At 47.2% G+C, this 71,742-nt stretch overlaps 3 protein-coding genes across 3 annotated transcripts; 2 read left to right on the top strand and 1 right to left on the bottom strand.

The window, feature by feature from the left end:
- Window positions 1-17,780: 17,780 nt before the first annotated feature.
- LOC311183887 (cryptic protein-like) lies at window positions 17,781-29,385 on the top strand (the record flags this gene model as incomplete). Its single annotated transcript, XM_084253565.1, has 5 exons — window positions 17,781-17,952; window positions 23,088-23,249; window positions 23,969-24,083; window positions 24,497-24,606; window positions 29,258-29,385. The coding sequence occupies 5 exons, from the start codon at window positions 17,781-17,783 to the stop codon at window positions 29,383-29,385; spliced, it is 687 nt and encodes a 228-aa protein (XP_084109691.1).
- Window positions 29,386-37,667: 8,282 nt separating this feature from the next.
- LOC311183814 (serine protease 40-like) lies at window positions 37,668-46,376 on the bottom strand (the record flags this gene model as incomplete). The annotated part of the gene is made up of 5 exons (XM_084253440.1): window positions 37,668-37,985; window positions 41,566-41,726; window positions 43,340-43,614; window positions 45,374-45,536; window positions 46,175-46,376. 5 exons carry the CDS (start codon window positions 46,374-46,376, stop codon window positions 37,668-37,670), a joined length of 1,119 nt encoding a protein of 372 aa, XP_084109566.1.
- Window positions 46,377-64,540: 18,164 nt separating this feature from the next.
- Window positions 64,541-65,584, top strand: GPR148 (G protein-coupled receptor 148; the record flags this gene model as incomplete). The annotated part of the gene is made up of 1 exon (XM_084253321.1): window positions 64,541-65,584. One exon carries the CDS (start codon window positions 64,541-64,543, stop codon window positions 65,582-65,584), a length of 1,044 nt encoding a protein of 347 aa, XP_084109447.1.
- Window positions 65,585-71,742: the final 6,158 nt, after the last annotated feature.

Below are 71,742 nucleotides of genomic sequence, written 5' to 3'. Positions count from 1 at the left end.
GTCAATCTGCCTGTTCTGCTCCCCACTGTCTCTGGTGAATCCTCTCACCCCCCCACACCTCTGGCCTACACCCCAGCTCTTGTATGCATAAATAAATCTTTGGAAAAAAAAAGAAACTGAGGCATGGGTGGGAAACCCATGGGAAAGCTGACAATAGCAGCCTTTCTCTTGATGTGAGTTTTGATTTTGCTCCTTTCCTTGCTGACTTGCCAGGCTCCTTCTGCCCAACCAAGAGGTGCCTTAGACTTGTGGCAAGCCTTAGGGCATCAGAGTCCTGTTTTGGGCCAATCCTGTCTAGCTGGGCATTTACCCACTAGGGTAAGTGGGGATGGGTGACTTTGGGTGTGGAAACTACCTATTCTTTCCCTTCTCTTTTTATTTCACACTAATTGTATTAAAGTTATTTTCCATAGAAGGTCTTATGTACTGGAATATGTTTTATCTTGATGTGGCAGGTGGCAGAACCCATTTAAAGTGGGCACCAAGAATAATTAAATTTTTGACATCAATGACTTCAAACTTGTCATGGGTAGAACAATTATCTCTGTGAAACTGTTGAAGGCCCAGTTCCTAACCTTGATTATCCAGTAAAGCCTTTGTTTAACTATATTTGAAATTTTTATTTCAACCAACACTAGAAATGTGGTGCACGAATGTCTTTTGCTGGGGTACAGAGGGAATCATTCATTTACCCCTGGATTCTTCTAGGCTGGCAGATATGTCAACACGTATCAGGATGATAAGGATAAAAGTTCAAAAAGATGTTTAATAATAATAACATTACAGACCCCGAAAAACGGAGTAAGTCAATGCCTGGCTTCCGGCGCCATCTTAAATTGCTCAGCTAAGACAGGGAGGCTGAAGGGAAGAAAGAGAGCTGGGGGTTCTGCCAAGGAAAGCACCGCAGATAGAAGTGTGCACATCTAAGCTCTGCCTTCTTCGCTGGAAAGAGATAAGAGATTAGAGCTTCCCAGTAAGTGTGGGAGACACCCTTATAGAGAGAAATTTACATAAAATTTTTAAAAACAACCTCCACACAGTCCCTCCCAAGGGATCAACCTTTTGCCCAAAAGACATATTTTGGGGTGGAAGATTTTTACTGTCCTATGTTCAAGACCTTGTTTTCAATTCTTTGGAATATAAAGCCAGAAGTGAAATTGCTGGATCATATGCTAATTCTGTTTTCAAAGATTTGAGAAGCTGTCAGATTTTCCGCAATGTCTTCCTTAGTTTTAATTCCCACCAGGATGAAGAAGGTCCCCGTTCCTCCACAGCCTCAGCAATACTTGGTATTTTCTGTTTTTATTTTTTAAATAATAGCTCTCCCAATGTAACAGATACATCCCTGTGAAAGGGGGAGCACTTTCCCTGCCCCCACCTATATACAGCCTTGGATTACAAGTCCCAGCATACCATGAACCAGACGTCCTTAATGGGGGGCATCTGGGAAGGAGCAAGGAGGGGGAATGAAGAGGAGGGAGCCCTGTGGGGGAGAGATGTGTCAGGACACTGAGCAGAATGACTTGGGAGAGACACGTGGGTTAGAGAAACATGGAGAGGCTGCCCCTGGCCCTTTGCAGACAATGGCAGTCTTGATCTTGACTGTATATTGGATAATGTGGTTTATTTTGAATTTTGAGTCTTTCCTTTTGCTCCAGCTCTCTTTGTGCAAGCAGAGCCCTCCCTCCACACCCCACTCCATCCACCAGGGCATCCCCCACTCAAGAACCCTCTCTTTTGGGTGGTCCTGGCTCCATCCATGCAATGCCCAGAGGGCCTAGGTTACTAGAACACGAGATTCCCCCGGTGGCCTCTGAACTGTTTTTGGGCCCTGAAGATGCTTCTACCAGTCCCTCAGTCCTGCAGCCAACCCTCCTTCCCTCCAACCACAAGACACGGTTGGAGACAGAGGCCATGCCCCCCCAACACAGCCTAGGTCAGAGGCAGCCCAAGCCCCACACTGAGACCACAGGCACTCAAACTTGCCACTGATGCTGAGGGTCAAAGAGGTAAACTGACCGTGGCATTTACTTGGAGGGCCCCCTAAACTCCACTTCAGGCTCAGTCTGTTTGACTGGACAATTACCCAAGAGGGGATGGGTTTCATAAGGAATATCCTCTCTCGCTCCTAATTCTGTTAGGCAACTTTCACTCTAAAAGAATGCTGTCTTTTTCTTTGTGCATGTAGATGGCCATAGCCTCTTTTTGAGCATGCACTCCGTAACAGTGGGGAGTCCTGAGCACCCCTCAGTTGTGCACGAAGACTAAGAGATGTGAAGTGGTACCACATTTTGGTTTTGATTTGTGTTTGTCTGGTAATTAGTGATGTTGAGCATACTTCCACATGCTGCCTAGCTATTTGCATGTCTTCTTTGGAAAAATGTTGACTCAAGTCCTTTGCCCATTCGTGACTTGGGCTGGTTAGTTTTATATCAAATTTTAGTAACTACGCATTTGAATGTCTTCATAGTTTTAGTGATAATTCCCTCAGTCCTGAAGCCAACAGTTCCACATCGTTAATGTTGTAAAGAAACCAGTAGTCACTAGGGAACACTGGCTGGGGAACATTTGGGTAAAATACCGAACAGAAATCATTCTTTGTTCCTTGGTTTATTGACTTCTCTGAACTTCACCAGAAAATAAGGATAATAACTCTTGCAGTGTCCACATGAATTGGTCTTGGTCTTATTGGTTTCTCCTTCACCCAAATGTTCTTCTGTCACCTCCTGAGCTCAAACTGGAATCATCTCTCACCTGCAATCTTGTTGGGATGCTAACTGAGTCCTCTAGCCATGGCTGCTCCCATCTCCTGTGTGCCTTCTCACTGTGAGAGAGTGATCTGTAAAAACCACAGATCTCAGTAGGTCAGTTGTCTTTTTTTAAACATAAATGAGCATTCTTCTCCTTAAGAAGGAATTTGGCATCCTTGATGTAGCCCTAGCTCTTTTATTGTCTTCTCTGCTCCCCTGCCCCACCATCATCCTGCACATCCACAGCCAATGGTGACCCTGACATCTCCAGAAGTCTACGCTCACCGTATTTCACACATGCTGCTTTTGTAGGTTCTTTTCCCTGTAGCTGGGGTGTGCTTCATGCCTCTTTCCTGGCTCCAGTTTCTTGGTCTGCAGAACTTTGTCCTCCTCCAAGGCCTGACTTAAACTCCATCTCCTCTGAAAAGCCTTCCCCAGCACCCTCAGGCTCAGTTGCCTCTCTTCCTAGTCTTCCAGACTTGTGTCCTTTGCCTGGCCAGATCATAGGAGTGTCATCTCCCTTCTTGTCTGACACCTCTCCTGGTCCTGGAGCTTTCTGAGAGCAGCAATCAATTCTTCAAGTCCTACCTGAACACGGGGCCTGATACGGTAGGTATTTACTAGTTTTCTGCCAAATGACTGAGGGCCTCCTCCAGGGTTTGCTGAGTCTTCCATTCAGCAAACATCTATTTGTTGTGTGCTGCAGGTGAACAGTTTTTCACTTGTAAGAAAAAACTCTGCCTTGTTTCTTCACATTTCCTTTTGAGTCATCTGTTCTCCAGTTCACCTGGCTCTAAATTCTCCCATTCACTTCTCAGTGGTCTACTGAGCGCTGTTGTCTGCAAGGACTGTGTGGGGCCCAGGGACACAGACATATCCAGCTCACCAGCCCTGTCATGCAGGTTTAGACTTCTGTTGGCTGCAGAAAGAGGTTGCCAGTCTTTGCTAACTTGCCATCTGGGCTGCAGGTTGGAGATGGCTAGGATGAAGAGATATGTCCTTTCAGGAAGTTGCAAGAAGCTAGTTAACCTCCAGCTGCTACAACACATTTTTTTGCCCTCCATGTCTGCGTGTCTATCCCTTGGCCAGAGTCCCACCACTTGCTACCAAGGGCTTCCATACTGTGCAGGCTCCACACTGGCTCAGAGACCTCACAAAATATCTTTCTTTGACATTTGCCAAATTTATGGGGGATTTATGTCCACTGTTGGAATACCAGGGGACATAAAAATCACCCAAGAGTAGTCAGGTCTCTCGTTTTACAGACAAGGACACGAGACCTGACAGGGTGGTGAAGAATGTCGCGTGCTGGCTGGCAAGGCTTGGGCTGAGGTGTCCCATTCCCCATGCATGGAGTCATCCAGGTTGCCAGCTTTTCATCCAGTGTGTCTGAAGTGGACCCCATGAAGCCAACAATGGGCTGTTCACAGGCCATCTGGTAGTAGTGTTGACTGAGAAGGGTCACGGAGATGTAGACACTGTCTTTACCACAGGACTTGAGAGTTGAAAGGTTCTACTCCCGTCTGGCATCTAAACCTGTTCTTTGTCACTATCTACTCCTCACAGGAACAGACTATTTACCACTCAAGGCAGCCCATTCCATTTCTGCACAACTGCAAAGAAGCAATGAGTTCTCCTTTAAGGTGTGATGAGAGCAACATAGTGGTGTGAGAGGCTTTCCTCATGTCTCCCCATTAAAATTTAGGCAATTACTCAACTATAGGACAGCGGGGGTCCCCCTTATTACCATAACAGGACAATGGAGTGATCCACACATCAGTATGTCTGAAAGTGGAAAATTTGGGTAACGGAGACTGCTGAGTGGCCAGCTGGCATCAGGCTCTGGTGAAAGGAGGGCAGAGACAGCACAGAAACCAACCTGCAGCCCAAGGCATCCCAGAGCAGCAGGGCAGAGGAGCAACACCAGGGCCGGAGCTCAAAGAAGAGGGTGACGCGTAGAGTGTTGAACTGCCATAGCACCACCGCCTGGGGAAAAAGAGAAAGTCACATTATTGGAAAACTCAAAATTAGAATGAAGGCAGGTAATTTTACCTGTTTATTTTAAAGATTTATTCTATTTATGCATCCAAGAACTGGGGTGTGGGCCAGAGGGATGGGGGGTGAGATGATTCGTCAGAGACAGAGTGGGGAGTAGAACAGGCGGATTTTAACTTTAAAAGGTGGTAGGCACTCCCAATGTAAAGATAAAATTGCCAGCACAAAACTACAAGGCATGACATTAGAAAAATAGAATGATATTCTCCAGAAACAAGACTTAAAGATGTGAAGTAGAGGAATCTAACAGATAGGGTTCTGAAAATAGATATTATGAAGAAATGCGAAGAAAATTCAGATGGGGTGCAGCCAGAGTTCTGCACCCTGGAACTATACTAAAGATTGTGCCAGGCACCCACGCATGCTTGGCACCCTGCATGATTCAGGGGGAAGCCTGGCTCACCAGCAAGAGACCCCTGATCCCTGAGATCTTATTCTTCCTAATAAGTCATTCACAGGGACCATTGTCTTCCCACACCCAGCTGGAACAAGGACTAGTTCATGAAGAAATGTGAAGACAGTCCTGGGAAGGCTTGCCTACTTGTACATCTTTTCAGAGGACTTAAGACATCAATATCTTTTTCTTGATTCAAAGCTCATAAAAGAAGAACAAATATCAGAGGTCCAACTATTCCCCGGAAGCTGTGAGAATGGCCTGGGCTTTGAATACCTGATGCCATATAACCATCTTGAGAAAAGACCAGTTTGCTTGTTTCAAGGAGGTCCTTACCTGCAAGGAAAGCCCTGTCTCTCTCTTTCTGTCTCTGTGTTGTATTGTCTCTGTCTCTGTTGTTGTTTATTCCCCCTCACCCTATCCACAATCTCCTGGGACCTTTACTCACCACTTTGCACATTTCCTCCAGGGGTCTCAGACTAAGTTACTCTTGATCACGATGTAAGCAAGGGAGACAGTCAAGTAACACACATCTAAGGGGCAAGGTTGGAAGTGAGACCTTGAACGGGCAGCAGATGGCAGGATAATGCAGAAGAAGCTACAGCAGGATGGGGAAACTGAATAGCTTGGAAAGTATAAGACAGAGGGAGAATTTGGGAGGAGGTCTTTTAGCTTAAATAGACACAAAAAGACCTGACAAAAATATAAGTTCAAGGTAGAGTTGGAGCCTGAGGACATACAGGTTCTGTAGTCATTTACTCATTCATCTTTCCATGAACACTCACTGGGCATTTATTATCTGCCAGACTCTGATCTGGGTGCTGAGATAGGTTAGTGACCGGCCTTCTCCAGTCCTCCAAATCCCTGCCCATGTGGAGTTGACAGTTAAAGGAGGAGTTAAAACAGACAGTAAACATGACAAATAAATGAATTATCTGCTGTGTTAAGAGGTGACAAATATTAAAGGGACAGTTGACAATGTAAGGGAACTGGGAGTGGTAGGAAGTGGTCTGGGTGGCAATTTTAAATCGGGCAAAAAAGATGGGGTTCACTGAGGAAGAAATCTCTGAGCAAAAATATGGAGGGTTAGGAACATGATGCGTGAGAGGAGCATACCAGGGAGAATGTCAGGTAGAACATAGGACACCCAATCCAACAGGAAATTCCAGTGAACGTTGAGTAGTTTTCTTATGTAAGTATGTCCCAGGCAATATTTGGGGCATAGTTATATTAAAATCATTTGTTTAAGGCCTCCCTGGTGGCACAAAGGTTAAAGTCTCAGTGCTATCAAGCTATTGGCAGACACTGCAGCATGATTTCTGTTTGATCCCGGCCAGGTAGCTACCCACACGGAGCAGCAGACCCCCCCTGTCTCTCCCTCTGCTCCCCTCAGCAGTGTCTCTCAGTAGATCCACTTGTTCTGTTCCTCACTCTGCCTCTGGTGAATCCTGTCATCCCCTGCACCTCTGGCCCATACCCCAGTTCTTGTATGCATAAATAAGTAATCAATCTTTAAAATAAATAAATAATTTGTTTATATGAAATGCGAATTTAACTGGGCATTCTGTGTTTCTATTTGCTAAAGCATGCAATCCAATTCCAGGCAGAGAGAACTGTTCATGTAAGGCCCTTAAAAGGGAGTGTGCTGAGTAAAAGCAGAAGTCCAGGGCAGGTGGATCACCAGGGGGCACAAGAGCAGGTACAGGATCCCTGGTGGGCACTGGAGGCTGTGGCTTTCACCTGAGTAAGATGGGGAGGGGTGTGTGAGGATGGGGGAAGCTGCCCTCCCTATCAGCAGGGTCTTCTGGCTGCAGGATGATGACCTCTTGGCGACCTCTTGAAAAGAGACTATGTGCAGAAAGGTGGGTGGTCAAGGATTCCTTAGGCTCTCTGTACTTCTGAAGAATATTTTAAATTTAGGGATAAAGAGTGAAGAGAAACTTGTATTGTTTTCAGTTTTATGGGCGTTTGTCTTGTCTGCCTCCAATTGGTTGGTAAACACTTTGGGGCAGAAACCAAAATCTTCCCTCCAGGAGTCAACAAACTTTTTCTGTAGAAAACCAGATAGTAAATATTTTAGGTTTTATAGGCCTAGAGCCAAAATTGATGACATTAAGTGTATATTTACATAACAAAAGGGCAAAGACATTTCCACAACAGTTTACTGACATTTGAAAAATAATTGTAATGATTGCGGTGATGTTTTATGACTAGGGATACCAATGAAAAAAATGGAGTTACTTTGGGAATGAGATAACATTTTGCTTAACTGGGGTTCAAAGTTACTGTGTCATCAAAATTGATTTAAAATGTTCATCTAGGGTCTACCCGGTGGCGCAGCGATTGAGCGCTCAGTTGTGAAGCTGCCCGTGGCCTCTGCAGCGCGGGTTCCATCCCCGGCGGCCAGGTGAGGGTCCCACATGGTGCACAGATTTCCCCTGCCGCCCGCTGCTCCCCTCAGCAGTGTACTTCGTCAGTCTGCCTGTTCTGCTCCCCGCTCTGGCTCTAGTGAATTCTCTCACCCTCCCGCGCCTCTGACTGTACCCAGTGCTTGTATAAATAAATAAATAAATCTTTTTAAAAAATAATAATAAAAAAATAAAATGTTCATCTGTTGCTGCTGATCTATAATGAGATTTTACATATTTTGTCTTTGAAATCCTTTTTCATACAGCTAATTACTCCCAAATTTTGCTCCCCATTCATAGTTATTGTTTTAATTGAAAGTATTTGTGGATGTCATGTCATTTATTGAATTCTCTTCATATTTGCCTTCTAGCATGCCATATATTACCAACTAGCCCCTCCCCACAGAACTTTTTTTAAAAAGATTTATTTATTTATTTATACAAGAGCTGGGGTACAGGCCAGAGGCGCAGGAGGGTGAGAGGATTCACCAGAGCCAGAGCGGGGAACAGAACAGCAGACTGACGAAATACACTGCTGAGGGGAGCAGCGGGCGCGGCAGGAGAGGTCTGCGCGCCATGTGGGACCCTCGCCCAGAGGCCAGGGATCAAACCGGCACTGCAGAGGCTGTGGACAGCTTCGCAGCCCAGTGCTCAACCACCTGCACCACCAGGGGAGGCCCCCCACAGAACTTTTTATGGAAGTTCCTCAACTGAACAGGCAAGAGGATTTTGAAATAAGGAAATCTCCTTAGCATTTTCATTAAAGTCTAAAAGACACTACTAGAACTGTAATTTTAGCTCAGAAAATATATTTACAGTAAATTTGTATGGAAATGAAGATCATAATTCTTTTATATACTTACTTTTTTGATAGTACAGTAAATATATAAAGCAGCTTGACATTACTCATGATTTAAACATTAACCATCGTCTAATGTTGCTATACTATATAGTTTATACATAAGCTCTACTTTTGTCTTATTGGTTTAGGTTGAGCTCATTAAGAAGCATTCTTAAATCTTCAGTCAAAGCTAATTTCTAAATTTATCCAAAGTTTGACAATAATTATTGAGGGTGGTTCTTATCATTCAGAAAAAAAATGCTTTTCAGTCCTGAATTCCAAAAAATCACAGGGGAACTTGATCACTGCTAAACTATTGAACTGCTGTGTGGTTAGAACAATCAACTTTTATTTTACAAAGACTCAGGAAACTTATAATGGCCAAGCCTAAATAAAGTTCATCATTGACACAACTGGCCAGTTAAAATATTTTTTTAAGAGTATCTGCTACTGAATAATAAAAACCATTCACTTCAAAGACTTTACTTTTTCACAAGCTTTATAAATTTGTCCAACAAAACCATTTTCTGCTCCACAATTATTTTTACCTCATCTTAACAGCTTTCATTCTGGTTGTACTGAATTAGTGCTTTCTCATCCCTTTGAAAGGATTTTAATATAAAAATAAAGTTTATAATTAAAAATAAATACATACATACATACATACATAAATAAATAAGGATTTTTGCTCCACACACTCTAGTCACAACCTAATTTTTCAATAAACAACACCAACCAATATCAGCAAGACTGGTAGGCTTTTCAAAAACCTACCAGAACCACCTGAAATCATTTGCTGGGCTTTAAGTATTTAAAGTTGCCTCTAGTCCTCAAGTCTTCAAGGGACTATTATAAACAAAGAGCTAATCACCTCAAGTAAATTAATTTTCTCTGGACATGTGTCTTCAGCTGTGCAGACCAACACATTTAAACTCACCATCAGCAAGTGATTTTTCTTATTATCTAACATTAAGAAACTTAATTTGGCGACTATACTTTTTCAGTGAAGAAGTTCTGCTGTGATAGCTATTTTATTTTAAATTTTCTAATCTTTCTGTTACCTTCCTGTGAGTTGGCAATGTTGTGATGAATACTTAGTATGGTTTTGTTGACACCTTTCTTATCCTTTTTAGCACAGTTCTTGTATTATAAACATCTAAGAGTAATGCACATTTCAATGTGCCTTGAAAATGAAACATTATGAGTCTACTTTGCTTGCTTTCTTTGGAATGATGGGCATGTACCTGTCATAAAAAATAAATATAGTGTTGTAATAGCATGATATGCACAACAGTGGAAAAAGTGTCAAATTATAAATGAATCAGCACAATGTTGAGTGCACCAAACCCCTTTCAAAGTGAAAACTGCCACATCCAGTCTCCATCTCAACTACTCTGCCTTTGTTAACAACAGCAATCACCGGCATGTAGCCACAAAGAGTATGCTGAACTCCCAATTAAGCTTAATTTGTGGACACTGAGGTTTGAACTTCATTTAATATTCATGTCATGAAATAATTTTTTAAAAATATTCTTTTACTGTTTTAAAATGTAAGAACATTCTTGGCTTGTAGCTTTGGCTTATAGTCCATCGTTTGCTCTACACCCTTTTTCTCCGGGGCAAAGTAAACTCAGAAAGACACACCCAGAGCATTTCATCATCAGGCATGTTGCTTATTCAAGCTTTGCTGTGGGAATTACTCTGTGGAGAGAAGATAAAAATGTGTACTCTGTGCTGGCATTATGGGGCATGAGAACTGAGAAAATGTACCCTGGGCCCATGGCCTGTCTGTCTTAGGAGGGAAAGAGAACCACTTTATGCTCTTTTGTACCCTTAGGCATTTAAACTGTGTGCTTGAATTTCTTTGTCAATGTTAAAAAAGCAGTAGGAAAAACTAGTATCTACAGATCAAATAGTTATTCCTTGATATTCCTGAATCCTCCATAGTGGGACAATGAAAAATTCAAATACACACACGTACAGACAAATACACACACACAAAATGGATTACTACTCAGCTACAGAAAGAGATGAGAGCTTGTGATTTGCAGCAACATGGATGGGATTAAAAGGGATTCTGCTAAAGAAAATAAGCAAGAAAGAGAAAGACAAATACTGAATAATTTCACTTATATTTGGAGTGAAAAGAAACAAAGGATCAGACAAAACTAAGCCAAAACAAATCTGACTACGGAGGCTACCTGAAGAGGGGTATGGGGGGGGTGGGGAAGGAAGGACAGGATGGCCACCCACTGACTCAGAGGTTGCTCCTCATTGAACCGCTTACACCACCATCAGCTCTCCCTTAGTCCTTTATCCTCCGTCACTGGACGGTCTCACTTTTCCATTCCCTCTCCACCTCCCTTCTCTCGTAGCCTCAATTCTGCAGTCATATGAAATGTATTTCTTAAATAATAAGACCTGAATGTCAAAATTACTCTTTCATCTAGGGGCTGTGAGGTGGATGTTGTGTTTGAAGGCATGAAAACTATTTTAATATCCATCAGAGAGGGGTGGGGACCAAGTACATTGTCAATTAGAAGATATATTTTGAAAGGATTATTTTTTTAGCAGTAGGTCTTAACAGCGATTTCAAATATTCAATAAAACATGTTGCAAAACAAACTTCTGTCATCCAGACTTTATTGTGCCATCTGTAAAGCATAGGCAGGGCCTCCCTGGTGGAGCAAGGGGTTAACCACCACACTATGAAGCAATCTGCAGCCTCTGCAGCATGAGTTCAATCCCTGGCCTGCCAGGGCGATACCCACATGGCACAGCAGACCTCTCCTGACTCGCCCGCTGCTCCCCTCAGCAGTGTATTTCAGTCACTCTGCCTGTTCTGTTCCCCGCTCTGTCTCTGGTGAATCCTCTCACCCCCCAGCTCTCTGGCCTGTACCCCAGCTCTTGTATGCATAAATAAATAAATCTTAAAAAAAAAAGCATAAGCAGAGAAGATTTATTATCTTTCTTAAAGGACTCTAGGATTTTTTAAATGGTAAGTGAGCACATGCTTAAAGTCACCAGCCTGGAACTTTGGAAGCCATTGACTTCTTTCAAGTCATGTAAGTCCTAGATGGCATTTTATTCAAAATGAAGGTTTTTTCATCTACATTGAAAATTTTGCTTAGAGTAGCCACTTCCCTCAATTATCTTGGTTAGGTCTTCTGGTAACTTGTCACAGCTTCTACATCAGCCCTTGTGGCTTCACCTTGAACTTAAATGTTATGGAGTCTGCTTCTTTCCTTAGACTTCAAACTTTTCTTCTCCAGCTTTCTCACCAATCCAAGGCTCAGACAAAAACAGCCTTAAATATTAATCCTTGACAGCTGACTATAGAATTAAAGCTTCCAGAAGGGGGAGGGTAAGAACAAAGAGGGAAGGTAGCACAATGGATTTTGGGGTGGACTGTGGCTGACTAGGTGGTGGGTGCATTATGGTAGTGATACCTGATAGAGAGGGGGAAGTTACCTTAAGTTAACGTTACCTCAATTAAAAAAAATAATTAAAAAAAATTTGAGAGTACAGAAATAAACCCTCTCACCCCCTCCCCCGTCACCCCTGAAAAAAGAGCAAACTGACAATACCTAATAAATATAATTGGGTGAATGGTTAAAAAAAGGGGGGGGAATGAAGTTACACAGGCTTTGGGAACTGGAGTTGAGAACAAAAGAATTAAAATTTATTGGTGAGTTAAGGGTAAAGAAAATGGACTTGGCTAAAGTTTATTGGAACATTACAAAATTGGTCCAAATGTGGACAGGTTTCCCCAAATAACCAGGTCATCCATATTGATGGGCCCCCTCCCTTAAATGCAAGCTGGCCAGTCCCCTATTTGCCACCCCCAGCCTAGTTCTGTGTTTTCAGTCTCCTTGCTCCAAACAGCCTGGGACTCAGCTCAAGTCTAGTCACTTCTATACATACTCATGTATAATTTATAGATAATCAGTTAGCTTTTTGCTGCATCTGTAAGTGCAAACCTCAAAGAAAAAGTTAGATTAGTTCTTTCTCTTTTGTGTTCTGGAGTCTGAAAACAATTTAATCATTGAATCTTATTTTTTCATTTGTACCTGTTTCCCCACAACCTCACCAAAACAAGTGTACACACGCACCATGAGTTAAGTCATTGAACTTATTGTTATACTTCTTGCTGGTCTCTTTGTAATCAGATGAACCAGGAACATAAATGCTCCTAAACATCCTTCTTACCAAATGACAGATGGCCACATCTGCACCACAGTATTAATGTCAAGTGCATTCCACACCCTGAGCTTCTGTATCCTCACAGGTCTTTTGGCTTCATTTTTGGAGCTGCTGGTGTCTGGATTCAGTACCTGTGTCTTTGTCACCCTGTACATGTTTTATTCTCTATCTGTACCTTACAATATTATCTCATATGCCACATTTCCAGACATGCATTTCTTTAGGAAGGCCTTGATTTAGGTGAGGTGAATCATCTAAAACAACCACAGCAAATCTGGGACAACTTGAGAATTAAATAATAAACTTGAATACATAAATGAATATGAGAAATGGCATAGCTCTTCCTTACAGGAGAATTCCAACTGATGAATGTAGAAGAAATGATAGAATTAGAAAAATCACAATTTGGCAAACACCATGTTACATTGTTACAGGTGAGAATAACCAATGGATATTGAAATTAGTAGCCAAAATTATAATGAGAAATACAATATTTGCATGGTCTTAATGTATCCACCCACGAAATATTTTTTTAAACATTGGAGTAGACTCCAAGGACACATGGGAAAAAAATATAATGTGGGATCCTGGATAGAATCTAGGGCCAGAAAAAAGGCATTTGTGGAATAATGGGAATAATTTGAGAAAAATCTAAAGATCAGTTAAAAATATTGTATCAGTGTTAATGTCCTGGTTTTAATAATCATGCATCTGTTACATTAACATTTGGGAAAACTAGGTGAAGGTATACGGAAACCATACTTTTTCAACTTCTTTGCAAATCTAAAATTATTTCCAAACTAAAATTTAAAATTCAGTTAAAAATAACAAAGAGCTATAACGCTTTCCGATATCCAATTGGACCTTTATAGGAGACGCCTAAGAGGTAGAGAAGTTTTTTTTTTTTTTTTTTTTGAGGTAGAGAAGTTTTCTAGGACCCATGCTTGACACTGGAAATACATGATGCAGCCATCAGTGGTTTGTCCAAGGCTCCCCTTCATGGTGGTGTTAGATCCTGTCTTCCTCACCTCAGCACATTTATTCTCATACCATGCTACAAAGACAATGCAGAAAGCATGATTATTTTCATTTTATAGAACTGGATACCGAATTCCAGCAGGAATTAAAAACTTGCCACTAGTGAGTGTTGGAGTTAAAATTCAAGTTCAAGTCTCCTCACTCTTAATCCAGTTTTCTTTTCATCCATATCCCATCATGTAGCTATTTCTCTCTTTCATCCAGCAAACATTTGCTTACAATCAAGGCACTGCACTGACTGAGCACTATGCATGCAAAAAAATCAGAAATTTTGGGGGGCCATCTTCAATGAGAAGAATTTGAAAGAGAAATAGAATTTTGCCAGGTGAAAACATTTGCCGCTACGATGGCAGCAAATCTTCAAGGAATCTGGGCTTCCAGGGCAACCTGTGCTGCCATCTGTGGAGGCTCTGTCACCACTACCCCTGTTTAAAACGATACCCCTAGGCTTTTGCCTGGCTAACTTCTATTTGAGAGTGAGAAGACATTCTGAGAGCAGCACTGATTCAAAGTAGACAACAAGGGAAGCTTTGCTAGTAGGAAGACAAATGTCGGCTCTCTGTCAGTATTCTATTTTGGTACACTTGAAAATTGTAAATACATTTTAATCAAGGAACAAAGGCGTGCTTACTTTCCCGAACTATCCCAGTTATTAGCATTGCAGAGATAATCATTTAAAAAAATAGGAAAAGACTTAGATATTTCTCTAGAGAATATATTCAAATGCCAATCAGCACATGAAAAAAAATGCGCTCAAAATCAGTAACTATCAAGGAGATGCAAATAAAAAACATAATGAGTAATCACTTCACATATTATAGGGTGGTTGTTATTTTTAAAAATACAGAAAATAAGAAATGTTGGTGAAGATGTGGGGAAATTGGATCATTGCTGGTAAGAATATAAAATGAAGCAGCTGCTAATGAAAACAGTTTGGCAGTTCTTCAAAAAGTTAAACATAGAATTATCATATGAGGGCCTCCCTGGTGGCACAGGCAGTTGAGCGCTGCACTGTGGGGCTGTTCACAGCCGCTGCGGTGTGGGTTCCATCCCGGCCGGCTGGCAAGAATCTCACATGGTGCAGCAGACCTCTCCTGTCCCGCCCGCTGCTCCCCTCAGCAGTGTATTTCGTCAGTCTGCCTGTTCTGTTCCCTGCTCTGTCTCTGGTGAATCCTCTCACCCGCCCGCGCATCTGGCCTTTATCCTGGTTCTTGTATAAATAAATAAATCTTTAAAAAAAAAAAAAGAATTACCATATGACCCAACAATCACACCCCTAGGCATATGCCTAGGGGTGTGATATATATATATATATATGCCTAGGAGTGATATATATATATATATATATATATATATATATATACTCAAAAGAATTGAAAACAAGGACTCAAATAGGTATTTATATACCAATGTTCATTGCAGCGCTATTCACAGTAACCAAAAGGTAAACCAACCCAAGTGCCCAGCAACAAATGAATGGATAAATAGAATAAAGTATATTTAGATACAAGCAGATATTACTCTTCTATAAAGAGGAATGAAGTTCTGATATATGCTACAATATGGACCAACCTGAATACATTATACTAAGTGAAATGAATAGGAAGCAAAAGAAGAAACAGTGTATGATTCCAGTCACATGAAATATTTAGAATTGGCAAATTCAGAGACCCAGAAAATAAATTAGAGATTTCCTTGACCTGGGTAGGCAAGCAATGGGGACTTACTGCTTAATGGGTACAAAGCATCTTTTGGAGTAATATTTTGCAACAGTGGGCCTCCCCTGGTAGTGCAGCGGTTGAGTCCTGGGCTGCGAAGCTGCCCGCAGCCTCTGCAGTGCCGGTTCGATCCCTGGCCGCCGGCGAGGGTCCCACATGGCATGACAGACCTCTCTTGCCGCCCGCTGCTCCCCTCAGCAGTGTATTTCATCAGTCTGCCTGTTCTGCTCCTGGCTCTGGCTCTGGTGAATTCTCTCACCCTCCCGTTCTTCTGACTGTACCCAGTGCTTGTATAAATGAATAAATAAAATCTTTAAAAAAAAATTTTGGAATAGTGGTGATCTCTCCATTTTACAGAGAGCACTGTAGGTGACTTATGCTTCAAATACAAGATATCACCACTTATTGAACTGAGCTGAAACCTGTACAAATAGGGAGATTGGCAGGGAAGATAACTTTTTTTTTTAAATTCAGAATCCTATTTATATAACACAAAAATTTGAGGTACCATAGTCTTTCTAAAAATTGAATATTTAGATATTATATTGCAGCATAAGGAGTTTCTTTGTAGCCATTAACATAACTAAGCAGTAAATATGAAAATGATTGTCAGCTATTGTCATATTGATTTTCTTGTTTATCTTGCAGTTTTGTGCATTTATTTGCACTTGATATACATATGTATGTGTGTATACATACACATATATATACAAATGTACACATAAATGTAAATAACCTCATGTTAATTCTAAATTGCCACATCTTTAGTTTATGTTTCACTGTGTTTTAAATTAATTTTGTTTTATTTATTTTTAATTAATTAATTTCCTTACATTCTTGTTCATTGGTTACTCCCCTCAGGTAATTGGTTACTCTCCTCAGGTGTAGTCCCTGTAGTTTAAATTACTTTTAAAATAAACTATGTAAGCACAAAAACATTTTTTGAAAAGAATTAGTAGTACTGGACACACAACACTATAAATGTAATTAACACACCCATACAGTACATTTAAATATGGAAAAATAGCAAATTTTGCTGTGGACTGAATTGTATCCCCCCCAAATTCATATGTGATAGTATTTTTGGAGATGAGGTCTTTGGGGCATTTAGATGAGATAATGAGGCTGGGCCCTTTCAGGTGGAGTAGGGCATTTCTAAGAGGAGCCTGGAGAGCTCCCAGCCCACCGCAACCCCCTTCAGTGTGAGGACAATGTGAGAAGAAGGAAATTTGCAATCCAGGAAGAGAGACTGTTACAGGGCAATCCTGATATAAAACAGGTTGCCTGTCTGTGGGACCTCACCTGCACGCTTAAAGGGGACTTAAACTGCAGGCACACACAAAAGGTTAAGGAAATGTTTATTTACAAGGGAAGGGGAAATGAGGAAATGTAGAACTCAGGGAGAAAAGAGGGAGATAAATTCTTAAATGCGTCCTACCCACTCAGCTGACCTGGAATCCCAAATGACTGGCTGAGACCAAGCGCTACCTGGCCAGGAGCTGTGAAGCCAAGAGAGAGAAAGAAAGAGAGAGAGAATGCGAGCCCCACTCACATGGCCGGTTAAATACACAAACAGAGAAAATGGCTGTTTAACTCCACCCTCAAGTCCTCACAACTTTCCCTTTGGGGATCATGGGATTTGTAGTTCCCAGTGTCTTGGGTGGAGTCCACAAAGATGGAATGCAGTTTGCTCAGGACATCCTTTCCCCCTAACAAGACCACCAGTAAATGATTCTGCTGAGATTTGATCTTGGATTCCCAGCCTCCGGAGCTGAGAAATAATTGTGTTGTTAGCCCCCAGTCTGAGGTTTGGTATTGCTGACTGAGCTGACTTAAGGCATATTATGTTTTTTATGTATTTGCCACAATAAAAGAAATTCAGTTATACTCTTAAATGCAAGCAACAAAGGGAAACATTAAACAAAAAAATTACCATTTACAACAGAATGAAAATATATAAATCACCTAAGTTTAATCTAAAGGAGGTTATTGCAGGCGGCCGTTAGGCCTGTACCCAGTGGTCTACAGATACCACGCCACACCTGGAGGCTTCTCCTCCAACATCTGTGCCTTTCATGTCCTCAAAAGATCTAACCAGCACAAGGGACTTTAAGTAAGCCCCAGTTGCCTCACCTTTTCCATGGCGGATAATAATAGACTTGGGTGAAAACTTTAATAGTTGTTTCTGAGCAATGACAATGAGTGATTTATATCTTCTCTTGCATGCATTTCCATGCTCCCCAAATTGACTATTCAGAATGTATTATATTTTACATAATCAGAGAAAAACATTTAACAGTTTAACAGCTGTTAAATATACATTTAGAAGTTAATCTTTTTTCAAATTCCCACTTCATCCCTATTCAGATCTGCATGGTGGCCTGTGAGAGCATCCAGCAGGTTCCATGGTTGAGACTTTCTGTACTTGGGCTCCTGCTGCATCCTGACTCCATCTACACGGTCATCCGCAAGACTTCATACCCCCCTCCCCCACTGAGGACTTTTAGTGGTTCCTGCTGTCCTCCCCATGAGACCTCCCTCCTGGGTAAGGCTCTCAACACTGGCCCCCTGAACCCCCTCCTGGAATCATCCTGTCATTGTGCCACCTCTATGTTCCTCCTGCTCTTGAGATCCTTCCCTATTGCAGGTTGGGGCAGTACTCCTCCATTTACTTTTCTCCACTGTGCCCCAGGCTGTGACACACACAGCTATGACTGGGAGTGGAAGCTCAGCTAACAACCTCGGGGTCACTACTGTGAGGTGTTCTGCAACTCTTGAAGCCTCACTTTTTCACCAGGAAATGCAGAAATTACTGTCTATGTGATGAACCTGGGCTCAAGTCTCCACAGAGTTATTTGTTAGTCATATATTTTCAAGCCAGTATTTCCACTTAATAGATCTCAATTTCCTCATTAAAAATGGGTATAAGGGCCTCCCTTGTGGCGCAAGGAGTTAAGCACTGTACTAGTGTAACAGGGTGGTCCCCAGGAAAGGGGGAGGTTCCCTGCCCCACCCAAGGGAGGGTGGAGCTGAGCAGGAAGAGGAGAAGCTGCAGAAGAGACTGAGGAAGGAAGCAGGATGGAGCCAGGAGACCTGGAGGAGGTACATGGAGCCTAGAGACACGTGAAGAAGCTGCGCTTGTCTGATGAGACCAACTTTGTACCTGAAGCTTACATCGACCAGATGCCAATGGTTCACTCTGATCCTTTATGGAGTATTTCAACAAAGCCAGCTAAAAATTGCTGTTAGTTATTTCTGCCCTGTGATTTTATGCAAAAAAATAGGAAAAATGGTTTAAAAGTAGATTTAGTTTGCAAACTTTTGCTATGCTGTTAAAAGTTTGGGATCAAGGTTGAGAAAATTTGTGTTTTGCATAAGTTGAACCATTTTAACATTTTTTCCCTGTGATTTTGATATATTTGCTATCTTGTTTTAGCCAATGCTCCAAATTTTTTTCTTTTGGCTTGAATAATGGACTATTTTTAAGTAATGAAACTGTCATACTGGACATTCATGGACAATGCTGCTGACTAATTGTTGCTTCTCTTACACACATTGTAACCCTGAAAAAAAGACTGTCTCCAAATATTACACCATGAGATCTGTGCCACCATAGATATGGTGGAATAAAAATTAAAAGGGGGGATTGTAACAGGGTGGTCCCCAGGAAAGGGGGAGGTTCCCTGCCCCACCCAAGGGAGGATGGAGCTGAGCAGGAAGAGGAGAAGCTGCAGAAGAGACTGAGGAAGGAAGCAGGATGGAGCCAGGAGACCTGGAAGAGGCGCATGGAGCCTAGAGACACGTGAAGAAACTGCGCTTGTCTTTTGGTCGTGGACGGGGTGACACAGATGTGGGTGAGACCCATGGGGAGGTGACAATGGCAGCTTTTATCTTGATGTTGATTTTGCTCTTTTCCTTCCAGGCTTGTCTGGCTGTTTCTGACTCTTTTCTGTGGGTCCCCACTGGAAGGTGCTTTAGACTTGTGGCAGCTTTGGGGCCTTGCTCTGGGCCGATCCCATATGGATGGAGTTTTACCCACAAGGGGACGGGTAACTTTGGGTGCTTCATTTAGAAACTAGACTCTTTGCCTTACCTGTATTGTTTCCTAGTTTTTATTAAAGTTCCTTCCCATTAAAGTGTCATATGTTTTGTGTTGATGCGGCGGATGGCAGAACCCATTTAGAATAGGCAGGTTTGCGGGGCTTGGGCTGCCCCTCTCCCTGTCCTATAATACTAGGAAGCAATGTGCGGCCTCTGCAGCAGGAGTACGATCCCTCGCCGGCCAGGGAGCTACCCACATAGCGCAGCAGACCACTCCTGTCTCGCCCCCTGCTCCCCTCAGCAGTGTGTTTCGGCCAGTCTGACTGTTCTGCTCCCCACTCTGTCTCTGGTGAATCCTTTTCCCCTCCTGCATCTCTGGACTGTACCCCAGCTCTTATATGCATAAATAAATAAATCTTTTAAAAAATATAAATAAATTTAAAAAAATGGGTATAAGTATGGTAATCTGTTTATTCTTTTATTCATACACGTAACTCGTCATTGTGTACCTGCATCGGGCACTGTGCTAACAGACAGACATACTAAGACCTGATGGGCACACAGGCACACTTGGGGGCACCTGCCAGGCAGAGCAAAGACCCGAAGATCTGGAGGTGCTGCTGCTGCCTTAGCCCCCCGGGCAGGATTCACTGGCTCCGCCCAGCCCTGGGATTCTTCACCAAGTCCTGAAGGCCTGCGGGTCGCCTCAGCATTTCTTTTCCAGTTCTATTGAAAAATAGTTGTCATACAGCACTGCATGAGTTTAAGGCACACAGCATGATGAGTCGATGTACACATAGCACAGAACGATGACCACAAAAGGTTCAGTCAACATCTGTTCACACACTGCTTTGTGGTTGCGCTCAGAGCGTCCCTTCACACCTAAGCAGAGGCAAGACCTGTCCTCAGTGACTGATGTGCTGAGGACACAGAGGCGGGCTGGTCTCCTCTCCTGAGTGTCCCTATTCCCCCACACTTTGTGTCAGCTCAAATGAGTCACAAGTTCCGTTAGGGGTCTGATGAGTGGCTCCCCCCAGTCTGATCTGTTTACCATTGATAACAAGAAAGAGCCCCAGGCAAGCACTGGGGGTGGGCAGGCTGGGCCCTAATGGCAAACCTGAGTCCCTCTGCAGTTAAATGCAAAACTCTTTTTGTAAGACCTTTAAGTAAGAGAGCAAGTGACAGGAAGCTGAAAAAAGTAGATTAACAGCAGCTTTGTCACCCCTACGCCATCAGCCCTTTTCCTTCCTCTGCAGCCTTCAGATCTTAAGCAAACGACTAGAGAAATGACGACCCATTGATTGTCCTGTTTTGCTGGCAAGACAGTTTCCCTTTTTCTGCAGTTTCCAATTACAAAGTGAATATTTTTGAAAGCTTATTTGACATAAGAAATATCACAGTGTCTGGGATTTGTCTTTAAAAACTACAAGAAAAAAGTGGTGGGGAGATGAAGGACATACGATGGGCAAATTTAATCGTCAAACTGATTTTATCAGTTTATTTATTGGATCATTGTCCTAGCTTTTGTGTACGTTGGAAAGTGATCACATTACCAATTTTGATAAAAGAAACTGTGGGAGGGAGATTAGATTTTAGATACTACTTTTAAAACTTTAATATTATCAAAAAGGTTTACATTCAATATCATCTCTAAACTGTTTCAAAACTTCTTATTCAAAGACATATAATATTTTAGCTAATACATGGTTTTATTCCCATTCAGCTCATACAGAAGTTTCTATTGATTTGAAATCACAAAATGCACGTTTATATATAACTACATACTGCAATTAGCATTTAATAAACACTCAGTGTAAAAGTGTTTTTCTCATGACTGCAGTCAAAGATGTCCATCTCTGAACGGGTGAGAGACCATCCCCCAATGTTGTGCCCCCTCGGGCCCCCTATCTGCTCAGAACCCGCCCCAGTGAAGCCTCAGCTGACAGCCTCACCAATTCCCTGTTGGTTTATTTAACAGCTTATTTAATAAACGTCACATTTAGAGGTTTAAAAAATGAATCAGCGCTAAAGACCATTTCATCCTTGGAGGGACATGCTATTTTGAGAAAGCAGGTGTATATTAAAAAATCACAGAATACTTGGCAGCAGAGTTGTACATTGGCCTCTTTAGTATTGATAAAAGGCCCAGTCCTAATTTGGCAACTAGAAAAATGGAGACTGAGAAAGCTCCCCAAAGGCCCTGATTCTACCCCCTTCTCGGATCCCTCTTCAGACGGTGGCAGGTGCCACTGGTGCCCTCAGGGCACACCCACCCTGAGCTTCTTGTCATGCATCTGCCTTTCACGTTTTCCAAAGATCTAAGTGACTGAACTGCTAAGCCTCAGCTGCCTCCCATTTTCATGGCGATATAACAGAGCCTCTTCAGAGGGATGGTGAGTGAAATGGTACTATATGTGGCGCATTCACAGAGAGAAGGCTCTGTCTGCTGAAATGATGCATTGTCAGAAAGCAGGGATTGAAATGTCTCTCTTTATGTGCATGCAACTGGCTCTAAATATGTGGGACCTATGGGTGGATATGACATACGGCTGGATGTGACCCAGTGGGTCCCTCACAATCTCCCTGCACAAGAAGTATGTAATATAAAACTCGTGTTGTCCTGTGGAAAATTTTTGTTCATGTTGGGATTTTAATCTTTTGGGTTTTGTTGTTTGTTCTGTTTTCAGTGAGGGAAAGGCTTGTTGCCTTGGTCGCCAATGTTTGACATCAGGGCTGACCACTCCCGCTGCTATCAGCACAGTAAACACTGCTGGGGAGAGTCAGCGGTGTCTCTCTCCACCACAGAGCCAGCCTGGTGTCATTGAGGGGACAGTCCTTGAGGCTCCACACAGTCCCTGCCGGTCACAGCAGGCCCCTGCCTATCTGGCTTCCCAACAGAACTCAGAGGTCTGCTGTCTTACATGGCTGAGGTGGAGGGAAGGAAATCAGTGCATCTATTATACCGATCCACCTCGTGTATGGTGAAGTTCCTTCCAGTACTGGAGTAAAGATTCCTTCAAATACAAAAGCTATTCAGACTCAACTGCCTCGGAAATTGATCTTCAGTGTATCCATGAGAGGAGACTTGTACCAAACGGTCGGTGGGAAAATGATCCAGAGCTGCCCAGCTAGGTAAGGACAGAGATGATTCAGATCTTAGAGCCAGGAGGGGTATTTGAAAGCCAACAGAATAAAATGCAATAAATGAATGATTGTTACTTTTCATTTGGGGATATGTGGACTCTCTGGGTCTCAAATCCATTTAAAGGATGACAACATTAATCAAAATGTACAAGTTACAAATGACTGCATGATATCAAGTGTACTTTAAATATTCTATGTAGTTATGTGTTTATGTAGTTTTGTGTTTTATATAGTTATGTGTTTATATGTTTTTATATAGTTGTGTGTTCAGATGATCGCATTATGATTTATACTTTATGAATTTTTGCTTATTGCTTTTGAATTTTTTGAATGTAAATTTAAATTTTCTTTAAATATTCTAGACTTCTGGTTGTGATCAGCTTGACATTACAGATCATCCATTTGGGAAACAGTAAGAAACATTTTTAGTCTTTTAGTTTTTATTGCACATTTGTTTCTCAATCACCAGTTTCATATTTTCACTCTTTCTAAAAGGCTCTCAAAGAGAAAAACACAAAGGCAGCAGAGAAGAAATCCACAATGCTACAGATCAGAAGCTCCAGCAGACAGCTCTCACCTGGACGTCCGCTGTTCTGGGAACCCGCAGCCCAGGGGACAGATGGAAGAGGCCGAGTTCGCCTCCCGAGTTCCCGGAGCGTGAGTGCCCCAGGGTCACAGAGCCTTGAGGTGCTCTGCTCGGCCTGCTCTGAGTTTAGGATCTAAAAAAAAGAAACCTGGGCTAAATTAAGGATAAAACGGGAATCCCAGTAAAGAGCATATTTCATCTCCAACGAAGTTTTAAAAAACCCCAAAGTGTTCTTAACTCCGAACAAAAAATTACCATTTCATTGGTAAACGTTGCATTTACCTTAAAAGATGTTTTTACCGAAGATTAGTTTTATGCATTTTACTTTTAAATGGCCCAGAAAACTGTGATTTGAATGCATTTAAAACAAAGATCCCAGGCCAAGAGAGATCACTGTGGGCCCTTTTTCGGCTTTTTGCAGACTCTCAGGCGTCAGACCCCACGGCCCCAGGGCACCCTGTCGGGGGAGAGAGGTGGGGGAGGCTGAAGGGCTTTCTTTTTTTAGCGCCTTGGCACCCGTGGGTGGTCCCCGCCGCGGAGGCCTGTTTTTAATCACCGTCGCTGGAAGCCGCGGCTTTAGCATGTGAAAGAGGGGGGGGGGCGTGGGCCCTCCCCCAACCCGAGCTGCCGCAGCCCCGCGGTGACATCCACAGGCGGGTCTACCTGAGCAAACACACCTCGCAGGGACCTAATTTTATTGCTTCCCGGGGAGGTCTCGCCGGCCCTCCCAGGCAGGTGGAAATTGGGGGGCCCCGCGGGCACTGGGCCGGACTGATGTCTCCTCCCCCAGGTGCGCCCCCGGCGCGGCGCTGCTGCAGCAACGGCGGCACGTGCGTGCTGGGCAGCTTCTGCGTGTGCCCCGCGGCGTTCACCGGCCGCTACTGCGAGCACGACCAGAGGCGCAGGTGGGCGCGGCCCGGGGCTGCCGGGCGCGGGGGCGCAGGGGGCGCGCGGGGGGTGCGCGGGGCGAGGGTGCCGGCGGCGGGAGGAGGGTGCGAGGAGACCCCGGGGCGGGGTGCGGAGCTGTCAGGCGCGGGGGCGCAGGGGGCGCGCGGGGGGTGCTGGCGGCTGGAGGAGGGTGCGAGGAGAGCCGGGGTGGGGAGTGCGGGGCTGCCGGGCGCGGGGGGGGGGGCGCGAGGGGACGGGACGCGCCCTTTTGGCGCCGCGGGGCTCGCGGAGGGCGCGCGGGGGGGCGCGGGGGCGATCGCGGGGGTGCTGGCGGCGGGAGGAGGGTGCGAGGAGCGCCGGGGGGGCGCGGGGGGGGTGCGGGGGCGCGGGCGGGCCGCGCTGACGCCGGGTCCCGGTCCCTCCCACCCAGCCAGTGCGGGGCCCTGACGCACGGAGCCTGGACCTTCCGCGAGTGCCGCCTGTGCCGCTGCGTCTTCGCCGCGCTGCGCTGCCTGCCCCGCCAGCCGCCCGGCCGCTGTGGTAAGGGCGCCAGCCCGTGCCAGGGGCGCCGGCCCCCTCCGCTCTCCCCGAGCCGTGCAGACCCCCCGCGCAGCGCAGAACCGAGCGTAGGGTCGCTGTTAGATTAGCGTTTGAGCTTTCATGTTTCAGTTTCCCATTTCCGAAGTCTTGGGTGTGCGTGATTTCCAAATAAGTGACTTTTCTAGCCGGAGTTTTGGCGCAGGGCACGATTTAGGGAGCGGAGCTGAACCCGGCGGGGGTCAGCTAAATCCGGCGACGTCTGCAGAGATTCCCGGCACCGCCCACACGGCCTCTTCAGCTGTGCAGCTGGAGAGCTCTGGACAGCGAGAGAACAGGTCTCTGCAGAGTGGGCCGGCCAGGCACCTCCTCCAGGGCCAGCCCCCGCTGGACGCCCGGCCCGCCTGTCCGTGCGCGCAGGGAAAGAAGGTGCCTGGTGAGCGCAGCACAGGCCTGAGGCGTGTTCTAGGGGCGCAGGGTGTGGAAGCGCAGGGGTGGACACTCGCTTGGGAAGGTTCTAAGCCAGCACGGATTCAGCAGAAATGTTCCCCTCGTAATGCTCAGGAATATGAAGTCAGCAAAAGGGTGTTGCTCTGCTGCTGAATCATCTTGTGCATGGCCCATGGGCACGCGGAGAAGGCACATTTCAGTCCCACATCCTGTGCCCAGTCCCCTCTCCCATTGGCTCTGGCTGGGTCACTCTGTGAGGACCACGGTGAAAGAAGGTGCAGCCTTTCAGCGCTTGCTGGGTTCCGGGTGGGCATGGCTGTGCAGCGGCCAGCTCCGTGATGTCATAGCCCCTAAGCCTACTTCTGGCTCCTCTCTTCACCGCAGGCTGCCCTGGGCAAATCCAGACAAAATGCGCATATAATGGGGGCACAACGTTGCAGCTCCACTTTCCACCCCTTTGTCCGCTGCCAGGACTGCAGTGGTCTAGAGCGCTTCAAGCCAGCTTCCCACCCCTGCCCTCGGTGGGGCCAGTAGAGGAGGACACTAGATTGAAACTCACTCTCCTGCTCTTCCTCCCACCTCTTCACCCTCCCTAGGACCAGCAGTCAAGAGCCACTCTTAATGACTGTGAGTCCAACAGAACTTTCTGCCATCCTCAGCTCTGTCATGCTGCTGAGGACTCCCCGCTTTACCCACAGTCTTCCTTCTCCTACTTGGCTCTTGACTTACTGGACTGGTGTGTCCCATTCACTAGCTGCTCCTTCTCTGCCCCAGAGAACGGACACAAAATTCGGGAACAGACATAAGACGTGCTGGTGGGCCCTGGTGGACCTGCACGTGGTCATGTCTCACTTGCTGTGGTGCTCGCAGGGGGAGTGTGGAGACAGCTGTGGTCATCCCCGTTCTGTTAAGGCTGCCTGTGCAGAAGCAGCAGGACAGAGACTACCCAGGCTGTCACGATTTTACACACTCAGAGCCACCCAAGGATGGGACTGCTGGCCACTAACTACCATAACACAGTTACAGTGGGTCCAAAAGTTGCTTCTCAGCCACTTAGGAAAAATGGTGCAGAATTTCAGAGTAATTTGTCAGGTGCAGAAGGGCCCATCGTACCTTTGTGCAGTTTACCTGGTTCTGCTTCAGGGAGATGACAGTGGGGAGGTTGTGCTGCCAGTGACTGTGGTGACAGGAGGGGGATGGTGAGGAGGTAACTGCGGCCGTGGTTGTGAGGGGAATGCTGTGATGATAGTGGCTGTGCGGAGGAAAGTTTTGTGCACTCACGGATGAAAATAATCATGAGAGTACTATCCTTTTCAGCACTCAGTACGTTTTGGTCACTTTCTACAATTTTGACTCTGAAATAGTTATCCCGGGCTTTGTATTTGGGTAAATTGAGGTTTAGATTAGCTTTTTTTCTTGAGAGGTTGTAATTTGGAAACAATGTGATATTTTATAACATTTAAGTTATTTTAAAATATTGTAAATAATTCAGATCATGGGTTGCTACTATGAATATTGATATAATGATAGTTCATATAAATTAATATTAATCTGTAAGCAAAATAACTATCATTACCGAGTGCTAGATAAGCACATCCCTGCACTATGTCAAACACTTAAAAAAAAAAACACTTTTTATGTGCTATGTATACTTGGGACATATACTATCACCCCTTCAGGTATACAACATCGTGATTCAAGAAAGTGTATATTATGAAATGATCATCACAATAAATCTCATCATCAGCTATCACACACAGAGTTACAAATTATAATACAGGTACAAAGTGAACAGCAACTCAACAGCCTTCAGCGATAAGTAAAGGTCTCTGTAAAGGTCAGATTGGGGTCAGGTCAAGCCAACCTCACATTTCAAACTCAATTTTAAAAATTACATTTCTGGCACAAACCAGTCAACCTCCCAGCCAGCAACAGAGCTCTGCGGGCAGAGCTGTTCCCGGGAGCTGCGGGAAGGATGTCCTGGCCCACCGGCCGCTCCACTGTGGGCAGACTGCGCGGAGAGAGCAGAGCCCCTGCAAGCCCTCCTGGGCTGTTCTCTCATGACCGACACCCTTTGCCTGGTGAATTTCTCTGGGTATCATGCAGGAGAGGAACCCCAGGCTCACTGGGGCATCCCGGGGTATCTCAAGTTGGAGAGCTTTGGACCTCACATTGAAACATGATGTTATCTTCATTGGGGCAGGCTCCAAACTTTTTAGATCCCCCTATTCCATCAGTAAAAATATTTGAGCATTTTCTCTCCCGAGTAGTGGAGACACATGCCGTGCTGAGCAAATGCAAAGTTTATTTCACTTACTTTCTTTTCACATATGCACAAGATAAAAATCTCTGCTGTGTCTAAGTCTAAAAAATACCCTTTGAGGAGTATATAATAAAATCCCAGGTCATAGGAAGTCATCAATCAGTAGCAATTTCCTTTTAGGTATGACATAAAATAATGGTGAGCCCTCAACCCATTAATTTCACAGATTCTGATTAAAAAAACAGTAAATATTATTAAAATTTATGTAAACTTTTTCCTATAAATAGTAGATGTTCCAATATTTCTCAGTGGATGACCCTGGTCCCCCTGGGAGGGGTCCACATGGAGCTCATGGCATGTTTAGGCCACTCCTTGGGGGAGGACTGGCTCAGTCTAACCAAATTCACAAAGCTGACCAAACCACGGCCTTTGAGTTTCCAGACAAAAATTACTACCCATGGACTGAATCTTCTTCCTCACGGGCAGCTGGGTCCCTTTTACCAGCTGAAAATCAATTAGCAATGGCTTAGCAATGGCTGACACCAGTTCTCATCTGAATACCTGCTTCTCACACTGTTATCACCTGTCTCACCATCTGTCTAGATACTAGGGTTCCTGTTTTGTGGGACATTTTTTTCCCTCAAGATGAGGTGGTACAGGGAAGCTGTGTCCAGGTCTGGGTCAGTGCTCACCTCCATCCCTCCTGGTGGCACCCCTCCCCCTCCCCCGCCCATCTGTGAACAGGTGTACCGTGGGGCTCAGCTACAGCTGCTTTTCATCTTGTTAATTTCCACTGTTTCATGTACATTCTCCCCTTCAGAGGGCACCTGCAGGAGGTGCCAGCAGTGCAGGGCTAGGCAGCCCCAGGAAGAGGTTTCAGCAGTTGGACCCTTCCTTGTCTGCTTACTCTCTGGCCCAGCCGACTCTATATCCAGCCTGATTTGCCTGTAAAAGTACTTTCATGGAGTCAGCACCCCTGCAGTGGTCAGGCCTGTGGGGCGCGTCAGCTTCACATGGTAACCATACACAACCAAGGGTGTTAGCCAAGACCCCTGCCCACCTCCCTGGAGATTCCACTGAGCAACTCTGGGCTGGGTTCCCTTTGTTACAGAGAACCAGGTCATGGACCATTGGGGCACAGAGCAAGGCTGCTATGTTGGAGCCACATGGCACAGCAGGGGCCCTGTGGGGTGTGGTGCTCCAGCCCTGCAGGGCTGTGGTGGTGTTCACTATAGTGACTTCCTCTGTGGACATTACCGTCGCTGTAGGAGTGGGTGAGCTCCTGTTTAACATGCTATCCCTGCTCAAAGAGGTAGTATTCGGACTACTTTGGGAACAAGTCAGCCTTTCTGTGCAGCCGATAAATTTTATTTGCTTGTATTTCAAGTCAGGCCTCTGTGGTCCTGGTTGACATGGTGTGGAGGTCTCAGGAGCTCACTTCGGTCAGCTTGTGTTGAATGACAGGGGCTGGAGGCTCTTTCTTTGTTAGCGTTAAAATAATAAATCTCCCTTCAGTTTTCCAAGTTTCAGAAAAATGCAGTTATTTCTGGCCACAGAGAAAGGAATATAAAAACAGGAGGTGGGCACTTCTCAGTGCACTGCCCTTCACCCCCAGCCTGCCTCCCACCGCCTAAGATCCAAGGTCACGCTAGAGAAGGACCTTTGTCAGAACAGGTGCAGACACCTCTGTGTCACCGTATTGATAGACACCAGGACACAGTGGCCTTGAATAGAAAATAACCTTGGCTAGACACAGTGAACCTGGATCAGATCTGAAATACCAGGCGTGTGTTCCTCCCTGAGGGCAAACACGCCCACATCTTGCTGCAGCCTTCTTCGTCCTCCCGCCCTCCCATCACCTTGCTCCTCATCATCTCTTTCACTCTTAAAACAAGCCAAGGCTGTGTGTCTCATAACTGTCTCTTGGAATCTCTTTTTCAGACCTCAAAGACCTTCTTGCGTCATACTCTCCCGGGTGGAGTGCACAGCACCTGCTGCGCGGCCTCCTCCTTCCCTGCCTCCTGCTGCAGCGTGTCCTCGGGGACGCCGGGCTGCTCGCCATGCTCTGAGCTCCTGCTCAGCAGTGCTGACCCCAGAGGCCTGGCACCGCCAGCCGGGGTGTGCTCTGTAGGAAAACTGGGACTTTGCATCCTCTTCAATGCTCTGTGTTATAAGTGATAGGTTTGACTTGTTTCCTATAAACTGAAGCACTGGTTGAATGTTTTTATTGTTTAATAAACATTCTCATGAAAGAGATTTTTGTTTTCTTAAGCCTTATTCCCGGGCATATTATTGAGGCCCACATGAGTGAACACTAGAGGCTGAGGCCTATTCAACCCTAAATAGACCCCAATGATTTCTGAGTTTCCTGAGGATAGTGCCACCTAGATAACAGCTCCCCTTTGAGCACCCTTTGGACCCCACTTACACAGATGCACAGAAATGTGGCATTCCATTCCCCCCTCACTGATCTCTGAGGCTTTGGGATAAACAAAAATGCTTGGTAGAGAAAGAAAAGGGGCAGGAGGGGGAGGGAAGGCTGGAGGCAGACAGCCTGGCACCGGCCTCCTTTTCCTCTAGCTTCCTCTAACTGCCCCTGGTGACACCCTCTTCAGAGCAATTAGCACCTCATGGGATTGTCACCAATAAGTCTCCTGAGAAGGGGAGGATGCTACAAAGCAGAGCCCACTGCAAAGGCGAGGCAGGGGAGGATTGGACCCCACAAGAGGTTGCAGCAAGTCTAGCCCTCCTTGCCCGGATCCCAGTTATCTCCTGATAACCAGCCAGGCCAGCTGCTGAATCTGAACACAAATGTGTGTGAGGAAGTTGGGAAAAACAAAGGGGAGTAAAAGCCCCTTAGTCCTGCAACAGCATGGGCCTCATGCTCGTGAGTCGGGCATTTCCAGGCGGGTGTGTCAGGTGTGTCAGCCACATAGGCAGAGAAGTGAAAACGAGATAATTGCTCAAACAACCAAGTAAAATATGGGGGAGAGAAGGCGTGTGGAATCAGCAGTACTGCCTGAATCACCAAATTGTTGGATCGAAATACTAATATTTTATAACCCTTATAGGATTTCATTCAAAATATTCAAAGCTCAATTCAATGGCAAGACGCTCACAGGCTGAGGCTCACTTCCCATGTGACGTACAGCTGGTGCACCAGTGCTCTTGTGGGCACGCAAGCCCCTTTCGGTCAACACCGAAATCCTGCCCGGGACAGCTCTCCCGGAGCTTAGCTGTGGTCATGACCCTCCACCCAGAAAGGCGCCTGGGGCAGTGGCTCAGGGAAGTGGGAAGTCTGCTGAATTAAATGTTTTCTATACCCCTCTCTCTCTCTCTCTCTCTCTTACACACACACACACACACACACACACCACACACACACACACACACACACACACACACACACACGAGCCGAGCCAATTGTTAGCTGGTTCATTGACAAGCCCTATCAGTGGGGAGTGGGGAAGAAGTGAAATGGTGCAAATGTCCCCAGTGACCCAGAACGCACAAGGATAGGCAGGGTGTGCTCAAGACCCCAGGCGGGAGAGGAAGGTCAGCACGTGCTAACTTACACCATCCAGAAAGTTCACTGTGAGAGCACACAATTTAAATAGATGGCATTTTCCTGGAATTTTTCAGCTTTTTCAATCCTCTTGAGTTCATAAACCTTGTAAAACAATTGTTTAAAAAAATCTGTATTATAAATGTATCAACCTTTTCAACCATTGGCTATGAAAATATGAATTTCGATGTAATATTCTGATGAGTGTTAAAGAAAGAAAAAGTAGAATTCAGTAAAGGGTTGACTTGGACTTTTAGTCATGAAAAAAATAATTGGCTAGGTTTTGGAGCATAAATATTTTTGGGCAATGATGGCTTTTGGTAGCAAAGTTGCCTTTAGTGTCCCCGGTGCTCTATGCAGTGCCTGCTACAGCACTTTATTATTATGGAAACAAACCTGTGATAAACTTTGCAAATTTACCTTAGGACTTTGATGAATAATATATTCATACTATGTGTAGAATGTTCACAAAATACTTTCCTATATTTCTATGCCAGTATGAAGTGTGCTAAAAACCATAGCAAACGAAAAGATACATTGTCATTTTTGCAATTGCTACACTTAGAAAATTGAGCCTAGAGGAGCATTCCACATATGAGGAGATAATAATAACTTGCATTTTATTTTATTTTATTTTTTTAAAGATTTATTTATTTATACAAACACTGGGGTACAGGCCAGATGCGCGGGAGGGTGAGAGGATTCACAAGAGCCAGAGCGGGGAACAGAACAGGCAGACGGACTGAAGACACTGCTGAGCGGAGCAGCGGGCGAGGCAGGAGAGGTCTGCTTGCCATATGGGATTCTTGCTGGTGGCCGGGATCGAACCCGCATTGCAGAGGCTGCGGACAGCTTCACAGCACTGTACTCAACACGCTGCGCCACGGGGGAGGCCTAATGATTTACATTTTAAATAAAAATTTGGAACCAGGATTATGGGTCCTTTTAATAGAATATTTTTTGATTATAAGCAAGAAAACCAAAACAACCTCCCCTCTCTGTCTTTCTATCTGTCCCTCTGCCCATCCATCTATCTACTTAACAAACAAACTAATCGAGAAGCCATTAGCTACCTAACTCTGAAAAAGGCATAAAATCTTATCCAGTAATGATGAAAAGTATACACCACCAGGTTTTTCTATAGTGCTTGAAACATTTAGAAGTAAAAGGTGTTTTCCTTGTAAATGGCACCCAAGTAGCCAGAAAGATCATTAAAAAGAAATTTATCAAGAGGCAAAAGGATGCTGGGCTGGGGGTTGGAAAGTTGACATAAACATAGCCTATCTTATCTGTCTCCTGCTGTTGAGAGCAGATGGGGACAGCCTCCTAAGCCCTATCTCAGGCTGCCCCACTCTAGGGATGAGACTTCTCACACCCCTGCTTTTACTCACCCTGACAAAGAGTGAAGGCACCTCCCTTTGAAGAAAGCAATTACAAATTCTTCCATTTTGGATTGTTTATAGGAGCCACTCTTTCCTTGCCAGCACCCTGGTGTCTCCCGGGAAGTCTGAGCTGTTTCCACAAGACCATATGTGCTCTAAGGGACCCACCTCTTGGTCCCCATTGGGGGTTCAAGAACAGGGACACAGAGACATAATATACCAGTCATGTGGCTTCAGTTCCCTGGCTGCTCAGACCTGTCAGCCCATCCCTGCCTTTGAATTTCCTTCAGGGCAGAGCAATGCCTGCCGGGAGAGGTGTCCTCTTCCCCCTTTCAGACACACCACAACCTCCCCTCTTCCAGCCTGGAAGCCCTGACTTTACTGCAAAAGCCAGTAAGCATTTCCATTTTCTGCTGTCTGCAGAAGTCACTGGTACATGAAGCTTTATATCATGCAGACAATAGTCCTATGATTGAACTTTCTAATGAGTTCAGCTTTGAATATTTAAACTTAAGTTCCAGAAGCTTTTTATGTACTTTCTTTTCTCATTTCACCTGGACTGTGTGCTCTTGGGAAGGGAAAATGAGGGGCTGTGTCTCATGTGAGAACTGTCAGGCATCCCCTGATCTGGCCTATGGGACCCCATCTAGGTCCAAGGAAAGTTTGTAGCCAGACATGGCAGGCTCCCCAACATCTGAACACAGCCACGCTGAGTGAGGGTCTGTGCCTGGGAATGTGTGCAGCCCCTCCACTGTGTTAGCCACTAATGTGCAGGCAAGTGCTTAACAACTAATCCTACGGGGAAAAAAAATGATATGTAAAATATATTAGTTCATTATCAGTTTATATAGCTTATTATATATATAAAGTATATAAAGCACAGAATTTATAAATAATAAAATACATAACACTCAACATTATTAATTCCATGTAGCTAATAGGCTTTTGTTGATTTTTACCACATTTTACATCTGTACAAAACCTATGGTTTGAATGGTGCTGCGCCCTAATTCACTGACTTTTTCTCCACTAAATATATTCATTAAATCGGGTCGGTGACCTTCTGTGAAACTATTTCTTTATTTAAGATTTATTTATTTATGCATAAAGAACTGGGGTACAGGTCCTCCCCTGGTGACACAGAGGTTGAGCGCTGGGCTGAGAAGCTGCCTGCAGCCTCTGTAGCACCAGTTTGATCCCCGACCGCTGGCGAGGGTCCCACATGGCGTGATAGACCTCTACTGCCATGTCCGCTGCTCCCCTCAGCAGTGTATTTCGTCAGTCTGCCTGTTCTGCTCTCCGCTCTGTCTCTGGTGAATCCTCTCACCCTCCTGTGCTTCTGACTGTACCCAGTACTTGTATAAATAAATAAATAAATCTTTAAAAAAAAAAAGAAAAAAGAAAAAAAAAGAACTGGGGTACAGTAGGCCAGAGATGTGGGGGGCGAGAGGGTTCACCAGAGACAGAGTGGGGAACAGACAGGCAGACTGACTGAAACACGTACTGCTGAGGGGAGCAGTGGTCGAGACAGGAGAGGGCTGCTGCGCCATGTGGGTAGCTGCTTGGCCAGCCTGGGATCAAGCTCGTGCTGCAGAGGCTGCGGAGAGTTTTACAGAGCTGTGAATTACCCCTTGCGCCACCAGGGAGTCCCTGTCAAACTATTGCTAGTCCTCATACAAATTATGTTTTTACCTGAATTCTTTTTGAGAATGTTCCTTGTTTGTTCATGAGTGACTGCTTTGTTCATACCTGGGATTTGTTTCAATCTGGTACAGTAGGATGTACCATACCAGAAGTGACTGTCATAAAAGAAGTTCATACAGACCTCCCGAAACAGGAGGCGTGGAATGCCGCGCAGGCCCTGGGGAAGCACCAGGGTCAGTAAGGAGCCCCGAGGACAGGGGAAAATGGGCGAGAACCTTCATGGACAGGAATGGGTGAGGCGGGGTGAGCAGGCTTGGGATGGGCTAGTCTGAACAGTTCCAGTGGCTCTGGCACACAGGGGCAATCCCTGGCTATTTAGTATGTTTCCCTCCAACCTGCGCCTCCGAACCATCTCTGGTGCTTCCCCATGTGACCCCACATGACAGGGTCTTGATATCTGTGAGCATAACAAACTATGTTTTCAGGGGCTTTGCCATACCTAAATAATAATAAGACCTATATTTTAAAATGAACAGGCAAGAGCTGCTCATCCCATTAAAACTAATTCACCCCATAGGAAACTGCTCGAGCCTTGGCTCTGGGTCTGCATTGCTGAAGCATATGCTGATGTGACAACATGTGTGCAGTGTGGACTGAGCCTCCGCAAAGGCTGGTCCCGCCAGAAGCCACCTGGGATCTTGACTAGGATCATGCATTAGGAGCCTCCACTTGAACTCCATGGGTGATCTCGAGGGATGCCTGGTGGTTGCACAGCTGGAGTTTATTGTATGCCGGGGCTACCTCCATGAACACAGGGAGATTCCCGTCACCACTCAAGATGCTTCTAAATAGGCAAAATCATGACTCGGAATCCTGTGACCCTAAGCAGTAACATCATCTAATTAATAATAGATCTCACTTCTGTGTAGGGTTTACCTCTCCCTCATGGCATTTGATAGCTCAGAATAAAAGAAAAGCCCCCATCACTGCCTTTGTTGACACATGACAAAGTGGCCTGAGTGGGTGGGGGACAAGCCATTGCCCAGACTGACAGCGGGAAAGCGCTCAGGGCAGTCTTGGTGCCTTGGTTCCCAAGTCTGTGCAATTTCTCCCACACGGGATTCTCTTTTATTTCATTTTTTTTTAAGATTTATTTTATTTATTTGTTTATGCATACAAGAGTTGGGGTGTAGGCCAGAGGTGTGGGGGGTGAGAGGATTCACCAGAGACAGAGTGGGGAACAGAACAGGCAGATCTACTGAAATATACTGCTGAGGGGAGCAGAGGGGAAACAGGAGAGGTCTGTTGCGCCATGTGGGTAGCTCCCTGGCCAGGGATCAAACTCAGGCCTCAGTGGCTGGTGACAGCTTGACAGTGCTGACACTTTAATCTCTGCACCACCAGGGAGGCCCCTATTTAATTGATTCTAGATTTAACTATTTGATCCTATGATAGCTTATGTTTAGTTTTAAAATGGTTGTTTTCTATTTCCAATTCTTTAGAGGCCTCATTGTATAGGTTCAGAATCATGTTTAAGTGGGCCTACAACTTTCACAACAAGCGATTTTTGCCAATATCAGGCTGTCATAAGACCTCAAGTATAGTCTTAAATACTTGTCCATGCCACGAAGTTTTTAGAAATCACTTAGAAAAAGTAAGAACTCTTTGTTTTCTTTACTTACATTTTTTCTTAATAATGTAAGTACATGTAAAAAATGTGTCAACTACATTGTACCATATATGCTATCGCTGAGCTTCTTAAAAACATATATACGAGCATTGATCAAAAAAGACAAACTCATGCCACATGGATGGAGTTGGAAGGGATTTATGTTCAGTGCAAAAGTTAGGAGGAGAAAGACAGATACTGGAGAGTGTCACTTATAAGTGGAATATAGAGAAATCAAACAAAGGGTTGGATGAAACCAAGCGGAACTGTAGAATCCAGAGCAGGGAGTGAGGGACAAGATCAAGGTGTGGAGGCAGCACAACGGGTGGTGGTGGTGGGCTGGGTGCTTTGGTGGAGGGTGCACTATGCTAATGACACATGGTGGGGGGAAGGACCCTGCACTCCCAAAATACAGCTATGTAAACCAGCAATACCTCGATAAAATTAAGTGATTGATTACAATTTTTTAAGATTTATTTATTTATGCATACAAGAACTGGGGTACAGGCCAGTGATGCGGGGGGTGAGAGGATTCACCAGAGACAGAGTGGAAACAGAACAGGCAGATTGAAGTACACTGCTAAGGGGAGGGGCAGGAGAGTCAGGATATCTCCCTGGCTGGCCAGGGATCGAACCCATGCTGCAGAGGCTGTGGACAGTTTCACAGCGCGGCGCTCAACAGCCTGCGCCACTAGAGGAGGCCCCTGTTCTACTGTTTATTACCCATGTGACCTCAGGCAAGTTATTTAACCATGCTAAGCTTCAGGTCCAGATCTATAAAAAGAAACCAAATCAGGATAATACTACTGCGCATTAAGGCTGATTCTGGGTAGTGAGTAAACGAGAAGATCTGTTCAGTGGACTGGGCATATATTGTATTTGCCTCCTCTGAGGTGGGGGTCGAGGCATGGCCCAGGGAACTTCACAGAAGGGCAGGCCATGATGTCATTCCCACAGAAACATGGCTACTGCACAAACATGGCTGCTGGGCAAAACAAAAGTCATCATGAGAGAAATCCAGCAGGGCCAGAATGAGGCCACATGGCAGTTCTAGGGACAAGTAGCTGATGCTGACCACATTCTGACTTCCACCTCAGGGCCCAGCAACCTCACTGCCCTGTAACCAGTCTACTGTCAGGAGAAGGGAATGCTTTTCTTCTCACTTTCAGACACTGCTGAGCTGGAGGAAGTGTGTGCGTGAGTGCAAAGGGCTGAGCCAGACTCTGAGGACTGTGAGTGGTGACTCTAGCCATTCTCGCCTGCTGGTGACAGAAGGAACGGGGGAATTTTGCATCATGCCCCTTATGGCACCATGGCACACAGTGGAGCTTCAATAATTGGGGCTGCTCCTTGATTGATAATGGAGGGTTCAGGTGGGGGTTGTGTGGTGAGGCCCTCTGAGGGTTCTGCTAACTAGTTAAGACATGTTCCCAGAGGGCAACTCAGAGCGTAGGGGCTCAGTGCTGGGCTAACGTGCCCTGGGTCGGCTGAGTCTCAATCCCTGCAGATCGACGCTAATCTGCAAGGGTGGTGGGCAGGCCCCTGTTGAACGGAGGGGCCAGGGCTGTGGGACAGGTGGAGTTGGCTGAGGGCTGAGCCTGCAGCAGAGCTCTGAGGGTTGCCCTTTGCAATCTATTTCAAGTAGAGCTTTTAAAGAAGCACCTCTGTGATCTGTGGGCCTGGAAGGTCCCTCTTCATCATCAACTTGAGGCACATCACCCTGCACTGGCCATCAGGGCACCCTGTGGAAAGGCCTGGGCCCCTGAGACATGCTAGCCCTCTGGAGGACTGCCCAAGGACAGCAACTAAGTTCCAAACATCAGCCTGCTCTTCAGTATCCCTTCCCACCCAAATGCAGGAACGAGGAGACCCTCTTCTATGAGGAATGTGAAACAGAGTCAGGAGCTTGAGCAGGGCCTCTGAGGTCAGAAACAGGAACAGCAAGCGGCTTAGATGGTTTTTATTCTGTCAGGTCTGGAGCAGGCCCCAGCCACACAGGAGGGCTCAGAGATGAACGGACCCAAGAAGGGTGGAGAGCCCATTGGCCCCGAGACACACAGATTGCAGGGCCAGGAGGAGCACGGAGGTCCGTCACGGAACGCAGAGGGAAGCCAGCAGAAGGAGGAAGGTCTGCAGACACACCAGCGACGTGTAGGAGCCGGGCATGTGGACAGGGCCCCGGGATATGATAAAGTCCTTCAAAACAGGAGGCTTTTCCTGGGGAGGAGCAAGCTCTGGAGCGGGGTCGGGTGAACCTTTCTGTGTCTCCCTGATCCAGTCAGTGAACTCGGTGAGCCTGGTGAAGACGCTGGGGAAGATGGGCCAGCGGCACTCCGCGCTCCAGCTGGACAGCCCCGCCAAATACCAGGTGTCATTTAGCTGGCAGACGAGGGGCCCCCCAGAATCTCCCTGAGGAAAGAGAGGGTATGAGGAGTGGGGGACTAAGAAGGAGGGGGACACACATTGTCTGCACAGTATGAAAGACTCCCCTTGCCCTTCAGAGCGGAGCACAGGCGGCCTCTGTCGAGGTGGCGCTGTACGTGAGCCATCAAATCCGGGCAATTTGAAAAATCCGGACACAGGTCCCCTCTGACAATCTCCTGCATCCAAATATTAAGGGTGTGTCCCTGGGCCCCTTCACACAGCTCTGGAGGGCACTCTGAGCAGCCCCTCCAGGCTGGCAGTCACGGACCCACCAGAATACTTCGGGACCCAGGTTCTGGACACCGGCCTTCTGCCCTCCCAACGTGTGGAAGAAAGCACAGGCTAGGCGCACGGCGCACCACTACCTCAGGCCAGGTCTGCCTCCCACCGATCTTTGTTTTTTTTTTCCAATTTATACAAGCACTGGGTACAGTCAGAAGCACTGGAGGGTGAGAGGATTCACCAGTGCCAGAGCGGGGAACAGAAAGGGCAGACTGAGGGGAGCAGCGGGCGGCAGGAGAGGTCTGTCGCGCCATGTGGGACTCTCACCAGTGGCCGGGGATGGAACCGGCACTGCAGAGGCTGCGGGCAGCTTTGCAACCCAGCGCTCAACCGCTGTGCCACCAGGGGAGGCCCCGATCTTTGTTTTTAACTAGTTCTCTATTTCCTCCTCAATTTCTCAATTTGAGCTTCTTGAGAAAATGCCAGAGCTGTTGGATTTGCTGAGAGGAGAAGGTGTTGCTGTGTCCAGGCTGGTGGAGCAGCTAGAGCTGCAGGGGCTCCCAGAGGAACCCCAGGGATGCTGTGTGTCACCCCCACAGGAAGAAGAAGGCGCCTGTCACCAGGGGACGTAACACTTTCATTCCAGAGGCCCCAAAATGGGGACTGAGGAAACATAGCACCCCTCTAGGCTTCTGCTGAATCACCATGACTGAGCACCCCTGGGTGCAGGAGACATTGAGGTGACAGATGACACAGCAGGCATCTCTGAAAGGAGCCAGAGAAGGTGCCCAGGAAGAGCTGGGAGCAGTCTGCCAGCTTCTCCAAGCCAGGGCTGGAGGGACAAGCAAGACCTGAGTCTGGAGTAGGCAGGCAGACTGAGTCTGGAATAGGCAGGCAGGTGTGGCCAGTGTGAGGCATGAGTGAGGCCAAGGGGCAGCTGGACCATGGCGGGGGGGGGGCACTGAGGGACACTGGGGTGGGGGGAAGTGACATGATCTGATAGGTTCTAACTGGACAGGAGGGCGGTTCTGGGCAGGATAGCAGAGGCAGCGTCAGACAGGTAGGTAAGGGTGAGCACTAGGTGTGCCATAGCTGACCCTTTCTCTCCATCTAAAGGAAAATAGAGCTAGGTAAGAAAAGCAGGGTGGGTGCTGATTGGTGGGTCCTTGGGGTGTGGAGGTCAGGAACAGGGAGAGAGAGTGGGGACATTGTAGGGCCCTAGGGAGTCTGGTGGAGGACACCCAGATGGTGCTGCGGGGTGGCCAGTGGGAGGAGGGCCGAGGCAGGGCCAGCAGCCCTGCAATGACCCAGGCCCAGGTGAGTGACAGGCACAGAGGCCCGGGGGAGTGGGCAGGGTGAGAAGGGAGCCCAGGGAGGGCACGTGCAGGTGCCTCTGGAGTGGCTCCTACTGGGGCAGGCAGGCTCAGCGCAGGGCGGCGGGGGTTGGGCAGGAGAGGAGACACATGCAGAGTATGTGAAGGTGGGAGCAAGGCAGTGTGCTTCTGAGCCTCCCAAGGGGACAGAAAGCGCTAGAAGGAAGATGCAGGAGAAAGAGAGGAACTCGAAGGTGAAAGCCGGTGGGGGTCACATTCCAGAGGAGGCATAGCTTCTCCAAGCACAACTGCCTAAATCTGGGTTTGCCACCTCCCCTGTCTGGGCCCCAGATTCTCCCCCATATGGAAGCGAGCAGGACTGCACTCAGCGACAGGGGCATGCAGAGCACAAGGACCCGCAGGCATAGAGACAATGACAGCAAACCTAAACAGTTCACAAAAAGGGCGAAACACGCGTGAGAAAGCGGTTGTGTTCCTCATCAGCTAGAGCAATGCACAGTAAGTCACAAGCAACGGTTAAAATAAAATGATGGAGCAAACAAAGGACCACAGGTTCCAAGGCCAGCCGAGCCCCACTCTGCTGGGGGAGCGGTGTAGACCGCTCCGGGCAGGCCGGGATCTGCTCTCCAGTCTCTGTCAGGATGGACGTGTGCGTATCTGGGGCACCGTAAGTTACTCCAGGGGTAGAGCCAAACTAAAGTGCGAGGCCCTGCGCCCTGAAACACAGGCTCAGGGAGGTCACAGCAAAGCTCTCGGCGATGTGGCGAGTGGAAGCTACCCCGAGGTCACCCATGGGAGAAGGATGCGTACACCGTCACAGAGCCACACCACAGAACACTCCGCAGCCATACAGAAAGCGCTCTACACCACGCCCACGTGAAGGACTCTCTCTCTCTCTCTCTCACACACACAGAAAACCCCACGACCATCCCTCCCCATCATCACCCCACTTCCACCCGCTCCCAGCAGCGGCTCCCAGAGGGCTAGATGCCAGGTGGGGGCTGTGCTGGGGGAGGGGGCACAAGGAGTTCACTTTGGGTGCTGGTTACCTTGAGACAGGAAAGGCCCCGGGATAGGGACGGGGCAGGACTCAACGACAGACTTGTTCGCAGGGGCTGGTGAACTAGAGGTTTAAGAAAGCCTGGTGACTCCAGGCCCGCATGCCTGCTGCTGGCAATGTCCTTAACCCTGGCTCTGGTTCCTGTCATCTCTGTAGCTTATCAAGCCAGCTTGCTGGAGGAGCAAGGGCCTTGGGGCCCCACGGGAGCTGTGGGCACACTGCTTCCCTGAGATGCCCTGCGGGACCCCCGAGCTGCAGCTGATGGGCACCCACAATTAACAAGTCCATTCTCCTTGCTTTCTCAGCCACAAAAGCTTAACTCCTTTGTTCTCAAATCCCAGTCCCAAAACCTACATAGATCCTTAACCCCAGTTCTTTGGGGAGTCCGTCAGGCCTAGAGAGGTCTCCCCGGAGCTTTTTCCTTACCTTCCTTCCTTGCCTGTGCTCATGTCTGTGTCTGTGGAGTCCTCGTTCGAGCTTGATCAGACGGTTCCAAAAGCCCTCTCCCAGGTTTGGGAGCAGACCCCTCAGTCCATCCTTCCAACTCCCAGTGAGTGGAACAGTGGACAGCGGCTGGTTCACCCCAGCTTATCTACTGTGTTGCGAGAGGGTGGGATCAGACTCAGGGGCCCCTGGATCCTCTTCCCTGTCTGGTGACAATGAGTGTGCCAATTTCTAAAAACGCATCCAACAGTCTATGGGTAATGATGGCCTTTTCTATATGTGCCCATGCTCTCAACAAAGCTTCTTAAAAGATAAGACAATGGATGAGGAGACCAGTCCTCTTTGGGGGTGTCTAAACTCTGGCTCCAACACAGCAAGCTAGGTTGGGCTTAGGAACAGGAGGTGAGGGGCCAGGAAGAGAAGACAGAACAAGAGAGTCCAGGGGTGGCGTGGAGGGCGAGGCAGCCTTCGCTCCCGCTGGAAAGACATAGCTCGTCCCACTTACTTGGCAGATGGCCTTTCCTGTCAAGAGGTCCGCAGCACACAGCATGTTGCCAGGCACATTAAGTCTGCCGGAAGCTGGCATTTGGAAAAAAGACTTACAGACATGGGAATCAATGATGCCAACATGTGCCTGCTGCAGCTTGTAGGGCTTGGGCAGGAAATCTGTAGGGAAAAGGTGTCAGATGCACATTGGAGCCTGGGAGAGTCATCAACCCCTCCCAGACCTGCTTGCTGATGCAATGGTGGGGTGCACAGTGCTCTTGCAGCTACAGGATGGGGGAGCCTCTCAGAGGATGAGCCAAGAGGAGGGAACAAGACATTCAGGACAGACAAGAGCAAGGGAAGCGGTCTGTGGTGGGGAGAGCAGGAAGGAAGTCAGTGTGACTATAATGGAGTGGGGGTGGGGCCCTGAAAAAGATGTTGCTGAGTCAGCAGGAGCCAGAGCAAGCCGGCCTCCTCACTGGCCTGTGGAGCCTGGACTTCATTCTGAGCACGTGGCAAACTACCGAAGGGTCAACTTTTAAAACAATGTGGCTGCTGTGTGGAGACACGAGTAGAGGCACAGGGAGTTGGAGTTGTAGCCGTGATCCAACTAGGATGGGGTCCGATAGTACAACAAAACAGATGTGACCCTACCTCAAGGGGGGTCACTTCTAGATCCTGCTCCCAGATCCCATCTAGTGTCCCATGTGGCAGCCAGAGGCCGCAGAGACAGCTCGCTTGTGGCCAGAGCTGGCCATGTCAGGCCTCTATGTGTCTTGGGGACCGGCCTGACGAGCCACGGCTGCTGGGGGAGGCCACGGAGGACAGCGATACAGTGAGCTCCTGGCCTAGAGGAGCTAGGCCAGTTCCTACCTGCTGACCCACCTTGGAGTCGCCTCCTTGCTCTGTCATTCCTGACCAGTGACAGTAGATGCCGGGAGGTGTTTTGAGAAATGTTGGCAAGTGGGCTGCTTTCAAGTAACTGGCATTTAGCACCAGCAGCTGGCCCCTGGCGCTGGCCTGCCCAGCTGGCCTCCATTGAGATCCCTTGCCCTGGCTCTTCAAATCATGCCAAATTTACATTAGACTTTTTTCACTGAATGTTATGTTTCCCTAAATCAAAAGCATCCATCCTTGAGTAAAAATCTTTGCCCAACATTTCTCCGTTCTCGGTCTAAAAAATAGATGATGTCAGCAAACAGTCAGAATGGGCAAATTTTACTTAAGGGATGAGGGAAGTGAGGTTCATGGAGGTAAGTGGTCCTTAGCAACAGCCCCTAACTTCACCCCCCAGGCCTGCCTTCATGTCCTTACTGCTGCCCAAGCACCTGCCATGCAGTGCGAGCTCAAGAGCTGTTAGGCGAAGCTCTGGAAAGTCGGGGTGGAATCCTGAGTGGCTCAGAGTCAAAGAGCCCATGCTCCCAATTCCAAAAGTTAGAAATGCTTAGACTTGGGCCTCCCCGGTGGCGCAGCGGTTGAGTGCTGGGTTGCGAAGCTGCCCGCAGCCTCTGCAGCGCCGGTTCGATCCCTGGCTGCTCCCCGGCCACCAGAGGAGGGTCCCACATGGCGCGCAGACAATAAATAAATAAATAAATAAATAAATAAATAAATAAATAAATAAATAAATAAATCTTTAAAAAAAAAAAAAGAAATGCTTAGACTTTAGAGCCACAGACGGAAGGAAAGTTGACACTTTAGAAGGACGTGCTATCTTGGTTGGAAGGGGCCCGCAATAGCCACTGCACCTCCCCCTCCTCAGCCCTGACCCTCCTGCCAGCCCCGGCCACGCTCACCATCCTCGGTGACCATCCCCCAGCCAGTTATCCAGCAGCCCAAGCCAGGGGCCAATACGTTGCTAGGGTCCATGAGGCAGACGGGGAGGATGTGGGAAGTAAAATTCACAGACAAGGACAGTTGCAACAGCGTGATGTCGCTCCCCAGGAAGTAGGTCTTGTTAAAGTCACTGTGGACGAAGATTCGATATACTGTCATCTGCAGGCTCTGCCCCGTGGGCTTTTGTAGCTGATTGTACCCGAGCAGGACCCTGTAGTCAGATGGGTTACGGGACCTATGGTAGGGAGGCTGCGTTATAACCTGAGTGCTGGCCCCGCACCGTGGGTAAGCCCCAGCGCCCCACCCCCCCATAAGCACCCAGACCCCAGACTCCACCATCATTCCAGAGCTTTCTCTTGCCTCCCTTCTTAATATTCCCTTGAGATGGGTGAGACTGACATCCACAACTTGAGGACCTCTGTCCTTTAAATGTTTCTGATTTCCCAGCCTGCCCTAGAATCAAAGGAGCAATTTGCCTGCTGGAAAGAAACGTTGGGGCCACATAGAACTACACCCCTTCATTTTAGAGGGGAGGTGACTTGGCTAATTGCCAGCTCTAACCAGAGCTCTGAGAGGGTCCCCTTTGATTCTCAAAGCTCCAATTTCACAGCCCGGAATGACCCCTCCCCTTGTTCCCAATCAGCACAGCTCATCTTCTCAAAAGTCTCATCCCCAGCTGGTAAGAAGCGCCCAAAAGGCCTCTCTGGAATGAATAGATGAGTGGGTATAACTGGACTTCTCCTTCCTTTGGGAACCCAGAGATATTCTCCAACCCAGGGCCGGCCTGGACTGGCCCTCCGCCTGGACTCTGTCTCCCACGAAGCCCTCCCGGACACTAGGAGCCTAGCTCCAGGCCTGCCCTCTCCTGCAGTCTGACCTCTTTGTCCTGTATCATAATAGTTGAGTTTGTGTCTCACTTTCCTGATAAGGCAAGAAGCTTCCAGGTAGCTCTTGCATGTCTCATTCCCCACAGTGGGCTTCCCATGAGCCTGGCACCGTGGGTACTGAATAAATGAACAGAACCCAAGTGGGGTCTCAGAGTCAGCTGCTGCCAGGAGCTCTGGCCTCCTGACTGGGGAGTGTGGGGTTCGCTCCACTCCCTGAGGGCACAGAGCCAGCCCAGGGTAACCCTGAAGAGTGGCCTGCTCTCATGATTCTGTCTCACATTGCCTAGGACAGAGGCCCACTGCTTCATACCTCACTCAGGTTGGTGGGGACAGCAGTGACCACAGGTCCACTCAGGCCCACAACTCTGCAGAAGTGACAGCAAGGGCCAGGGACTGGCTAGACACACAAAGTCCTGGGGGCCTCCGGCCTCTGAGAGGAAGGGACTAGAGTGTGTATGTGACAGCCCGGGGGAAGCCTCTGTAGTTTTGCTGGGGGTGGCTTTGAGATAGCCTGACAGGATGCTTGTCCACACCAGCCCTGGGCCAAGCCTATGACCAGAGACACACCTACCACCATTTCAACAAAGGAAACTGAGGCCCACTGACCTCTTGTGGAAATGGCTAGAACTGGGTGAGATGTGGAAAACAGTCCACCTTGAATGGGGACAGAATTTAGACTCTTAGTTTAGCAAAGAGAAAGAGCGAACTAGAAGTAATTACTTTGGAACTAAATTCTGTTTCTTAGTACACTGATAATCAAAATTAGAGTGAGTTTCCATTTCATTATTTAAAAGTTATATACTAAAATTGAGACAACCACAGGATCTTAGTAGGTATTGCCACAGTGGGAGGGGGAAGACAGGGCCGGCCCAGAGGGAGAGAGGCAGTAAATGGCTTTTAGCCTAGGAGCTAGGACTCAAACTCCTGCAGCCTGGAGTCAGCGGCAAGCAGGTGGGCTGCCTGCTGGAGGGGACTGCTGAGTTGCAGGCAGAGGCAGCACCACACAGTCTAGCCAGGAACCCTCCCCCCCTCACACTCTGCCCCACGCCACAATGTGCTCACCACCCCCATCCACTCCAGCAGCTTAGCGGGTGGGAGAGAACGCACTTTTGGAAGCAGTGTGCAGCTGAGACCACCCAGAAGTGATCGATGAGGGCGCCCCCGCAGATGTGTCTTTTCTGGTACAGCAGGCTGATCTGCCACGGCCACCGCTGCTCAGGTGCATCTGTGCCACCATAGATCTTCCCAGTGACCACAGGCTTCCCACACACTGGAAATAAACCCAGACACGCGCCACCCGTGTACGGGCATCAGCCTTGGTACCTCAAACGCCACTGCCAATGGAACCCAGGGTCACCACAGCACCCCCTCTCACTTCGCAGCTGGCAAACCCAGGGCCCAGGCAGCCTCAGGGCGCGCATCAGTTTGGCTATCCCTCCAGGCTGAGAAGGGGCTGCCTCAGACACAGTGTAGACCTGTTAACTAACAACTGTGGTTTCGAGTCCCAGGAGGAAGGTCTGCAGAAGGATGCTATTTGCACAAGGTCACTGGTGATTAATGGGGTCGTTCATCCTCTCCCCAGGTCCAATAGTGCAGGGAGACCGAGGCCCAAGGGAACACACTCCGCTTCCCCCAAAGGAGTGTTTTCTATTCTCAGAGAGGAGAGGGCAGGTGTGCACCACCCAGGCCATGCAGGACCTCATCTGGACTGAGCCCCTGAGGTCACCCACCCCATCCTCCATTGAAGCCTCCCAGACCCCACCCCCTATAACCCGTAACCCCTTCCCCCAGAGCCCCCAGGCCAGGGAGAGGTCCTGGGGGGTGGGGGGGGAGGGCGGGATAGGAAGGGGGTTAAAGGAGGGTCCGGAGGGGCGGGACCTTGGCCGGTTGCTTTCCCGGGGCGCTCACCTGTCTTCGTGGTGGAGGCTGTTGCTGCGTTCAGCAGCAGGCGTGGCAGCCAAAGGCCCAAGGCGGCCAGCGCCCAGGTGCCCAGCCAGCGTGTGGCCGAGGCCCAGGCCCTGGGGATCTTCATCTGGCCGTTCGGTGTCCGGGACCGAGCGGACCTCACGCGGGGCGCCCCGGGGCCTCCCGGGAAACGGCCTCCTTCCATGGGGGAACCCTCCACCTGGGGGGTGCTCGCGCTCTGAGGGAGGCCCGGGAAAGGAGCGCCTTGCCTTGAGCGGGCCCGACCCCAGGTCCCCAAATCACCCCTGGAAGCCCCCAGGCTGATGGGGGGCGCAGAAGGCTCAGAGGCCGCTCAGCCCAGGGGCCCCGGCTTGAAGGTGGAGATGTCGGGGCAGTTAAGGCGGATGCTTAGGAACGTGCATGAGTGGCCGGAGGTCAGGAGCTTACAGAAGGACACGCAATATTTCTAATGTGCTTCCAGGAGCCAATGAATTCCTCTGGAACAACTTGCCTCAGGCTATTCGGTCGGCTCAGCAAAGCCAACATTCCTTTCTGGAACTCACTCCCAGAATATATTGAGAGCTGACATCATCAGCCATCAGAGGAGATCATCACATTCACGAGTCTTTTTCACACTCAAGAGAAGGCAACTCCAGCAGGGGATTAATGGGGGCCATCCCTGGCCTCTGCAAAAGTCCCAGATGCAAAACCGTTCACACAGCCCATTACACTGTCAACTCACAAGTCAAAGTCTCTTCATCTATATCTAAATATCATGGTCTCCTCAGCGCCTCTAAACCCTTCAGTCAGGTGAGGGTAAGGCTCCCAGCTGAAATCCACAGCCCTTTTCCCTAATTCTCTCCCATGGGTAGACCTATAAAGTGAGAGGAATGACCTATCCCAGCCCATGGCAGCGGGCAGGCCAGGACCAGGAGAGTCCTCTGGGTGAGCAGGAGGCAGGGCTGGGAACACAATGCAGTTAGTGGTGCCTAACAGTTTCACATCCTGGACAGTCCTTTCGGGCTTCAAGGACCACAGGAAAACTTTCTGTGGCTCTAGTCTTAGCCTTTGGATTCTTGGCCACCCTTACTTTTTAAAATAACTTAAAAAAACCCAACTTGACCTTCTCTGAATGGTTTGTTTTCCTTTCCTTCTTCCTTACTTTTCCTTGCCCTTTGATGTTTCCTGAACCTTAACAGGACATTTTCAAAATCTGTGAGCACATCTGTAGTGTTGCAGAGATTTATGTAAAAGAAATTCTACATTTTCCTGTATAGGTCATTCAGTCCTAAATGGATTGATAATATTGTGAATTACAAATGCAATCACTATATTTGAAAGAAGAATTTCAAAACCATTGTTCTAAATTCATTTGAAATGATGGAGACACTGTAAAACTCATGAAGAAATAGTAATTATCATGTCCCTCTTTATGGAAAATGCACATTTTCCACCTGAATAGCTCTGCCAGCTTGTTTTCTGCTCACAGAAGTCTGAGGGTGCAGCTTCCATTTTGTATTTTCTCTGCTGCTGTTGGTGTGAGGTAGCGGTTTCTGCTGACATAAACTCCTCAACAAACTTATGGTCCTTGTGTGGACGTTACATTAAACAAAGCCACTTGTGCAGTGGACCCTGCATTTCAGCAGATTCCATATCCTGCATTCACTCAACCATGGATCAAAAATCCATACGGTGTAGTTAGGTCTATGATGGCTCTGCCTGTACTGAACATGGATAGATTTTATTTCTTTCATTATTCTCTAGACAATAACTGTAACAACTATTTAAGTACCTTTGATATTGTGTTGATATTAAAGGTAATCTAGAGATGATTTAAAGTATACAGGAGGGGAGACTCCACCACCCCTGCCTGGATCAGAGAGACCCTGGACCCATGTTGGGGAGGGTGCCAGAGCGGCCAAAGACTTCATGACCTCCCATGTGACCCCTCCAGCCCTTGCCCATACTGGTGATTCTCTGACCTATGTTGGGGAGGGTGCCAGAGCAGCCAAAACTGTTGTTAGACACTTCCAGCCTCTACCCAGACCAGCAGAGTTCTCGCAATCTCCCACAAGGCCATGGCAGTGCCCACCCAGTCCAGCAGAAGCATTGTGATATTCTACGGGACCCCACCAGAGCCTGCTTGAACCTGCAGCGACGTTATGACTTCCCATGAGATCCCACCAGCACCTGTGCAGACTGGTAAGAGCCCGGGTCCTCATCAGGATGTGAATCAGAGTGGCCAGAGGCCTCACAGGCTCCTGTGAGGACCCCAGAGGCTCAGTCAGGTAGGAGGGAACCCTGACCAGTGAGGCGGGAGAAGCCACACTCAGAGGAATCCCCACATACACCAGCTGGGTTCCGCAGCTAACATTGGGCAGAAGGAAAAACCCAACAAATAGCAACACGAGTCTTCAAATGAATAGTACAACACACAGAGAAAAAAATCTCCAGAATCCCAACTCATGGACATGAGAGCCATGTTCTCCCTGTCAGATACAAAGTTAAGAAATGCAATGACAAAGAAAGTCAAAGAAATGGGAGAAAATGCAGAAAAGCAAATGAATGTCCTTAGAAATGAAATCAATGAACTGAAGGCAGAAAATGAAGCTGTAAATCAGATAAAAATGGTGTTCCAGGATTTCAAAAGAGAAATAAGGAGTGGACCTCATGCGGGGCACTCTGGCGCTTCCTGGGATATGGGAGGTTAAGGCAAAAAAGAAAAAAAAAGCATGCAGGAGGTTATGAATGGATTATATGCAAATATTACACCCTTTTATTCAGAAGAAAGTTGCAAAAGTAGAATAGATCAAGTGGAACGAGTCAGTGTATGCAGCGTATTAAAGATGCAAACATACAAAGAACCCAACTAGGGAAGAAAAGAGAGAAATGAAGTTTGAAAAAAAAATTGAGGAAATACCCTAAGAACTATCCAGCTCCATGAGATATCACACTTCTACACCTCAAGCTCTAATATAAATCCATGACAATGAAAACAGACTGATACTGGAACAAAAATAGACACATAAACCAATAGAATAGAATGGAGAATCCAGAAATAAACTCACATATATTGCATATGAACAGTTACTATATGACAAAAGAGCCAAAAATTTACACTGGAACAAAGATAGCCTCTTCAATAAATGGTGTTGAAGAAACTAGAGTACAGTCTCACACCCTCCAACAATATCAAATGAAAATGGATCAAAGACTTGGATGTAAAACCTGAAACCATAAAATGCATAGAAGCAAACACAGACACAACAGTTCATGACCTCAGCACTAGTGATGCAGTTAGAGATTCCTCCCCAAGCGCAAGCAAAACGGAAGGGAACATGAGAGCTGGGACTACATCTGCTGCAGGAGGCCTTGATGCCCCAGCCAGATAAGACACTGGCAAGCAGCGAAGCTAAAGGGCCTCACACCATGGGGCTCAAGATTCCTTGTGCCTCACACCGTGGAGCTGAAGATCTAACATTCCTTCATTTTTTGTTCTTGGTCATAAAGAGAGACAAAATTTCCCAAAAAGTACATTAGGCTATAAATTATATGTATCAACAGACTGCAAGCAATTGGCATGGAAAATTACCTGTTTAGAAATTAGTTACTATACAATTCAGCCCAATTAACAATGGGAGACAATTTATTGTATATATCTGACAAGCAATTCAGCATAACAATTATAGTAAGTCCTTCTTTTGCTTTTTTAGAAGTTTCCTTTTTATTTAGAAGTTTCTTAGAAAAGTTTTTAAATGAAGCTAACTGTGTTAAAAAGTTTGTAGGTAGTCGGGCCTCCCCGGTGGCTCAGCGGTTGAGCGCTGGGTTGCAAAGCTGCCCGCGGCCTCTGTGGCGCCGTTTTGATCCCCGGCTGCTCCCCGGCCACCAGAGGAGGGTCCCACATGGCGCGCAGACCTCTCCTGCCGCCTGCTGCTCCCCTCAGCAGTGTACTTCAGTCCTTCTGCCTGTTCTGCTCCCCGCTCTGGCTCTGGTGAATTCTCTCACCCTCCTGCGCTTCTGACTGTACCCAATGCATGTATAAACAAAACAAACAAACAAACAAATAAATATATAAGTAAAACATGCCTCTATATAAAAAAAAAAGTTTGTAGGTAGAAAAAGTTCTAATAGCTGAGTTGCAGCTGGTCTCTGACTGAAGGCCATGTGAATAAAATAGTCTTTTGATGCTTAGGCTTTAGCTGATAGGAATGCACTGGCAGCTATCCACTGTCTTAGATAATTGTCTAGCTGAAAAAAAAAGTTTTAGTGTTAGGTCTGGTTTTTTATCTATTAACCTTGAAGGCTACCGTCTAGCTGGGACCCGTAGGAGCCAGGAGTCCATGGGAATAAAATACACTAATTGTTTCTGCTTTACACATGACAATGTATTTTTTTTCTCTTTACTAAAAATGAATAAATAAAGACTTGCTGAGTCTCTCGGCAGAAGATACTTGCACCTCATTCAAGTGTTAGTGTCTCCTCACTACCTCATCCCCTTCCCCTCAGTCCTTTCGTTTTCGCTGACGCTGTCTCATCCTTTCAGGAACCCCTGACACGACATTTTGCCAGAGGCTGGTCTCCAGCAAGTGGCGCCCGAACAAGGACTTGAAAGGTAAGATTTTTTCCCCCGTGCGGGGACGGCTAGGATCTGCTCCATAGGGTAGGGCGCATACCTGCCTGTAGAGAAAACAGGTTTGAGGGGAGCAGTAAGTCAGAACCGTAATAAGGCTAGTGAGTGTCTTGTTACGTGATAAGGAGAGTGAGTGTCTTATCGTTGAGAAGCCATTGGGCCATATTGAGTCTAGGGAAAGAGGACTCTTTATTGATATAAGTATACTTGTTAAAAGAGGACTTAAAACCTCTCATGTGCAATTGGCTAGTTTCCAAAATTTTGTTGTAATGTGTTGTCCTTGGTTTCCAAGGGACGGTACTCTGGATGTAAGAACCTGGGCCAGAGTAGGAGAGAAAATGACAACCTATTATACTCTCCATGGACCTGAGAAGGTCCCCATAGATGCCTTTTCACTGTGGGGTCTGCTACAGGATATGCTAGATCAAGGGTCTGAATTAGAGAAAATAAATAAAAAACTCAGAAAATTATGGCTGTCTATATCCCTAGAGAACATCAAAGAGGACTCAGCTGACAGCCCCGTATCAACAAAACAATTGCTTGAACAGATAGGTCATTTTTGCCTGGCTGGAGGCAAAATGAAAGATGCAAAACAAAAGGTAAAAGAAAAAATAGCCTGCAGTATTAGAGAAAGTGATCAGGATTCTTGGAATAATGAAATTTTTTTTCAAAAGCCAAAAGTTGATTCTAGAGCCAATACTGACCTCTTTGCAGAGGCATCGGCTCCCAATTATGAGACCATTCCAAAATCCGGCCCAAATTTCCAGCCCGGACTTGGCTAAAATTGTTAAGAGATAAAAATAAAAACTCAAAAACAAGTAAGAGATAATGTGACATGATCTTAAATGCTTCAGTCTTTTCCTGTTAATTATTTGGGGAGGAGGCTAGGTTCCCCCCAGTGGAGTTTCACCATTTGTTTTTTTAAAAATAAATAAATAAATAAGGCATTTTTAAATAATAGTATTCAAAGTTAATTCACAATTGGTAAAGTGATAGAAAATGGTTAAATATGAGTGTATGAGACTATATGACTAAAAGGTTTTTATTAAAATAGTATAAACCCACTGCAGTGGGCTGGTGGGGGCTGCCCTTGGTCTCAACAAGCAGCTGCCTGGACTTTTTCTCCAGTGTTGAGCTCACTGGCAGGTCTCTACTGCCTTCCTGCTGTGGGGTACTGAACTTTTCTATTGTCCACCTTAAAAAACTATTTTGGTTTATTCCACAAAAAAAGTTCTATTTCCCTGTGTTTCTCTGATTTTAAAGTCTAAATTGTCTTAGGCAAAAACTGTTGAGTTACTTTTGACTTGCTAACAAGCTATACAGAATACTTATTGGTTGAATAAAAGCTTTTAAATTTACTTATTGGACCTGTAAAAGGTTAAGTTTCTTGTTAAAACTAACCTGGTAAAATATAAAGAGGTAATACAGACATTTTTGAGCTAAATTCTAAACCTCAGTATATTCACACATATTGGTAAAATAACTATGTCTTAAATATATACACATGGCCAAAATTTTAAATGTATATCAAGAGATCTCTGTGTCTGTGCCTGTTTTTGTGTTTTTGCTTTGTTTTGTTTTTTACCTTCAGAAGACTAATCATAAATGGCGCCTATATAAGTTCTCATAAAAACAAATTTTGAGATCATAATCCAAAATTTTTAATATACAAAAACTAGTTCAAATTTTATAATATAATTCAAAGCATATATGCATTAAAGTTATGTTAAATATTAATAATTTCCTGTTTAAATGTATCTTTAAAATGTTTTTCTTTTCTTGACTAAAAAAGTGTGTGTCTGTGAATATATATATATATACTTACATATGTAAATTTTTTGTCATATTAACGTCACCAAGTGAAACTAAGCTATACTGTTTTTAAGTTGTAGGGTAAAGAAAATATCAGGATTTTCTGCCCTTCCGCTATCAGGATAGATGATGGATCCTTGTCCTGAATGCATGCCTGATGGCGGGCACCTGGAATAGGGTGTGGGCATGGGTAGATGGGATTCAGCTGAGCTGAGACTGTGCTTTTAAGGGCGGCGTCATGGGGACACCAGCAGCAGAAGCAGCAGCAGCCCCAGCCAGCAGTAGCAGAACCGAAAGAGAAGCCGAGAAGCAGCAGAACGAACGCTAGAGAGCCCAGATAGAGTGAAGACTTGCTGGGGGCTGGAAGGCCTGCCAGCCTCCCAGCCCCCCAGCCAGCACCCCTGCCTGCCATATGCCTGGTGAACCCCAATAAAAGACCTGCAAAACTACTGAGGACTCTGACTCCTCCTTTACCCGGTCTGTATGGGATCAGAAAACCTGCACTGTGCCCGGTCCTGCCCCTTACAATTGGCGTAAGTCGGCAAGATCCATGCAGACGGGTATTGGAGCCCTCGGAAGACCTGGAGGGACTAAGGAGAACAGACTATTTGCCTGTGATGACGCTGGAGGTGCCATGGCGGCACAGAAGGTGGATACGGTCCGGAGCTGTGGGACGAGACCTCTCATGGAGGAGACGCCCGAGAGGACCAGGCAACAACACCGGAAAGGACCAGGCAACGACACTGGAAAGGACCAGGCAACGACACTGGAAAGGACCAGCCAACGACACCGGAAAGGACCAGCCAATGACCCCTGAGGCAGCAGGCCATTGCTGATGCAGGGAGAGGCCAATGGACTTGAACTGATGGACTGATGGACTGACATTCCCGCCAGAAGGCGGAGGACCTTGCAGGTTGATATGTTTTGGGACCCTGGGGCTGGAACAGTTTTGTTTGTAAACCCGAAGAGATGGGAATCTGGGGGTGGCCAGTGGGCCTAGATGGCCAAAAGCAGCCTGTGCATGCCCAGCAGCCAGGTGGAGGAGAAAAGCCAACTAAGTAGGCAAAAGCTGATATTGATGCTAAGTTGAGAAGCCCTAAGCGGCTGTTAAGCAGCCTGGGTATGCTGAAGAACTGTGAGTCTCGTAAAATCACCTGTGGGTGATACCCTGCTCATTCTTGAGTGAGGGTGAGGAGCTGAAGAACCTGTCCTTGGGGGACGGGTGGGGAACGTGGCTTGGGGTGGAGCCCAAGCCGAATGCAGAGTTTGGATCCCGACCCATGTGCTTGTGCAGTGGGTTGGCCTGAGTGCAGGGGTCTGCGAGTCGCATGGGTGGCCATGAAGGCCGAGTGTTGGAGTGACTGCAGACAGAAACCCTGAGGGTTGGCGATTACCCCCAACAGAATAAAATTGCCAATCCCAGAGCTAGTGCATCCTGGGGGTGGATGCTGTGTGTGGCTTGTAGCCGAGACTACAGCCAGAGAAGGCCAGGAAGCCTGACGGCTCCTGGTGTGATATAGTAGATGCCGTGAGTGATTCCCCTCCCTCGTATGAGCAGTGCCTTTGGCAGCAGATTTGGTGGCTTATCTGCTGGTACCAATAATTGTCTTTTGCACTAGGTTGGTGCCCTGCCTGGACTTATTTGTGTTCTGTTGTATTTTATTGTGATGTATTTGCTTTTGTGGGCCATGGCTGCACTGTTTATGTTTGCTTAAAAAATTGTATATATATAGACTATATGGCAGAAAACCCTGAGGGGGTGGACTGTAGGGTAAAGAAAATATCAGGCTTTTCTGCCCTTCCGCCATCAGGATAGATGATGGATCCTTGTCCTGAATGCATGCCTGATGGCGGGCACCTGGAATAGGGTGTGGGCATGGGTAGATGGGATTCAGCTGAGCTGAGACTGTGCTTTTAAGGGCGGCGTCACGGGGACGCCAGCAGCAGAAGCAGCAGCAGCCCCAGCCAGCAGCAGCAGAACCGAAAGAGAAGCCGAGAAGCAGCAGAACGAACGCTAGAGAGCCCAGATAGAGTGAAGACTTGCTGGGGGCTGGAAGGCCTGCCAGCCTCCCAGCCCCCCAGCCAGCACCCCTGCCTGCCATATGCCTGGTGAACCCCAATAAAAGACCTGCAAAACTACTGAGGACTCTGACTCCTCCTTTACCCGGTCTGTATGGGATCAGAAAACCTGCACTGTGCCCGGTCCTGCCCCTTACATAAGTCAATTTAAAAAACTACAATGTTTAAAGTAGCATTTTGGGGTGGCGAACACACAAAGCCCCTCCTTGTGTTCTGGATTACTGAAAAGAAACCACTATCATGATTTGTTAAAAGTTTTAGTGATGTCTTTAGAAAAAAAGCAATTGAGGGATTGTTAGAGACCGGTGCTGATGTTACTGGCATAGCAGGGCATAATTAGCCTAACACCTGGCCCACAAAAGCCACGCCCTCTACTTTGGTCGGACTGGGATCAGCACAAAATGTGGCAAAAAGTTCTCAAATTTTAAATTAAAATAATGAACAGATGTCAGGGACTTCTCAACCTTTTGTTATTCCTTCCCTTTCTATGACATTATGGGGAAGAGCTGTGTTATCGCAAATAGAAATATTAATTTTCAGCCCTAATGATATAGTTACATCACAAATGTTGCAAATGGGCTTTCACCCTGACCAAGGGTTAGAAAAAAAATTCTTCATGGGAGAACAGCTCCAATTGAGCCAGTTCCCACAAGCTCTAAGGCCGGTTTGGGGTACGGTCAAAATTTAACCTAGGGGCCATTGCTCGAGTTGCAGCCGACCCAATCACCTGGAAAGATAATAAACCAGTGTGGGTTGAGCAGTGGCCTCTTACAGAAATAAATAATACAGGCTGTAACAAACCTAATACAGGATCAGTTAAAGAAAGGGCATATAGAACCCTCCACAAGTCCATGAAATACCCCAATTTTTGTTGTTAAGAAAAAATCTAAAAAATGGAGTCTGTTACAGAATTTAAGGGCAATAAATGTTACTATGCAACATATGGGATGCTTGCAACCAGGTTTGCCATCACCTGTGGCCATCCCTAAAGATAAACATGTTATTGTTATTGATTTACAAGATTGCTTTTTTACCATCCCTTTATATCCCCAAGACTGCAAAAAATGTGCCTTAGTGTCCCATCAGTAAATTTGAAAAGGCCATTTCAACGGTATAAATAAAAAGTTCAACAGTCCGACTTTATGTCAAAAATTTGTAGATATGGTTTTGTCATCCTTTAGGGATGAGTACCCTTCCATTTACTGTGTTCATTATATGGATGACATTTTAATAAGTAATGCTCAAATGGACTTGTTGAATCAGGCCTTGGCCTGTTGAATCAGGCCTTGGTAGCTTTGTTGCAAAGTTATGGATTTGTAGTGGCACCAGAAAAAATTCAAACTTCTCCGCCAATTAATTATTTGGGAAGGATTGTTCATTCTTTAACTGTGTCACCACAAAAACTGCAGCTACAAACAGACTCTTTACAGACATTAAATGATTTTCAAAAACTACTTGGAGACATAAATTGGATAAGAACTCATCTGCAGCTAACCACTGCTGATTTACATCCACTGTTTGATGTGTTAAAAGGTGATTCTAATCCTAACTCCCCTAGGCAATTAACACCTGAGGCTACACTAGCCTTACAAAAGGTCAATAATGCACTCAACAATCAACAACTGGTGCGGCTAGATTATACTAAGCCTTGGAAGTTCATAATTTTGGCCACCCCGCACGCCAACAGGTGTTTTGTGGCAAAAGGGGTCACTGGAATGGTTACATTTACCAGTTACTGCAAAGAAGGTTGTTTGTCACTTGCTTCCCAAGTGGCTGTATTAATTGTTAAAGGAAGGCATAGGAGCATCGAGCTCTTTGGCCGAGAATTTCCTGTTCTTGTTTTACCTTACAAGAAAGAACAACTTAATGACTTGCTTAGTTTAAGTGATGACTGGCAAATAGCCCTGCAATCTTTTTCGGGTGAAATAAAGTTTCATTTGCCTCCTGACCCTGTGCTTCATTTCTTTAAGAAGCAGGCTTTTATATTTCCAACCATTGTTAGTGCTGTGCCTTTGCCAGAACCTGCTGCACTTGTGTTTACGGATGGCTCTTCCAATGGTAGAGCTGCTTTCGTTATCAATGACAAACCAAAGTCCATCCAGACAACTGAAACCTCAGCCCTTAAGTTTCAGCCCCTTACAGGTCAACGAGGCCATCTCATCCTTTCAGGAACCCCTGACACGACATTTTGCCGAAGGCTGGTCCCCGGCATACATCAAACTAAAAAGCTCTTACGGCAAAAGAAACCATAGCTAAAGCAAAGCACCCTACTCAAAAATAGTTTTACACCGTACATCTGATAAAGGACTGATATCAAAGATACACAAAATCAAATAACCGAAAAATGGGCAAAGGGGCGAAATTAACCACTTCTCTAAAAAAAGACATTCAACGGCCAGTGGGCACATGGGAAAATGGTCACAGTAATTATTAGAGAAATACAAGTCAAGACCACAGGAGAGACCACCGCACACCTGTGAGAATGGCCCACATCGAAAAGACCAGAAACAGCAAGAGCTGGGGTATTGGCCAGAGGTGTGCTGGGGAGGATGTGGGGAAATCCCTCCTGCACTGCTGGTGGGAGTGTGCACTGGTCTAGCTCGTATGGAAAACTGCATGGCGGTGTCTCAAAACATTAAACATGGATCTGCCATTAGACCCAGTAATTCCCCTCTTAGGCATCTGCCCCCAAAATTCAAAAACATTAATTCAAAAGGAAACTTGCACTGCCATGTTTATTGCAGTGCTATTTACTATAACTAAATCATGGAAACAATCTAAGTTTCCCAGAACAAATGGGTGGGTCAAGGCGGTGTGTTATGTATACACCATGGAATATTACTCGGTGATAAAAAAGGATAAATTCATGCCATTTTCAGCAACATGGGTGCAACTTGAAGGGATAATATTAAAGTGAAAGCAGTCAGATGAAGGAAATAAATACCAGATGGTGAGGAATATAAAGTAATTAAATTAAATCAGATAAAGACAATCTGGCAAACTGACCCTTGAAAGTTGATTACAGAACTGAAGCACCAAGGTGGGGGGTCAGAAGAAAGAGGGAAGGAGGCAAAATGGACTAGATTGGTGGCTGCGAGTGATTTCATGGTGGGTGTACTGCGGTGCTGATATTGGTGGGGTTATCCCAATATAGCTCAAATAAAAATAAATTTAAAAAAAGCATGCAGGAGGGTATGCATGGATTATATGAAAATATTACACCCTTTTATTTAAGGAAATTGAGCACACTTTGATTTTATTATCCACTGGGCTCTTGGAACCTGTACTCCTAGACTGAAGGACAGCTATTTATAGTTTTTGAAATAATTCTTTCTCTAGCCTGGCCTCCTGTTGAGATGTTATGTGTATATTACCACAATAAAAAGTTGATGGGAAAATAGTAACAGGCCTCTTTCTTATACAGTCAGAGATATGGAGGAAAATGGGGAGCACAGGGACACCCGATGTCAGAGCCTTAGAGGTAGCACCTGTGCAGGGAGGCGAGGCTTGGCAGCAGCCAGGAATGACATCTGGCAGGAGCAGGGCCAGCCAGCTGGTGGGACTGAGGACAAACCAGCTTCCCATTGAGAGGCTGCAGGAAAACTTTCAGAGAACTTTGGGAGAGGAAAGGGACTTCAGGGAGGAGTGGGTAGAGCAGCCATCTGGGCCGCTTCTGAGGGTGTTTAGGGGAGGGAAAGGCATGCCTGGCACTGGGACAGATGCTGTCCGCGCCTCCCACACATCATCTTCAAAGCTATGATCAGTTGCAGTTTGTAGGAAAGGAAAACAGTCTGATGCAGGGACAACAGGGTTAGGACTTAAGCCCCAGTCTGTGGGCAGCTGACCTCCTGGTCAGCTGACCCCCTGCTCCTCCTGGTCAGTCAGGGCCCTGACCATGCCTCTGCCTGTGCTAGCCGCAAGCTGTTTCCAGGGAGTGCCATGGTAGACTGTGTTCAGCCTGGCGTGGGAGGGGCTGCCAGCTTGGTGAGTGGGTACACCTGGAGAGGAGGCGGATGCTGTGGGCAGTGGCAGGGTGTGGGTACATGAGAAGGAGCTAGAGCTCTGAGGCCCCACCGCCACCTGGGGATGCGCTGTCCTGATCCTCATATCATGGACAAGGAGCCAGCATTGCTGAGAGGCCAAGTGACCTGCAGGCGGGCTGGAAAAGCCTGGGCCTGGCACCTTTCCTTTGCAAGTTTAGGTCCCAAGCTATTAGCCTCACCACCAGGGGGTAGCATGAACCTGCTCTTGCCTCAGCCAGCCCTGGCATCCATGCTCTTGGGCACAGTGGTCTCTAGTTCCTGCCCTTTCTCCCACCTGTAGCCGCAGTTTAACGGCCTCACCAAACTTCTTGCCATCTGCACCATCCCAGACCCCCTAATGGCACCCCTTCATCCTCCCCTATCAAGTGGAAACACTGGGAGTCTTCTTGGTGCTTTGTGGGGATTCGCGCCTTCTGCTCTGTCCCTGGTGCGCTGTCACCTCTCAGTGGCACAGCAAGTGGAGGCTGTGGCCTGTGTCTGTGATATGTCATGTGCCTGCCATTGCTGGAGAGGGGCTGAGAGGAGTTGCTGGGGGCAGGACCCCCCCTTCCTGGCCACCTGAAAGCACTTTCAGTCAGTCCTGCAGTGTGCAGGCCTCATAGGGGACTTTCATTTCCAAAATGAAGGGTCCCCACCTTGCCAGGGGTCTGGAAGGGACAGGACGGCCTGGGGAAGGACCTGCTCTGTCTTGTCACTCTGCGCTGCAACCTCCCTCCTGCCACCACAGTCCCCGCGGCCGGTGCAGCGCCCAGGCAATGCTGGGGCCATCAGACCCCCAGCTCTGCTCAAACCCAGTCCCTGTATGGAGTTGGCTTCCCCTATTTCGCCCTTGTAAATCCGCCGGCATCCAGGACAGTAATGTTGCTCCTCCACTGGCGTTTCCCTGGCCCTGTGTGACAGGCGTGGGGCGCGCAGGGCAGACCCAGCTCCTGCCTCCACAAGCTGGTTCTGATGACAAAATGAGATGTGGCGCACGTAAGGAAACACTACGACAGTGGTGCATTTTGTGAAAGAAATGAAGGACAACACATAAGAATAAATAGAGAGTTTGGGTCCATTTGAGGGGTCAGGAGATGTTTGCTAGAAAAGTCTTTCAGTCTGGCTGATTGAAGGGGCAGCAGTGTTCTCTGTCAGCAAGGGCCCTGCTTCCTTGACCAGGGAAGGGGGCAGCTGAAGCACAGGTGGGAGAGGGAGGGGAGGGGGTATGGGATGGGGGGGGAGGGGAGTGGAGGGTGACAGGGTCTGGTCCATATTCTTGGGGAGAGGGAGCAGGGGGAGGGACTGTGCATCATCTCACGTCTTGGGCTTGATCTTAAGAGCAATGGAAGCCAGTGGAGGGATTTATTTTATATTTTTTAAAGATTTATTTATTTATTTTTGCACACAAGAGCTGGGGTACAGGTCAGAGGTGTGGGGGTGAGAGGATTCTACAGAGACAGAGTGGGGAGCAGAACAGGCAGACTGACTGAAATACACTGCTGAGGGGAGCAGCGGGAGACAGGAGAGGTCTGCTGCGCCATGTGGGCAGCTCCCTGGCTGGGGATCGAACTGCTGCAGAGGCTGCAGACAGCTTGATAGGTTGTGTCTTTTTTTTTTTCCATATTATTTTTATTTATTTTCTTCCAATTATATTTATTGAGGCAACATGATTTATTTTCTTATTTTTTAATTAATATACTTTATTTTATATAATTCTTACATCATTTTTCATTTTTGCACAATGTATGCATTTTCATTTTGGTTATATTCCCCATACAATTGCACCCCCCCTTATTTTGACCCTAATCCTTCCTCTCCCTGCCCCTCCCCCCCATAGTGTGTCTCTGGTTTTTAGTTGCTTGTTGATCAAGAAGATGTGGTACATGTACACCATGGAGTATTACTCAGCATTCAAAAAAGATAAACACATGCAATTTGCAGCAACATGGATGGTGCTGGAAGGGATCATGCTCAGCGAAATAAGACAGAAAGAAAAAGAAAAATACCGGATGGTCTCACTCATAGCAGGAATCTAGAAAACCTAAATAAGGGACCAGGAAAAAGACTAATTATAATAAAGAAAAAGTCATAGGTTGTGTCTTAACCCCTTGCACACCAGGGGGGCCCAGTGGAGGGTTTTATTTAGCAAAACATCTGTATGCTGATGCTGCGGTGGTGATGCGGTGCTGCTGGTCCAGGGAGGAAGGGAGGGTGGTGGCGGCCGTGAGCCCGGACAGAGCACAGACAAGGCAGGAGCGGCGCTGGCGGGGTGCCCGCAGCGGCCACGAGGAGTGTGTGCTGGCTGGGATTCGCATGGAGACAGCAGTGGAGGTGAGACCCCAAGGCCGAGGCTGGGAAGGCAGCGGCAGGAGGACCACCCGCAGCTGGGGGAGTGGAGGTGGGAGCACCACGGGGATGCGAGCCAGGCCGCCCGCGCTGCCCCTGACTTGCCGTGTGACCTTGGGAAAACGCACTGCGCTCCGACGCCCCTCAATTTCCACGTCCTGGGAAGAGGTCGAAGATCAGAGGAGTGTGCAGGCGTGCCTGGCGCCCGGTGCTGCGACGCTCACTTCCCTTGTCTTCCTGACACGTGCACACCGCCAAGGAGGGGGTGGAGAGTCCCTCTGCCACACACTGCCCCCACCTGGGCAGGCCTCAGGGCCGGTTGCTGAGGGACATCGAATTGCTGCCTGGAGACCAGGAAGCCTGCGTTAGCTTATCCTGCCGGCCTGCAGCCCTGGCTGTCCGATGCGGTGAGAGCAGCTGCAGGAGGTGACTGTCAGGGTGTCTGCTCCCTGCACCCCGACACAACGCCCCACCCTGAGCTTCCTTCTGCGGCAAGTGAGTAATCCCGTCCCACTGCCAGCTCTGGGGGGTGCCGATGGCGACCCGGTGAGTGTTGGGAAAGCTGGTGCTTACCTGAGCCTCTGGCAGTGTGCCTTAGCCTTGCCTTCTTCTCCCTGGATTCAGTCTCCCGCAGAGAAGCTTTCCTGTCACCTCACGGAGCAGTGTGCCGTGTGCTGTTCCCGAGAGGCCGTGTGCCTGGTGCCTGTGTGCGCTGGGTGCTCCCCCCAGCTGTGGGCTGCCTCTCCCCCGTGGGCAGGGTGTGGGGGCCTGCCGGATGGCGGCCTGGATGTGTTTGCATCGAGCCCTTTTACAACTTCAGTTTATCTCCTGCTTGCAGGAGGCTCCTTCTGACTGATCCTTGGACGGGGCCCTCCAAGCATCTAGAGGTTTTTGAAGTGCCCCAAACTGGGCAATTTTATTTCCAAAGTGACATGCACCTTCGCCACCCTGTACTGCCTGCCTGTCTGGTGTCGGCACACAGGCGCTTATGTGGCACCTGCACAGCCCACAGGCAGGGCCCTGCTGACCCACGATGCCTGCAGAGATGACAGGCGACAGAGAGCGAGGCTGTGAGGTGGCCACACAGGAAGGGCCAGTGCAAAGTCATCCCCACTGTGTCCATTACCTCTGCTCTCCAGGCGGGCAGACCTGGGGAGCCCCGTGTCCGTGCTACCTGCCCTGTGCCAGGAGGGCAGCGTGGGGTGGGGGTAGCCCCGGTCAGGAGAGACTGAACAGCGCAAAGAGGATGTGTCCTCTGCAAGTCATGCAATACTTCCCAGCAGTGAGGCTTTTTATTGGCCTCAGCAGCTCATTCGTCACAAGTCTCTCCCTTTCTGTCTCCCTGGAGCTGCTGCTCGTCTCCGGCTGTGAGAAACACCGCCTCCCGCCGCGTCTTCACCCTCCTCTTCCCGGGATCTGCATTCACAGCCAGACATCCGCGGGCCCTGTCTCGGGCCTTTCCTCTGGGCTGGCCCCAGGAGTGGCCTGGCCTCTCGCTCTTGTCTCTCTGGGTACCGGGTGCCCCTCAGAGCACTTGTCCAGGGAAGGGTTCTGCCCCTCTCCCAGTCTAAGGCAGGTGGAGGCATGAGGGGTGGCCCGGGGCACAGGCGGAGAGGACAAGGAGGGGCCAGGCTCTGGCGCTGCAGTCCTTCTGGAAGACCAAGATGTGCTTTCTTAGGTCCACCCTTGGAGTCTTCCCTGCGTTCCGCGGCCAGGAGGCAGGCAGTGTGCCTCTCCCTGCAGAAGCCGCGCTGACCCTTGGGGAGGGTGTGGTCCTGGGTGCGGGGACGTGAGGCTGAGCCTCTGCAGTGCGGGGCCTGTGCTTACTCGAAGAGAGGACCTCATACTCCAGAAGGGCCTTGGCGGTGAGAACAAGCTGGCATCTGCTTCCTGGGTCACTGCGCCAGCTGTCCCAGCTCTTCCGGGGAGGGCCCCGGGCACCCGCTGGCCTCGCAGTGTCCTGCCCCTTCACCTGCACCTAAGTGTGTGGGGGCGGAGGCTCCACCAGTGGGGCACACTTGGGGAAGAGGACAGCTGCTGGGCATTAGCGTCTGGGTGGCCACGGCAGCTGCTACCGGTGCACTGTCCTCATGGGCCCAGGACAAGCCCGGGAGGCCCAAGGACAGGACAGTTAGGACAGGAGGCAAAGCCAGGTTTCCTCTGGAGTCTGCGATGCCGGTGAGAGAGCGGAGGCAAGCAACGGGTGAGCTCCCCAGGCCGTCAGAGGGCCGTGGCGAGGTACGACGTCACTGCTGGCTTGGTTCAGCTGATCTTCCTGCTGCGAAGTTAGGTTTCTTGTGGCTTCAAATCTGAAACCCCTGCAGCTCTCTGGTCCTAGGCACATCCTGCCTGTGCTTGGGGAAGCACCTGCGGGCCTGGGGCACTCTGGGGGTGGGGGTGGGGGAAGGCACTTGCAGGCAGCGTGGCACGTGGAGCTGCTGGCACAGCTCGTGCCCTGGCACACGGCTCAGGGGACAGTGGAAGGCTCTCGACAGGGCTGTGCACAGTGAGAGCTGACATGTCTCGGGCCCTGAACTCTGTACATATCCCTGGATTGTTGTGACATTTCCATGAGGGTCGCACGGGCCACATTCAAGGTTTGCAGCTAACAGGGCGGATATGGAGAGGTGAGCACCGTCGCCCAAGGCCACACAGCTAGAGCTCAGGAGAGGAAGCCTATTCCCCTGAGCCAGACTCCCAGCCCAGCAGCTGCTCCCGGGGCCCAGTCAACTGCCCCTCGCTGTCCATATGCCTGAACAGCCCAAGAGGTCTGGCTCCCGCAAGCCTCCCACCCTGTCTCTCCTCACCTTCTGTTCCCAGCTGACCTCCACACAGGGCCCCACCCCAGGCCACTGAGCGCCCCCCATGTGGAACCTTGTGCAGAACAAGCATGAAACACACACTCACACACACACACACACCCTCACACACTCACACCCACACACACAGGACATCCTTGGCATGGGGCTGTCCCCAGAACTGTGAAAAAAGAGTGTGAGAAGACCAGACCCTCCCAGGCTGGCCCCATTTTCTGAACCCCAACATTATGTAAAGTCCCAGTCGGAGGCCAGGCAGGGCCACAGCCCATGGCCCTAGTCCCTAGACAGTTACTCCTCCCCTTGCAGGAGAGACTGACTCATAACTCCCAGTTATGAGTACCCCCTGTTGCTTCCTGTGAGCCAGCACCCAGCTGGGCAGACACGTCGTCTCCAGAGGTCAGTGGCCAGCACACAGCCCCAGTGGGCTGATTGTTTGAACGCCCTTGCACATGTGCAGCCAGGACGACTGTTCAGGTGCAGGGAGCCGCTGGTCAGCAGCATTTGCACTGTTATTTTTGTTTCTGTTAAACAGCCCTTCCTGAGAGCTGTCCACACCGGCATCTCTGAACGGAGCCTGGTCATCAGGACCTGCAGGGAGATCATGCCCTCTATGTGCAGGACTGACCACCTGTGACAAAGTCTGCTGCTCCCACCAGGAGGTATGAGCGGTCAGTTGGCTCCTGGCCCCCTGAGCACAGCTGCCTGGCCAGCTTCCAAGCAGCTCATCAGCAGTTCCCCCGGCATGCCCCCTGCAGCCAGCAATGTCTCCCTGAGCCTTAGGGTCCCCAGCGTGCCCATCTCTGTGCTGCGCTGGCTCTTTCTTCCCTCAGGCCTGCTGGCTGCAGCCACACTGGCCTTGAGCCCCCTGCTGCTGGTGACCATCCTGCGGACCCACAGGCTGCGCCAAGTGCCCCACTACCTGCTGCTGGCCAACATTCTGCTCTCGGATCTGGCCTACATCGCCTTCCACATGCTCATCTCCTCCAGCAGCCTGGGCGGCTGGGCGCTGGGCCGTATTGCCTGCGGTATTCTCAGAGACGCCGCCATGGCCACGTACAACAGCACCATCCTGTCCCTCACTGCCACTGTGCTGCACACCTACCTGGCGGTGGTTCATCCTCTGCGCTACCTCTCCTATATGTCCTTCGAGGCTGCCCGGAAGACGGTGGCCCTCATCTGGCTGGTGGCCTGCCTCTTCCCCACATTTCTCATTTGGCTCAGCAAGCGGCAGGATGCCAGTTTGGAGGAGCAAGGGGCCTCGTGCATCCTGCTGCTGAGACCGGGCACTCAGCAAGGTGGAGGCCCCCTGGTCACTGTCACCCACAGCTGCATCTTGTGCCTTCTCTTTCTGTGTATCGCTCTTATTACCTACTGCTTCTGGAGGATTTATGCAGAAGCCAGGATCTCAGGTATCTGGATACAGGGCTATTCCAGGGCAAGAGGCACTCTGTTCATCCACACAGCATTGATTATATTGTATGTTAGTCCAGTGATGGTGTTTTCCCTGGACATCATGTTGACCAAGTACCAACACATTGGTGCCAGAACTCACATGTGGCTCGTGGCAGTCAACTGTGAAGTGCTTATGATGCTCCCGCGGGCCGTACTCCCGTACATGTACACCCTCCGTTACAGGCAGCTACTGGGGACAGTCCAGGGCCACTTTTCATTTAGGAGGCACAGTGACATCTTCACCATCTTTTAGAATTACAGACCTCACTGTCCAGCAAACTGAAGGTAAAGGTTACATGTTAGATGCATCAGCATTTAATTACGACCAATTTCTTAGACTACAAAATATAATTGTGGATCAGGACCTCAGCTGATGGTGTTCAATATTTCAACAACTCTTAAGCTCTCTTTTAGGGAAACTGAAACCCTACTTGAATGGAAACACGTAAAGGTGACTCAGCAGAACTCTAAAGAGCACCGAGGAGGTGTCAGTGCTGACACCCAGAACCCACATGTTACTGAAAGTAGAAACCTGGGAAGTAAGCAAGCAGATCGGCTGAGTTGGGATTACTCTCCTCCATTTGGGAAATTACTCAGGATGTGGGAGGGAGGAGGGCAAATCTAGGACCTACCTGTGGTAAGGAACAATACATTTATAAAGCTGGAACCCCAAGATATTATGGCCTAATAATGATAAGAAATAACCACTAAGAGAATGGCAAGGAGACTTGCTTGCCTTGATATTGGTTTTAGGCAGGAAAAGATTTCTTGAGAATTCTTAAGTGGAAGTCAGTTTTCAGATCAGATTTAAACTATTTAATGTTCAAAAATTCCCACTCTGTTTGATATGGTTTTCCTGGAAGAGCTGAACTTCACCCCAGGCCTCACAGAATTTCCACAGAAAAAGATTTAGAAAGAAAATAAGTAGTACTTAAATCAAAATTCCCAAACTGCACAGGGGAATTAGGAGCCATGAATGAGAATGAAACAGACTAACATACGTGGTAATATACGTCAGCCCCTTGAACTATCAGATACTTGGTTCACATGAAGGCATGTCATGAAAATATGGTAGGAACAATGCATATCCAAGCAGATTTAGAAAAGAATCAAACAGAACTTGTGGAAATAAAAATATGTAATAATTAGAATTATAAAACATAGGTTAGATTTAATATAATGTATTAAACACAACTGTAGAGACATTTTGCATACAGGAAGGCAGTTTAAAATTTATTATCTGAAATTCAGTTTAGAGGAACAAAGTGATGAATATAAAATATAAAAGAGTTTAAGAGATACTGAGGTTAGAATAGAAAAGATTAACATACATCTAATTTGGGAATATGACAGAGAAAATGTGGAAAAGAAACATTTGACAAGATAATAGCAAATAATTTTTAGAATTATTGAAAGACATCAAACTTCAGATCCAAGAAGTCCAACCACTTACAAACAAGATAAATTACAAATAACCTACCCGAAGCACATCATGTGATACTGAGGAAACCAAGTTCAAAGATAAGAATTTGAAACCTGCAGAGGTAGGAAACAAAAGTACAGCAATAAAACTGACAGCCGACTTCTCAGAAAATAGTGAAAGCCTGCAGAGGGTGAAATAGTATTGTCAACGTGACGAGAGAAAGTAACTGCTGAACTGGAATTCTATGTACAGAAAATGATGTTCCCTGCGAACAAAATGAAGACCATTATAGCACAAAACCCAGAAAGGAATGTTTCTAAAAATATACATTAAAGTAATTTTGAAGAAGGTGTTCTGGCCAGAGGAAAATTATTCCAGATGGAAGGTTTGGGATGCGTGAAGAAACGGTGAGAAATGAACATTGAAAACTTTGCACATAAATCTGAACAATCATGATCTAGTTAAGAATGTAAAATCAATGAAAATGTCTAAATTGGGGAATTAGAAAAAAAGATAAAAAGTATTGTGAAAAATAGCATATGAGTTAGGAAGGTGTAATTGCACTTGAATATCCTGAAGTTCTAACAGTGTTCAAAGGCAGTCAGATTGTTAATCTTTGTTAAGCAAGTGCCTGAGGAAACCACTAACATACTAGACAAAGAGAGGATAGCTTTCTAAATACTTCTCTAGGGAACAAATGAAATGAGTAAGATAAAAAACTAAACCACCCAAAATAAGGCAAGATAGGAAACAGTACATAGAAATATCAGGGCAAATAGCAAGTATGATAAAATCTAAACAAACTTAACTATACTAAATGCAATAAATTTAAATGGACTAAAGTTTTATGATGGGAAGACAAATATTATCAGTTTTCTTTTCAAGCACATAGTTATTATTTATAAGATATAACCTGAAACAAACAACAAGGAATGGCTGGAAGTAAAAAGACAAAAAACCAATATTCATTACATGTAAGTTAATAAAAAAAAATGTAGTTTGGTTTTTTTGGTGGTTTTTGATTTTTCCTGTAGGGTCCAGCTTCTCAGTTAGCCATTGGGTTGCAGAATTTGTATCCAGCAAAGACAGCTTTGTCCCTGGGAGCCTCCTCGATCCTGACGGTTTGGTTATATTTGGCAAGATGCTCTGAATGGCAGAGGGCACCCGTCTGGCTCTTTCCCATGCAGAGGCCAGTGGTGAATATGTCCTCAGTCTCCCCAGATCAGGGACTCCATCACCCCCCAGCCTTTGGACTGAGCCAGTTTGCAGGCCTGGATGCATTAGGTCATGAGCCAAACTGGTGACCCTTTAGGGGCTGGCAGCAGCAAGCCTTCCCAATGGTCTGGACAGTCCCCTTGGGGCTGGTGACTGTGATGTCATCCCACACAATCTGGATGTGGACTCCTGAAAGGAATGAGATCCGGGTGGCCCAGTCTTCCTAGTCAAAGGGGTGCTCAGTGGAGACCAGAGGATAGTTCTTCATGAATCCCTTGTACCACTCTCCCCAGAGGAGTGCTGTGTGTGTGTGTGTGGGGGGGGGTCATCAGGTGACTTAAAGTCAGGACTGCACTTCCCATAAAGAAATCAGAAGCTGCCACATCCACACCAGTTGCCACTTTATCTGGGTAACCAGCCACGCTGGCAGTTGTAGGACCTCAGTATTCTCCAGGGAGCTGGGTGTGAAGCCTCCCTCATTACCCACATTGGGCATCCTTACCCTATTTGGCCTTGAGGACTCCCTCGAGGTGGTGGTAGAACTTGGCACCCATGTGCATGGCTTCTTTGAAAACTGGCCTCCACAGCCAGAATCATGAACCACTGCATAGCCAGCTAGTTTACCACATAGGAGTCTGCATTGATTGCATTGAGGACTGGGTTAGAGTTCCCTGAAAGATGTGTGATGTATCTGCAGCAGGGGACCCCATTCTTGGCTGCTCCAGCCCTGCACACAGCCAGGGACACACCCAGGATGGCACTAGCCCCAAATGTGACTTACTCTTTGTCCCATCCAGCTCAATCATAAATTTGTCAGCTTTTTCTTGATCTACAATACTTAGTTTCTCTTCCAGTGGAGCAGGGCCTAGTCTTGTTGATGTGTTCCACAGTTTGCAGGACTCCTTTCTCCAGCTAGTGAGATTTGTCTCCAGCTCCTTAGTTCCAGAGCATTGTAGATACCCATGGAAACTCTGTGACAGGGTCATCCCCAGGAAAAGGGGAGGTTCCAGGTTCCCTGCCCGATCCAAGGAAGGGGTAGCTGAGCAGGGAGGAGAGAGAAGCTGACAAAGATTGAAGAGGGAAGGAACAGGATGAAGCCAGAAGGATGCCTGGAGGAGGCACATGGAGCCGGGAGACATGTTAAGAAGCTGCACTTGCTTCTTGGTCCTGGGCTGGTTGAAACAGATGTGGGTGAGAGACCCATGGGGAGGTGACAATGGCAGCTTTTATCTTATTTTGATATTACTCTTTTCCTTCCAGACTTGTCTGACTGTTTCTGACCCTTTTCTATGTGTCTCCGCCAGAAGGTGCCTTAGACCTGTGGTAGGCTTTTGGGCCTCAGTTGTCCTGCTTTGACCAACCCTGTTTAGTTGGACACTTACTCACAAGAGGATGGGTAACTTTGGGTGCTTGATTTGAAAATTATATTCAAACTATATACGATAGTATGTATTGTATACTAGTACATACATGTATACTAGCATGTATATAGTATACTATTGTATACTATAATAGTATATACTACAACTATATACAATTAGATGCACACTAATTGTATTGAAGCTTCTTTCCATTAAAGTTTTGTCTTGATGTGGTGGATGGCAGAACCTATTTAGAGCTGGCAGGTTTGGGGGCTCTGGGGTGCCCCTCTCCCTGCCTTGTAACAGTTCCTCTGAACACACCTGCTCAGAAACTGCTCAGAAGGTGGTGTGCAGGTCCACCTTCACCTTGGAGTTGCCCCTGGAGCTCAGGATTTCCTGGGCAAAGCTTTTCTGCTTGGCCATGGCTTTGATGTCCTTGCTGGGGATTTGGGTGAGCTGTTAGTCCCGGTGGCAACTGGGACAATATCCAACAAAGTTGAGTTTAAAGCAAAAACATTACCAGAATAAAGAGGTCACTACATAGTGATATAAGGTCCAATATACCAGGAAGATAGAAAATTAACACACACAATAACATTTGTGATTGTTACTATTCATATATATAAAGATTGAACATTGACAAAATTCATAGAGCAAACATTGACAAAATTAGAAAGAATATTAACAAATCAACCCTCATAAAGAAGATTTTTAAGATAGCTCCCCTTAATTGATAGATCAGGCAGACATAATTAGTAAGGATATTGATTTTGGACAAATTTAAAATAAGGCACTCAACAATTGGAGAATACATAGTATATTTAAGCATGCCTGGCATTATCAAGGAAATTGACTGCATGCTACCCTATAAAGAAACATTTAAGTAAATTTCAAAGTATTAATTCCTAGACAGGCTGTAGTATCTGAGTCTATGCAATTAAATTAGAAATAAATAACAAAAACATAATCAATATATGCTTGGAAATTGGAAAACTGTAATTTGAAGTAACTCCTAGATTAGAGACTAATAATTAATAATGGAAATTAGAAAATATTGGGAATTGAATGATAACTATCCAAATTTATGTTATGCCAGCAGAATTTACAGGAAAATCTATACTCACACATGCTCAATGCAAAAGGAAAAAGAGTCAAAATGAATGAGCGAGGATCCAGATTAAGAAATTGAAGAAAGGGCAGCATTTATGTATCAGGTGGAGATCACAGTACCTCACGGGGACACTGCAGATGTGCCTAAGCAAAGGACTCTGAAAGGGATTGTGCTGGATTACCTGGCTGACCTTTGCAGTCACGAAGTTCCTTGTAGGGAAAGAGGGAGGCAGGAGAGTGAGAGAAGGAGATGTGATGAAGGAAGCAAGTTCAGAGAAAGGGACAGATTGGGAGATGTTATGCTACTGGTTTTGAAAATGGAGAAGGAGCCCCCAGCTAAGCAATGTGGTGGCCTCTAGAAGGCAGAAAGGACAATGTAACAGACTCTCCCCTGGGGTATCCAGAAGGGAACACAGCCTTGCCAACATCTTAGTAGATTTTATTCTACTAAGAGTCATTTTTTACTTTCTGCAGTTTCTCATAACTGTAAAATAATAAATTTATACTTTTGATCACTAAAATTTTAGTAATTTGTTCAAATGATAAGAAAATACAGTGAGTTTGGTTTGGATGGCTCTTCTCTGTTCTGCATAGAGTCACATCTACCACAGATTATCCTGGGGAAGTCACATGGCTGTGGGAGTTTCCAAGAGAGCAGAAGTGCTGTGGTACAGTGTTATTTGTACTTCAGACTCTTGGACAAAGAAGGCACCACCATTCATGGATGAAAACAACAGATCCTACCTCTTGGTGAGAGAAGCTCCATCCAAAGCACATTGCAAGGAAGTTAATATTAAGGCTGTTGTAACAATTTTCAACCACTTTAGAAAACAACAAGGTTGAAAACGACATGATGATGTAACAATTATATATCAAGATTTAGTCCCTAGAAAAACACTTGCTCAGGCACTCCATGTTCATAGCAGCACTCCTGTCAAAGGAAAACACCCAAGTAGTCAGCAATAAAAGAATGGGTAAATGCATTATAAAACAGTCATACAATGGAATAGTATACAGCACCGAGAAATTAACAAACAGCTGTATATTTCAACATGGATGAATCTTATAAGCATATTGTTGTTAGAAAAAAACAAGTCACAGAAGAATACATGCCTTCCATTTTCATTAGTATAAAATGTGGAAAATTCAACAACATGAAGTTCAGTGATACATGCTTACATGGGGAAAGTATAAAAGAATGTGTGATTGACCCAAAGTTCAGTAAAATGGTTATTTATGTGTGGGAGGAAGGGATTGTGATTGGGGAGAACAGGGGGGTTCTAAACCATAGTTAATATGTTT

The sequence above is a fragment of the Talpa europaea genome (assembly GCF_964194135.1).
Source record: "Talpa europaea genome assembly, chromosome: 1".
NCBI lineage: Eukaryota > Metazoa > Chordata > Mammalia > Eulipotyphla > Talpidae > Talpa > Talpa europaea.
Note: the sequence above shows the minus strand (reverse complement) of the source record. Positions and strands in the feature narration are given on the sequence as shown.